Source organism: Aplidium turbinatum, chromosome 2 (assembly GCF_918807975.1).
Source record: "Aplidium turbinatum chromosome 2, kaAplTurb1.1, whole genome shotgun sequence".
Classification (NCBI taxonomy): Eukaryota; Metazoa; Chordata; class Ascidiacea; order Aplousobranchia; family Polyclinidae; genus Aplidium; species Aplidium turbinatum.
In genome coordinates, this window is record NC_137473.1 from 22,878,745 (window position 1) to 22,950,833 (window position 72,089).

Genomic DNA, 72,089 nt, shown 5'->3' on the forward strand with positions numbered 1-72,089 from the left:
CGTCGCAATAGTTAAGTTGTCCGAGTTTGTGCATAAAACAAAAAAACGTAAGATTAAGCAGCGCCAGGGTTTGCGCTTCAGTAAAGCATTAAACAACTGCTTCCATTCAGTGGTACCTAGTTAATGGAATAATTCACAGGCAACAACATTTCAAAAATCGGAAGCTGCACTGTCAAACTCGGTGACCAGGCCTGCTTCAATGGTTCAAAGCCGAAAAAAAAATCACAAATATGATTAACAATGCATTGGATTTATCTCTAAAAAATATGAAATTTTAATCAATTGTTTCAAGTGGTAAAAATAGATATAGGCCGACCAAATTTTTTCCAAATACAGTTTTATTTCTCCACTAGTCCTCATACTTTTTAAAATTTCCAAAAATTAAGAATGAAAATCCCCTTCTGACAATGCTGATCAAAATTAGGTTTCTATTCTACAGTAATACCTTGCCTACTTTGTAACATTGTGACGCAACAACTTTGTAGTCTTGCCATAAAGTGCGAGGTTGGCCGAGCGCTTGGAGTCAATGGACATCCTGCTCTAGATCTTGTGAAATGGGGAGACAGACGAGGAGAAGAAGTTGCAGCACAACAGTGTGTCCAGGGATGAGAGGAAGAAATGACTTCGAAAGTCGAAGATGTCTGTGGAAGTCTTGCTGCCCAAGTAACTAGCGCAGTTTTTATTTTCGTTGTTTATTATATATATCTAGGCTACTTGCACACCTTCTGATGATCCCCCTTTTTTCTTTTAGGGTGAAACAGGCTGTAGAGGTTTTAGATAGTAGTAACTATATGTTAGGTGTATCTGTAGGCTACTTGCACATGAATTTTAATTTCTATCCCAGGTAAATTTTTTTATGAAATTATTTTGGATTCGACATAATTTTTTTGGTGAAAAAATTTATTTCGAATTTGAAGTCATTTCATTGCGCAATTTGATTCCACCACTCCTGCACTTACGAATCCAGGAGGCAATCAATTGTCTGGAGAATGAGATGCGCTGCAACTGCACACGTCGGAGTGGTGGAGGTAATATCAATAATAATAAGTTTAGTTTTAGCACTAAACTTAAAAGCGTTTTCTGCATTTTGAGAACTGACTATTTTCAACCTCCATGATAGGCTATCAAGCGTTTCTACCCTAATAAGATATAACGGATCGATGCCGATTTTTCACATCTTTATACATACCCTTTCTCGGTCATATGCAGCCGAATATGTAGGATGTGATTAGCGCCTTTATTTTACTTTATAGCTTATCAACATTAAAAAAAGGTCAATCGAATGAATCTCCAATTTTTTAAAGTTTAAACACAAGCTTCAACTGTGTTATTTACACAATCTACTTGCAGAGATGTTGTAAGATCAGTATAATTTATTTTCAAAAACATAACAACCTTTACCATATAAGTAGGCTAAGTTAAAGAAAAGCCCCATCGCCATGTGGTTGAAAAGAAAACAAATTAAAAACAGCAGAATGCTGAAGCTTATTCCTATATGTTTTACTCTAAAACATTCAGACATAAACTTTTTTAATTTTTTTAATTATTTTCGATTCCAGTTGATGGCGGATGGACAACCTGGTCCCCCTCCACTGGGTGCTCGGTGTCATGTGGATCTGGTTTGGAATTTAGGATTCGCAGCTGTACAAATCCAACTCCAAAGTGTGGCGGTGAAAGATGTATGGGATTGGGTCGCCAGTTTAAAAGTTGTCATGTAGGAGGTTGTGCCGGTGAGTAGTGAGATACGGTTTTGATAACTTGTTTTGTGTAATTGTTACATGAAAAGGGGCTTTGGTTTCCTTTTGAATCTTCATCCTGGGACTGACAAAGCCTTGTACTTGTAGAGGCTTTTGAAGAATGGCCTTTCCTTTGTTACGATACATAAGCGTGTTGCAAAAGTTGAGATATGCTTTGAACTGAGGTTCTGAATAATCTACAAGCAGAGTGAACATAACTTGGCAAACGATGTCAAATTCGTCTTTACAGTAGACCAAATTGTTGCATAAAAAAATTGTTGTATATTCGATTACAACAAAATGTTCGTGGTGTACGTTTTCATTGCGGTACCAATAGTTTATGACTACCGGTTGCTAAGTAGTTTGTTTTCTATCTGATTTCTACATAGTTTTTGCTTGACTTGACATTTCTTTTTATCGTATTATTTTCTTGTGGATTCCACATACAGAGAAAGCTGCCTATACGTTTTTATCGTATCCAGGCATACTCCCAATGCCCGAAAATTAAAATGTAGATTTAAAAATGGACTGTTAGGCAAAGAAGCTAATTTTTGTACCCACCTTCAAATATGCCTGTGCCCTGCCAGCGACACAGCTGCATGCTCTTTCGAGCGTCGTACTCTCACCACTCGGCGACACAGACGAGAGCTGTATCCAGATTGAATAGTTTGGTTGCATCTTAAATTATGGATCCATGTACATTTTGTCATAGTTTGAGAGACGTAAACTTTTGGGTTATCAATTTTGCATTTGATGTTTTTTTTAAATTTGATATCTACTGTTTTTACGCTTTAAACTTTAGAGTGGAGCCTTTGGGCCACCCAAGGCCCATGTAGCGTCACATGTGGTAAAGGGACAATCGTAAGATTACGCCAATGTAACAGGCCCGACGGAGGTATTTGTCCTGGCCCTTGGCGGGATCATTTGCCATGCAATGAAGAGCCATGTCGCGGTAAGCTCCTTGACGAAACTTAGGATTTTACTTTTGTCGAAACCATCCATCATGCATTGCAACAATTGCAACTGAACATTGCAATAATTTTACCATTTGTCATACTGACGAATTTATGGAATGACGTCATCAAGTAGCCTACCGCATGCATTTCGTTGCTGACTTTTAGCCTACACGTTGTAACAATAGAGAAATAAATAAATAAATTTATTTCTCTATGGTTCAACAAAGCAAACTCTCTACCAAAGCTTTACGTTGTAACAAAATAAAAAAGGTGAGCCTGGCTTTTTACATTTGAGCTTGATTGATTTTGGTGCTCATAGTAGTTTAGCTTGTATTTGTATTTAGTTGGCTTGTTTATGTATTGATGGCGTGTAAATAGCATAACTATCTATACACACACCATGCCAGCTTCGCCCAATTACGATCGTGTCACTTTCATTCTGATTGGCCTAAAACTAAAGAAGATTTTAGGGAGTTCTCCCGTGTCCGAAGTTTCATTGTTCTTCCTACCAGTGATCTTTACCGTATAACAAGTTTTACTTGATCAAATTTTTCTTCAGTTTATTTAATAGTTTAGTTAGCTTGTTTTAAGTGATACCTGGTCTGCCCCCTACAGTAAGTTCTTTGTGTTATTTAAAATCATTCTTTTATTTATTCTTTTCTTTTTGCAATTGTCACGACTACTAGGCTATCCCAAGCTTATGTGCTACAATAATTTGCTTATTCTTTTGTTGTGAGAGTAACTGCTCGTCCCCACTGCATTTCAACCTTTAATTGTTAAAGCACTAAAATGCTGTTAAAATCGCAAAAAAAATAATCATTTTTGAAATATCGGCTGTGCTATTTTAAAGGAGATTAGATCATATTATGTTGAGAACCGAAAGCGCACACATATTATTTTTTGTGTCATGATAAATGTTGTGTTTGGTTTCGTTTGCTTATCATCTATCAAAACTATCACTCTATCAAAATTGTAGCCTATACAGTTTACAAACTCATCCATTCCACCTCACACCTCAGTTAAAATTTTTCTTGCTCGCACACCTTTGCTCAAAAGAAGTAAGCTATTGGAAGTCAACAACTGCAGATTAGAGTGCACGGATGGCTGGTTTTGCAGAGACAAAGAAACGATGTAGCTGGGGCGATTGGGAGATTTGTAGTTCAACGTGTAGCGATGCGTCAGCAGGAATAAGGGGAATACAAAAGCGTGTTCGTGTGTGCAAATGTGGAACATATGAAATGGTGAAAACCGCATCATCAGCTAATACAACTTCATCATGCAGTGGACTCTCAAATGAAGAGGAAAATTGTCCTTTTCAAGGTTTGCTGTTGAGGTGCTTTCTTTTTTGGTCATTTTTGGACCACCTTTGGCTATCATCCGAGATAATAAAGTAAAGTATTAAACAAGTATTAAACAAGTTTTTTAAAACAAGTGTGTGTGTGTGTGTATAAGCTACATGGATGATTATTATGCACGAAGCGTTAAAAACTTTATAAAATAATGATATGCAAACGTTGCTCTATAAGCGCTAGGCCTATGTGTTTTGGTTTGCCTAATTTGCTATGTAGCACTGATTCTAACACTAACCATGTGCAGATACATGCCCAATTGATGGAAACTGGGGAGAATGGAGTGTTTGGAGTCTCTGTACTGCGACGCAATGTCTTTTAAACAAAGGAATCCAGGTTCGTTCGAGGACTTGCAACAATCCAACACCTGCACAAGGAGGAACGGGCTGCAGAGGAGATAGCGTTGAAAACAGAAAGTGCTTGAATATGAACAGGTGTTTAGGTAATGTCACTTTTACTATATCCTCTATCACATAGCTATAGCCTACTTTTCGTGTTTTGTATCGTTTGTTTGTTATAGGCCGAATTAGGTTAAAATTCAAAGAAAATGAAGAAGTGTTCCAGCAAACATCTATAGGATTGGCCCATGATACAAAAAGGATCCACAGAGGATACAAACTGATCTGCATAAATCACCAAGTGAATAAAAAATTATCACTAACACTGATATTTTTTTTTACTTAGCCTACTTGTTAATTTAGGTTAACCTAAATATTGCAGGAAACCATTAGGTGTGAGGTAAATTACTCTTTTGTACTGACGTGAGATAATTAGCGTTTTATTTTTATTTGTTATGCAACCACTAATTAGTTGATGAAGATTCATATTAGCCCTTTTGTTATGGTATTGAATCCTACTTCTTTATACTAGAACTAGACCTACAGTAATCGATTTGTTATTCGACTCCACATTGTGATTTAGAAAAGCAAAAGTGCTAACCCTTGCATGGAGTAAAGTTCCACTAATATCATTGGCCGGTCCAGATGTGGCGGAGTCAATGGGGTCATTTGGGTGAAACAACCCCCTAAAAAAACACAAATCACCCCCTCCCCTCTCGCGCTACTTGTTGAATCCGTCCCTGGCTAAAATATGCTGTAGTTGGTTTACTAGTTATTGTGGATCATTTTACAGTAAGTTTACTGTAAGCCACACTTTTACCAGTAACTGTTTTGCCTGCTTGCAGCAAAATTACGATAAGTTACATAAGGATTTGAGAAACATAACATTGACAGCATAAAATATCATAAGACCTCAGGAAAACGTGTGCTATTTTCGAAAATTCTTATAAATTTTTGTTGCATTTTCAAGGGTTAGTTTAAAATTGTGCAGCTGTTTATGATATTTAGTGGTAGAAAGTTTAATTAGGCTACATGCAAAAAAACTGCAACTCCTTGAAACTTTTTGTGGCCCACTTGTTGTGAAGCAGTGGTTAACTGGACAAGCTTTTTGTATTTTCAGTTGAAGGCATTCATGAAACTGAATGGGGCGAGTGGAGCCAATGCAGCAAAACTTGTGGTTCTTGTGGCCTAAAAACAAGATCTCGAAAGTGCATTTCCCCGTTTTTTAACGTTTCTAATTGGAACGTAGATGTATGTTGCACACAACACGTTACAATAGATACCTGTAGCAGAAATGATTGTATAAAACTGACAAAATCACGTTTAACCTTATTTCTTCTGAAACTAAATACAAATATTAGCAAAATATAAATTGAATCTACCTGGCGTAATCTATTTCTTTTTGTCTGAATGAATGATGTTAAATCTAGTTGAGTTACTTAGTTTGGGATGTTTGTAGTGTAACAGAACCAACTACTTTTAAAGATAACAATATAACCTAACGCTGTGAATTAAATTAGAGCTTATGCGGTAGTGGATAACTCTGCAAATTTTACCGTTTCATTTCGATTTTCACGTAGTCTGCTGAAGGTACAGTATAGCACTCCACCTCTCACTAACTAATAATTTAAATGCTTTGCTCATCTTTGTATCCAGAAGCGGACATCACGGTCACCTTTACTAATCTTGACATAGCAAACCGTTGTTCCAGTTTCTTGGTTATTTTAATTGAGATTTTTAGCTTATCGTAACCTAATTTACTTTATGCAGATCGTAATTGGATCGCCTCAATTGATTTGTTCTGGCTATGCCTTCAGACAGATTGGCCAATGTGTTTCTATTCCTTGTGAAGATGGCAACAATGCATGCGATGATAAAAAAGCAGTTTTTGAACCACCAAAAAAAGAATCTGTGGAGTTTCCACATACACGTGATGAAGTTTCAACGAAACCACATGTGTACTCCACAAAAAACAACTCATTGCATTTTGAAACAATAAAAAACGAGGAGAAAAACGTGTTTCTTGGTTATAAAAGTTCCTCAACTGCAATGCCTGCAGCAACGAAACCAGAAACTGAAAGTTCATTATCTACCTCATATGAGCGGCTTTCATCTACTTTGCCTTCAAGGATAACACTAAAGTTTGACACAAAAGCAGTTGAAAAAAACCCTCATTCAAAGCTCATCTCATCAATTACGTCTCCAGAAAGTGTACATTTCAACCCTAAAACAACTTTAAACACATCTGTAGCAGCACCAGTCTTCAGTACGTCTACTGCTTCGGTTACATTGAAACATCAACCATCTTATGCAACAATAGTTCTGCCTCCATCTCACCAGCCTGCAACAGTCGATACCAGCAATCCAGAAACATTTACAGCAACACTTTCAAAAACAACAAATATGTTTTACGATTCAAAAGCAGATGTGAGACTTTTGGAAGCATCATCAATTGCAACAATTTCTATCAATACAGACAAAACAAACGCTGAAGAAATTCAAACAAATACTGCAATCAGTGATAAGACTGTGACGAAACAAGAAAGCAATACCGATCGAAATATTTTGTCTTTCACGCATATACCCGAGTCAAAAATTGGAGGATTAAATGATCATGAAACACCACACGTAGCCGACGTCACGATTGCATCCAACAACAAGTTATCAAACTTGACTTATGTAACTAAGAAGTCATCAAACAGCGTCGCTTCACTGGGGTCCATGAAACCTGACACATCAACAATGACGTTAAATATTGCAAACGCCACTTTTCAAATTGCAATTAAAAAGAAAGTCAACGTTGCCGCAAACCAAACGAGCAACCGCAAGTCTGTCTTCATTACTCGCCTGGTTGCAGAAACCTACGAAATGTTTTTTTCGCAATCGTTAGACAACATTAAACTTGATTCTTCAAACCTTCAACTTGGTTTGACCACATCTCAGAAATTACAAATCTTATCGAATTATAGTAATTTTCGAAACTACTCTAAGAAACTTGTGCGAGCTGACACCAGATACATTGTTCATTCAAATACAAACGGAAATTTTCTTAATTATAAAGGGATGAAATCTAACAAGTTTTTCAAAAATCTGTTTTCTTTAAAAGAAAAAATATGTTCAAGTCAGAGCAATAATTCCATTACGTCTTCCTCAAAACAAACCAAAAAAATTGACAACAACTTTTTTACCTCCAGCAACCCACAATTGTTATTAAATGGAACCTTATCCGCGAAAACTCACAATGAAATAGTTTCAAATAAATTTCAAATTGGTGATTCAAATGAAACTTTAGGCAACAAAACACGCAGCGAAAGTGCTGAGGAAACATTTTTCCCAACAAAGAAACATTTGTTGCCAACAAAGAATGTTATTTTTGGTGGCTCTGGAGAAAATAGGGTTGACGTCACGTCGACTTACCCAATCGATTCTGTCACATTAGAATTGCTCAACAAAATTGATGGTGAAAAGGAAACGGGTGCCAGAGAAGTATACCCAGAAACAATTCGATCAAGAAAGGTGCACAGTAACAAAGGAAAGCTTGGCGACGGCGTTAATAGCAAATTTGCCACTGCGCATACTTCAGAAGAATATTTATTGATGCAAATTGGACAATTGTACTCCGATGTTGATACGCCAGAATCATCGGGAAGACTCGAAAATGAAGAAAAATGGAATGAGTATTCTTACGAACCCGGAAATTACCCAGGGGAAGGTGGGAAACAGCTTTTAACAAAACTATACCTAAATTGGAATTTGTTGAGAATATGTTTTGATGCATTGTTTAATTATTTTGATTGTATCTTCCAAAATAGAAAACATAAAGTCAAGCTATGAGTCGATACATTTCAGAATATTACATCGAACATGAAAAAGAGGAAACGCTTTCTACTTCTTCTAATGAGAATGTATTGGGAAATTGCATGAAACTACCCGAATCGAAAATGACTACCAAGTTGAAAGAATGTTGCACAGTCTTGGTAAGACTATCACTCTCTTTGTTATTATTCATATTCATCCTCAGCCGGTTATGCCTCTACTGAGCAGATGGCTTCAGAATAAGTTTTCACGGCATTCTGTCTTTTGGTGTTCTTGTCCAGGTGATGACAATGTTTTCTTCGATGTCATGCCACTATCTTTTTTGATCTCCCTCTAGTCTAGTTCAAGGGTTTTCAACCTGGAGAGTCATTTTGTTTGCAAGTTTTTTCAGCAACAAGTGCACGCATTGACTAGCTTAATTGTTAAAAATATGCAGCACCAACCATCTCACTGAAACTGATTTAAATAAATCCATAAAAGATGGCAATAATTCAACCGGTAAAAGTGCGAAAATATAGCTTTTTCTCATTATTTTTTCTATTATCTAGCTAAGCTTGATAGAAAATGGAAATAACAATCGGAGGAAATAAAATAAAAGCCGTAATAACATTGCAAAAAGACGTTTTTGGTTTCAGAAGTTTACATTGGAACAGCAAAACCAAACATAACTGGATGTCGGCATGAATCAAATTTGGTTAAATTTGCCTTAAATATGCTTTGTTGAATATTTTTATAGGGGTCGCGAGGCTACGTTGATTGCTCTGAAGGGGTCGCAGTAAAAAAAGGTTGAAAACCCCTGCTCTAGTTGGTGTCCACCCTGTGGTTATTTTGACTCATATGTTGCCCACCATTCTCTCTGCATTATCAGTTCAGATTTTTACCGTGAAACGTGTGAAACATGAGGTTTTTTTCAAAATTGCAGAAAGTTTTGTAGTGCAGCGGGTACAGTCAGCTACCAAAGACAGTTTGTAAACGTTACATAAAGTATATTTAAAGAACGCTTGTTTGGAAAGACAGTTGAAAAGTTACCAGTAAGCTGTTTTTCTTAACAAAGCCTTTGCAGTAGGCTAGATGTAAAGCAAGTATACGCAGGCCCGGATTTAGGGGGGGGGGCAGAGGGTGCAGGTGCCCCGGGCCCCCCGAGTTTTGAAGGCCCCCCCCTACGTGGAAAAATGTGATTTTATGTTATTATTTTTTTTTTCTTTCAGCCTTTGAAGTTTCTGCAAAATGTTGTGCAGTGCAGTGCTGGATTAATGCTACTGTAGACGTAGAGGTGGTTTTTCTCGCCGTAGGCGCGAAAAATGTTTTGCGCTGGGGGCCCCCCGATCTAAAAGTGCCCCGGGGGCCCCCATCAGCTAAATCCGGCCCTGAGTATACGGGTAGTTAAATTAAGAAGTAACCACATAAGCATTAGGGTGGTCTCGAAAACCGAATTTTAGAAAATGCATTGTGACACATGGCACCTGGAGATGCGGCCTGATTTGTCACATTTTGAAGATTTTGATTACAGCTACTGCTAGTGCTTGACTGACATTTTTTCAGATGTTTTTACTTTTTGCGGTTTCCTAATGACATAAAACTTTTTTGTTGCCTTGGGGAAGCAGTAGCAAATGAGAAAAAGTAAGTTGAAAAACGCGAAATCAGACTGTTATTGAAAAATTAACAGTCTGACTAAAATCTTCGAAATCAAATTTTCTTTGTTTTTCAACATGTGAGAATGTTAAAACCTATCGTGTCATCTGGGGAAAACAGTAAAGAAAGCGTAAAAATCTAATTTTAAAAAAAAATTATTTTAAAAACGTTCGCCCAAAGTTAGAAAAACCTGGAAATTTCTGCAAAATGTGACAAATCAGGCCGTATCTTTAGGTGGCCATGTGTGACACTGCCCAAAACATTTCCAAATGACCAAAAATGGACCCTGTAAAAATTTCAGAGAGATTGAACTTTGCTTAGAGGTGCCAGACTTACCTTGAAAATTCAGATTTTTTCCCTATGCGAACATATGGGAGTTGGGAAGCTAGCCTACAGTCTGTAAAACCATACTTGACACACTGAAGTTGTAATTAACCAACTGTTGAGTGTTGATATAGTTGTAGACACTGTCCTCTTTTAAACTGGGTTTTAAATCTCTTTGTATCAGCATGATGTTGTTCCATTTCACTGACCACTATTACTTGGCTGCTTATGTCACACCACCTACCAAAGCTTTGTCTGTAGTTGAGCAAATATTCTAGATTCAGCTAAAGCTAGTTCCATTCAGCAATACTGGTCAGAAGTCTGGTGCTTGTGTCCAAATTTCACAAGAATTGAGCCATATTCTGGAACTAATATTACAAAAAACCTTCTTGACATGCCTTGGGCCATCATCTGGACGAGACATTCTCCTTTTTAAGCGATTTAAATCAAAATGGAGTTCATTCAATAAAGATGAGTATGTGACATTGGAAAAAGATGACAGCAGTGTTGCATTGCTATCAGCTTAAATTGGTAATTGATTTTTATATTTAAAAGTGGAAACACCGATTTTGTACAATGACTGATTTTGTTTTAAAACAGTGGTTCCCAACCTGGGGGTCGCGACCCCCAAAGGAGGTCGCAGAGCATTTTATAGGGGGTCGCGAAGCTGTTGCTCATGCAACAACAAAAGTGAATGTAAGTAGGACGAGGTACCGGTCCGCTAGCCATTTCATTCGAATTGCTTGTAGCACAACATTATTGCATCAATATGCGTCCACTGTGATGTAATAAGCGTGACTGTAGGTCCGACAGTCACGTTTATTACATCACTGTGGACGCATACTGTGTAGGACTATTCGCTGTAAAAGTGTAAATTGAAACTCTATTAACGAAGTAGCCTTGTATAATGTATATATTAGAGTTAGACAACAGAGATCATTCAATACTCGAAATTGCTATAAAATAATTAAAGGGAGCGTCGTTCCATGGAGAAAGAACGAAAATACGTTGAAGAGTACATTAACCTTGGCTTTACTTCTTTATTCACCAATGGTGTTGTCGTGTTGAGAGCCACAGTGTGTTCTCTCCAACGTTGTTCTTAGCATATTACTGCCCTTCGCTACGACGTATCAAAGTGAGAGTGGTTTTTCAGCTCTTCTGCATATGAAAACGAAGGAAAGACATAGAATGAATGTGGAAGACGACATGAGACTGGCTCTGTCTAGCACGCAACCTCGAATTTCACGGTTAGCTGCAGACCTACAAGGTCAGCCATCGCATTGATTTGTCAATAAATGCAAGAAAAACATTTTTATTGCTGCCTTTTGTTGTATTATTTGTTAATAGAATAGGCCTACTTGTATTTAGGAAAGAATATAAGTGAGGGTCGCGGAATCTACAAATTTTTTTAAAGGAGGTCACCAAGACAAAAAGGTTGGGAACCACTGTTTTAAAATGTGCTTGTTACTGCTTTAAGACTGAAGTCAACAAATAAGAAGCTTACTGTTACCTAATGTGTCAATATACTTTCTAAATCATATATATGCTTGTGCTGAGTATTCTTAAACAGTCTACAAACACAACATATAAACTGGCGACGAGGATTGGATTTTAAAAAGTTGTTTTCAGCAAGAAACCACTTCACAATGAGTAACAAAGAACTTGTTGAGCTACTGAAAACACAGTTACAACAGCAAAAGCTTCAAATTGAAGAACAGAATAAGCAAAGTAAAGAACAAATGGATATATTTCTTAAAACTATTCAGAAAATGGGAGAAAGTACCAGTGGAACTTCTACACACACTGAAAATGTAAGTTCTGTTTCCAATGTAATGTCTAACTTTAGTGCCTTTGATCTATCAATGGAGCTATGGACTGACTACTACTCTCGATTTCAAACATTTGTTAATGCCCATTCTGTTCCAGAAGTTAAAATTCCTCAAGTCTTTCTTACAAACACAACAAGCAGCTTTTCTGATGAAATCATACAGTTCTGTATCCACCATCTGCGTAACAATACTCAGCCAAGAGACCACTACCAAGAATTTCTAGAAGTATCGGTCATAATGCTCAATGGAACACCACCGCACGGAATTCGATTCTGTCATCCTGGTGCCCGTCATCGCGCCAGATGCATGGCAACTGCTGTATAGTGTATATGCAGTGCATGCACTCATAATCTGGTTATTTCGAATGCAGTTTGATTTGTCAAGTCAGGAGCAACGTGGTTTAAAGCGATTTGTTCTGTTTGTTTTGAAGGTGTATATGTAAAACCATGGTTCACAGCACCTTCAGCTAAATGTGCACCACGACATGACTTGGAGTTCTTCAAAAGGGTAATTGAGTATGAGCAACATGATACAGGTTTATCGCAAGAAGCCATGAAAACATTTTCGAGGCGCTTATGGTATATAAGTGAACTTGTGGGCCTGGCATTTTTTAATGGTGCTGTTTCTGTTACTCAAAAAAGCCGTGGTTTCCACGTTAACTCATCAAAGCAGTAGGCTACACCTTCAAAGCGTCTTTCTCGAGTAACAGATGATATTTCATCAAAAGATCTGTCGCGCTTTGTCACATCAAACACCATGAGATTTTTCCAGATTCTCAACTTACCATGTGACTTTCTGAGGGTGGAAATCACATTATGGAATGTTGATAACAATTATGAGAAAGCGCAAGCCATTGTTGGTGGGCTCCATGTAATCAATGACTTTGCCGAAAGAGGTGTTGCTTTGATGCAAAGTTTTATCAATGTATTAGCGAAAGATAAAGAGCAAATTCAATACATTTTACAAGTTGCTCTACATTCAACAGCACCGGCAATCGGCATGCTCTTCCGACTTGCAGCAAAAAAATCTTCAGAAAGTGTATCAATCCACAGACTGAATTGTATTATGTATTTATCTTTAGAATGCACAAGTTGATCTTGTTGCGAGTGAAACTTCTAGTTTTCCGGTAATAACTTATAGCCTACTTTGGAGTTATAATGATGCACGAAGCACAGTACTAGAAAATTATATCAGTGTTTCCTACTGCAAAGTTGGATGAGAGTACAGTATTCTTACATATCATTTTTCTCATGGTTAATGTTCGTTCTGCCATGATGTGTTATATCTTTTTAAAGTACAATTACAAATGTTACGTTATCTTGGGTGGGTTTCGTAAATCGTTAAATTTATTAAATTTTCACCTGTAATCTGGCACCTCTAAACCTTTATCAAATTCTTAAAAACTTTCAGGGAAATGTTTTTATATAAAAAGGAACTAAATAGAAGTGTGTGCACTACAATTTTTTAAGTTTGAAATTTTTGCATACATTTGAGGACCACCCTAATGAGCATGCAGTAAGTATCCAGTCCTGATGCTAATAGCGTACGGTAATGCAGATTATCATAACAAGATTTATTAAACTACTATCAGTGCCAATTGTCATTTTACGGCAAATAGAGATTATTTACGATAAACAGAAGCCCTTCTACTGTCAGACGTATTAAAAGCCTTCATATCCCTTGAATACAATAAATAAAATTGACAATTTTTGTTGCCTGTAGCTTTTTACTTTTTGCATGCCACATTGTTATTGATACAAATATATAAGACCGTTATGGTCATTTCTGGTCACTTCGTAGCTTCGTGATAATGATTCACTTATAACCTACAACGTAGTGTATTTTATTTGACTAATATTTCTTGTAAAGTTTGATTTCCATCACGTGCAATGATATTTTTACTGTTGGTTTGTTTGGATTGATTGAGAGAATCTTTATCTTCTCTGCAATATTAATCCTGGCAGTTTCCCATGCTTGTGGAGGCTTCAAACCGTTGACGCAGGCCGATTGTTGAGTTGACAAAGTGCAGTTTCCATTTGTTGAAAAAGAAAGTAAAAAAATAATGTGGTTTAAGGAAAGGAAAGAATAAAATGAAAGACTAACAATTTAGAAAAAAAGAAAGAATAAGCAGCAAAAAAGCACACTCTTTTTTGAACAGCTTAATTATGTTTTTCTTCTTTCATAAATCCATGGTCTGTTTGTTTGTTTTATTATCTTTGTCCTGCATTGCGGGAAAGCGGACTTGAGCGCTATGCATCGGTGCATCGGTACGCCTTCCGACGTACACCTGACCCACGCTGCAGCCGACTGCAATGTCTGTTTCTGGTTGTACTCTACTTATGACTTAAATTTGGTACTACCCATTACTCGAAATCGATCACTGGGTAGAGGCAATTATCGTAAAGTTTCTTGCCCAGAAAAACAACAGCAAGTGCGGGTGGCTGGAGTCGAACATGCAGGCTCTCGACTGCGAGCCCAACGCGCTAACCACTCGCCCACTGGTCATGTGCGAACATATACCAGATGAAAGCATCTGTTGGCTACAATAAAAATAAATAAATTCAATAATTTATTGACGCTTCTTTCATTAGTGAAATAAAACAAAGTAACTTCAGCGGGTTTAACATGATGTATTACATACACAAATATAACATAATTAAAAATAAACTCTCACGTTTTCGACACTTACGTTTTCGACATGTAATACATCATGTTAAACCCGCTGAAGTTACTTTGTTTTATTTCTCTATGGTTCAACAAAGCAAACTCTCTACCAAAGCTTTATCTTTCATTAGTGTTTCGTAAGTATTTGAAAAGCAAGATACCTCAATTGATGAAATATTACGTCAGAGTTTACAAGGCGATATATTTAAATAAGCTTACTTACTAAAACGTCAAAGTTTTGCTACTTGTTTTGTTAACACAGAATCAAAATTCATCTTCACCTGGCTTCAACAACAATACGCATCATGAATGTCTCGTCCTTCAGATTCAAGTTCTTTACAAAGTTGAGAAAGATTTTGATGTAGAATCATATGATTCAAGAGGCAGAACCAAGTGTTTCTGTCGAGGTAACAAGCAAGTATTAAACTCTGTTTGCTGTGGAAGAAGCTTCTGTCGTCAGTGGCCTCACGGTAATTAATAATATTTTGTAAAATAATTTTTACTTGCCGTTAATAATCAAATATTTATAAAAAGCTCAACATTCTATAACTCGCCTGAGCTTCATCAAGCAGAGCATAGAAACGTTCTCCCTTTCCAACCACAATGCTGTTGTTTGCTATTCCAAAAGCAGATCAATTTAGCCAAACATTTTCACAAGCACAAGAAAATAAACTCAAGGTGACTTCTTGTCAAGTGTCAACTCAGTTGTCAAGTTGTCAACCTCCTAGTGGTGAGCCCTGGTAATTGATTCTTGCAATCAAGCGAATGACAACAAATCGAGACAGCTCATAAGCAAGAAGAACTCAGTAATGTAGGCTACCAGCGTTTAGAAATTTACGTCACGCAAAAAATAACATTGGTGTTATACTTGAGGTATTTCACGTCTTTTGGGTAGGTGTAGCCAACAGGCTACAAAATTTTCAACATAACCTGCTTGTTGCCTAGATAAGCTACTGCGCATAAGCCTTCTGAACTGAAAGCTAAAGTCGGTTGGAGATTAGCATGTACTCGAGTCCCATATTTGCTATGGAGCATGATTGCAATTTTTTTTTGGGCACATTTATTATACTTGCTGGGCACACTAGCGTACGCAGAGGGGCAATTGGGCCATGCCTCCTCCCCCTAAAAATGTTTTAGTAGTTAACGACGTAGATTAAGGCATTTAATATGTTTTGGATTGCATTGTCAAAGCAATTAACAATGTTGTTTTATAGATGATGTTGTTGACAATGTTGTTTTATAGATCGTGTTACGCCGTAGCCTACCCTCCGTACCCCCCTCTCATAGGCCTTGGCTTGAGGGTGGTTTAGGGTAGGCCTTCTTTTTCGTTCTATAGTTCAGAGTGCGGTAATTTTTGATTAAAGTTAAAATTGCATTCGATATTTAAACTTTCACAGAGTAGTTCGATTTATGCTTCAATTAAGGTAATGACGTTGCCTATCATGATCGAACTATTGCGGTTTTTACTTCTCCGTTTAGGCATACTATCATGCTTTTCATATTCAGAATCGGTATCTGTACAGTGACATAGCCTACGCAAAGACCGTGAGAGTCTATATTTCACCAACAGATAAGTTATCTTAAACCTTGGTCAGACTATAGAGTAGCATAAGGCAACTCTTGATAAAAAAAAAAGTCAAATTACATCGAATGCCCCCCTCCCCACGGAACAAAATCCTGCATACGCCACTGAACGTACCCTCAATACGCGTAGTTCATTGGGTTTAGTAAGCCAACTACGTCATCTACGTAAGGCATTAAATGCGACGTTAAGAATGTCATGTCGTATCGTTTGTTTTCAATACAACATCTATCCAAATGAGTAAACTAGCCGTTGAAATTAAACATTATTGTCAATGCAAGCTGAGTACCTATGCCAGTAACCTATCGTCCAGTGGCGTAGCCAAGGGGGGGGAGGGTTGGGGGTTACAACCTCCCTTTGGCACGCGTGTGACGTCACGATATTAAGAATGATGCTTTCAGTCTCTATGTCTCTAAAACAAAGTTTGCCTAATTTAACACGAAACTGCATTAAAAGAGCCAGTTTTGCCAATACCAAACATTCAAATAAAACTCAGCCAGGAATTAGAAACAAAAAAGCATAGAGACATAGAAACAAAAAAACAAAAAAACAAAAAAACATAAAAACATAAAAACATAGAGAGATTACCGAAAAATGCCCAAGAAAACATGATCTTATCCTTTTGCTATGCCACCAGACAGCACCATTTTACAGGAATATTTATACCCACATTTTTGTTGAAAATGCTCTCAGAATGCACCAAATTCAAAGGAATTTTTTCAAAATTTTCTGGGGGAGACCCCCCAAAGCAGTAGCATTTTATCAAGTAATATGACATAAACACAATTTAATAGTTTAAATATTACATGGAATTATCTACAGGCCTAAGTAAATTCAATAGCTCTCATTCGCAGGCATTATTTTATCAACTATCAATATGCTCATATTGTATGAACGGTGAATGAAATCACTCAACATCAACACTAAAACAACTGAACATTAAAAACAATAGAAGATATATTTTAGGCAGATGTAGAACCCTAGTCGCCTGCACTTTTATATGCAACCGACTTCAGCCCAGTACTAAAGGCTTGTACAAAATATACGCATTGTCTAGGCCAGGGCTTCCCAAACTTTTTTGCTTGCGACCCCTTTTAATTTCCTAAGAATTTTCGCGGTCTCTCACGATTAAAATGATGAACAGTGCAAAGTATACGTTTGTAATATTTATTGAAAAGCTTAATTCGAACGAAAACTAAAAACAAGCTATCGATACTCAAAGCCTACTACTTTATACGTAGGCTACACTACTGGCACAAAACAAAAAAGCAAACACTTTTATTAAGTGTGATGGGTTATTGGTTACGACTGCTTTCTGCCACAAAGCAAGTCCAGCCGTAACTCAGTTCAGTTTGTTTTTATTTCTGATAGCTTTCACAGCATCTTGCACAGAAGTATTAATATGCAGTACTTTGTGTAGAATTGGTATACTCTCGCCGACCTCTGAAATTCGTTACGCAACCCCTTGTGAGGCCGTAACCCCAGTTTGGTAACCCCTGGTGTAGGCCATGTGTTTTCGTAGGCGCGCTCGAAATTTATCGCTTCCAGGCAGCCACTTTTTCTGGAAAAGATCTGGTCAGAAAAAGTAATTGTCTGAGTTTTTCTCTCATGCTTGTTTGTGTTAATTGTAGTAGGCTATACCCTATCCTATATGTTTTTGTACCACATTCCTTTGTTTTCTTTGCATTCCTGTATTTGTCCTGCACTTATAGGCTTATATGCAACTATAGGATAGCCTACTTAGCAAGGCTGTTCGAAACGAACATTTTCAAGTAGTAACCAAACCTTGAAGATTTTTGCTCCGAAACGAAACAAAATCAAGATAAAAATTGTAGGTCAAAAATAAACGAAATATTTTGTAATTTCGAAACGAAATATTTTACAGCTAGAAGGCCATTTCTCTGGAAGTCAATAAGACATTTTAAACATCCTTTTTGAATACAAAAGTGTAGCATTAGGAAAAGAGGTCTACAGCCAACGCCCTTTCTCCGCCAAGCAGAACAAAACATGGGATTGCAGAAACGTCAACAACAAATTTCGGTAAAAGACCAGGATGTTTGAAACGACTCTGTTAATGATGTCCGGGTAAGCCGGTGTCGGGTTTTGAATAGTTTTTAAAATTGAACAAAACTTTTACTCAATATAGAAACGATGCAGTAGCCTACAAACAAACAAAAAAATGGCCACAGTTAACGGAGAATATAAAATCGTTGGTATAGCCAACAAAATGTGTGCCAATTTAGCCACCATTGGAAATTGAGTTTGATTCACTTTCCACCATTGCAATGGACATTCCTTTGTTGGTATCCATTTGCGTTTCCAAAAATGTAATTCGCTTTCGAAATCGCCTGCTGGCAATTTTTCTGAACAAGTCTTATTTCTTTTTCGCTTCTAAAATTCCCCACCCTGTAGCAATTGTTTTATTCGTTTCCGTTTCCTGAACTCTTCTATATTCGTTCTATAGATGTCCTGCCACTTTGTAATGTAGTTTTAAAAGTGTGTTTTTGGATACGTTGGTGAACCACTTTTTTGAACAAAATCAGCTTAAATGATTGGGCCGACAGCAGTGGTAACTTGAGGCCATATTTCTGTGCTTATATTTCGATTGGCATATCGGTAAAACTGTAAGTTTGACTGCACTGTAGTTATTCAAGAGCATCTTCATGAAACGACCTACTTCTAAGAACTTCCTTAATCGCTTACTTTGCTTTCTGTATTGTTGGTGTACAACACTATAAGGATTTTTGAGCTTTTTAATTGATTTATTCAAATATTTATTGAATAAATCTTTCTAGATTTGGAAAATTCATTTTTTTTCTTTTTAATGACCTTAAAGTTTTTCCAACTTTGTTAAATTGAAGATAACATTTCTAAATTGGCAACACCATGGCCACCTAAAGATACGGCCTGATTTGTCACATTTTGCAGAAATTTCCAGGTTTTTCTAACTTTAGGCGAACGTTTAAATAAATTTTTCTAAAAATTAGATTTTTACGCTTTCTTTTCTCTTTTCTCCAGATGACACAATAGGTTTTAACATCCTCACATGTTGAAAAGCAAAGAAAATTTGATTTCGAAGATTTTAGTCAGACTGTTAATTTTTCAATAACAGTCTGATTCAGCGTTTTTCAACTTGCTTTTTCTCATTTGCTACTGCTTCCCCAAGGCAACAAAAAAGTTTTATGTCTTTGGGAAACCGCAAAAAGTAAAAACATTTCAAAAAATGTCAGTCAAACACTAGCAGTAGCTGTAATCAAAATCTGCAAAATGTGACAAATCAGGCCGCATCTCCAGGTGGCCATGGCAACACTAATACAAAACCATAAACAGACATAAGTCAGCAACAACACTACATTTATCATTATAAAAACAAAAAACAATAAGCGAACGTTTTCGGCTAGTCATACAGCTCTTTTCAAGGCTATATGAAAAATATTTAAAAAAAAATATTAAAGAATTATACAATAGCCTATCATAGTAAAAGCTAAAGCTAATTGAGCTTAGCTAATTTTAATAAAAACAGTGCAATTAAAGATTGTATTAGAAACTGCCAATCGTGTTCAAACAAAAAACTCTTATAGGAGTTCTTCGAAATTGTTCGTAACCGTTTGTCCGAGTTCCACACGAAGATTCACGAAGTATTGATCATCAAATCTTTCAACCCATGGCTCAACAAGCAATATTGTTTGTTGACGGAGCATCTTATCTTTATCTTATAACAGTTTTTGATTGAATTGTCACGTGTTGTGCTTGTCGTATTTTTGCTTTGTTTGTGCCACTATCTTGTGTTGTGCTTTTGTCCATCTTGCGTAATTTGCCTGAGTCCTTCTCTGAACAATTAATTTTACCTCTCAGTCTCAAATACTTGACCCGTTGTGCTGCGTAATTTTTCAGTTATCATTTTGTGTGAGCAAGTTGAGCACTGAGCAGTTTCTCAAATGTTTAGATTTGACAATATTTTTTGTTGTGACACTGTATGATTTTGTAGTATTTTTTTAATATTTTGCTTATTCTAATAGGCTTGAAAAGGGCTGTATGACTAGCCGAAAACGTTCGCTAATTGTTTGTTTTTATAATGTTAAATGTAGTGTTGTTGCTGAGTTATGTATGTTTATGGTTTAAAAAAGCACCCAAATTGTACTAATAGAAAATGGAACCCGGCTGAGGAGAATGTAATAAAGATAAAAAATGAGCATCTCGTGAGCTCAGATTTTCTCACTTTGTGAGGCGATTATTATCAAATATGATGCGAATTCACTTTGAAGTATGAGCTTTTGGCACTTTTTAAATTCACAGATTCTTGTATATTTCTTTTTATTTCAAAGGCAGAACAAAACGAAATGGCTTGGATTTCGAAATAAAACGAAACGAAATTCTTAATTCAGAAATTATTTCGAAATGAAACGAAATTAAGATAGCGAATTTCACTTCGAAACGAAATATTTTTTTAATTTTGAACGGCCTAACTACTTAACCTACGTTGTAACTGCTGTTAGTAATCAAGTCACTGTTTGCAACTTGCAAGTCACACATTCACACAGGTCACAATTTTTTTGTTGTAGTTCAAGTGAATAAATAAGTTTTTTTTTCAGTTTTTATTCAAAGAAGCTTGACTAAATAGTAAGTACCCCCTTGAATTCACTAGCCTACTGCAAGTATGCAAATGGGTACATGTCAGAAGTGTAGGCTACTAAATCGGCCAATACTTCCATATCATAAAAAGAAAAGCATACGGTATTTTAAAGTAAAAAAAATTACTGCTTGAAATTAAAAGTAAAACCACAGAAGTACACACAAATAAGAAGTGAGCCAAGTGCAGCGTAAATGTAGGTAGGTTACTATGATAGAAGGGTCAACTGGCAAAAAATCACTCCGGCCCTCAATCCAGTTGTAGTTGACAAGATTTCAGACTCCGGCTACAGACGAAATCCGAGACTCCGGCTTCTGTACACCTCTGGTATATGTTTTAATTTAACGTCGGCCTCCTAAAATGTATTTATGATCCTAAACGATCAGTGACTCGGTTTGTGCATCCCAAAGTTTCCTTTGACATCATCCGATCAGTGACTCGGTTTGTGCATCCAAAAATATCCGTGACATTCTTGATTTTTCTGTTGTGAATATTTTAGGCTTACTTTCTAAATGTTGACTTAAAGCTTTGTTACCGAGTATCTCTGCCCAGAATATTTCCTTAATCATGCCATTTGTTTATCATATATTTTTGTATTTGCAGTTTTATTCAGATCTTTATGCAAAGTATGCAAGCCCTACTGCAAGCCATGTTTTCGTTCGTTGCTCTCGGGATGATGCTGTTGTCTCCAGATAAATACTACCGATGATGCAATTAGGTTATTAAAAATTTTTTTATGACGAACAAAATAAAATCACAGAAAATGTTTTTCAATGTTGTAGCGACTGGTTTATCAGCTGTCGCTTTCCAAACAAGTTATCACTTCACGTGCATTTGGAGTTGTAGCTTACAGTGGATCTGTTAGAAAAGTAGCGACAAAGGCTCTCCAGTGTTGTTCAACAACAAGAAAAAAAATAACTTTGACATTATGCTTTTCATGGTTTCGTTGTGTTTTGTCTGAAACTTCTTTATTTGAACATTACATACCGTACTGTATGTATGTTGGTTATCGTTAGTGATTAACTGGAGTTGATTTAAAGCGGACACCATACAGCTTGTTGGCTTCAACATAACCAACTACACAAATTAAAGAAATTAGCCTACACCTTGCCACAAAAATGAAAAATATTTTATCTATCTTTTTTTAAATGTATGCAAACAAAGTCATTTTCGAAGGTTGGTTCCTATATTACAGCTAATTTTCTGTCATTTATTACTGGTGTAAACATACGATTACTGTAATAATTGTTATCCGCTAACTGTGTGTTTCTTATTATTATTACCATCTTTACTGTGATCTGTCTGTTAGCACTGGAGAGAAGGGTGACAGATAGCTACCCTTGCCTTAACAACCTTGCGGAAGCAACGTCTAGTCAGTTACTTTATCCTCTTTTTTTACAAAACGCTGCTTAGGCTTTCTCTGTGACGTTAGTCTCATGTAAAATGCGTTGTAGGCTAACTGCACAACGGATTAGGTGGCATCTTAGAGCAAGAGCAACAGCCTAGGCCCTAAACTAGCCTACTGTAGCAAGTTTGTCCCAGCGGAAAACCAGGAAACAAATTTCAGACATTTAGAGTCTCACACAAAATTTGAGGTACCGGTACTCACAACACAAATTGATAATCTGCTTGAATAGAACATTAAGGATATTATAAGTAGCCTAAGGTCAAAGGTAGGCTCATAAGTTCTAGATCAGTGGTTCCCAACCTTTTTGTTGTTACGGACCCCTTTAGACAAATTATTAATTCTGCGGACCCCTACCTAAATTTTGTCTGAAACTCAATTAATATACTATTGACTATTAAGTTGAGAATTAAAATAAAGTTCAACCAGCCTCATGTTTAAAAAGAATATATATTTCGCTACATAGTAATGAGCATCTTCAGTTCTGCAAACAAACAAACAAATTACTGCAATGAATGCTGCATAAAGGGAAAATATGCTGTAAGCCTCTATAATCAAAATTAAAATGATGAGCAAAATTACTTCAACATTTACATATTAAGAAAATTATTTACCGGTACGTCATGGGATATAAAAACCAAATGTTCAAAGTGAAGAATAAACCAAGAATGGATTCGGCAAATCTTCTCTAGTCGGTAAATGGTAGTTCTTCATAAGAGCTATCAACAGGTAAAGTAAATTGGTATCAAGAAATGCAAATCATTCAAAAACAGCAGTTCAGTTTGTAAAATGAAAAATCAATTGAAATTGTTGATGTGGTTGCCAAGGAACAAATTGGTTTGCGAAATTAAAAATTAATCTATTGACTATTGTAATAATTATGCTACTCAACTACTGCCTACTGTGTCATATTGCATTGCCGCTATGACTCCTGTGGCAAATATCAGGTTAAACAGTTGCTCAAATAAGAAAATGAATGAATTGTTCAAGAAATGTCAGCAGTAGGCTATTTGAATATTAAGGTAACCCCAAGTGCCATGCCGAAACTTTTTCAACGTAAGCAAATTTAATGAGAGAAATGAAAGTAAAAAGATCGCTTTGTTTTTTTTCTCCAAAATTCATCAAGGTAATCACGGACCCCCAAATGCTTTCTCACAGGCCCCCAAGGCAGGCCCGTAGCCAGGGGGGGCCTCGCCCCCCTGAAGAAAAGTTTACTCCCTCTGGCAAAATCCCAACATTCTCGAGCAACAGCTACAATTATAATGATTTTGCACATCTTTCCCGTTGCAGAGCTCCAACCTAGGCCCAATTAAATACAATTGTTTTGTTTAGTTAACAGGTAAGATGATTAAACAATTTCGCCCCCCCCACCCCCTCCTTTGGAAACCTCAACATGTTCAATTCAACCAAGGCCAACACGTGTTAGGTTGGTAGAAAAATTGTCAGAAACTGTGCAAAATGAAAATGTTTTGGGAAAGAATGATAACCTAACAATTAGAGGGAATGGTTTTCCAGTAGGCCTACAAACCTGTACAAATTAGGCTATTTGATATCAGCTGTTGCTATTCTCGGTACCAGGGGCGTTGACAGGGGGGTCTAGGTGACACTTTTAGACCCGGGCCCGGATTTAAAAAATTCCCCGCAACTTCAAACTTTATCAAAATCTTAATATAATCAGATCTAAAGGAATTGCCATCAGAGGTTAAAACAGCCCTTTCAGCCGTCAGATGGTAAAGTACCGGGCCCCCTTCTGGGTACTGGACCCACTTCAGCTTTCTGGTGGTAAAATAGCTACTTCTGCCACCCAACAGTAAAATAAGAATTTCGTCTAGTATAGTGATTTCCCTAACCACAAATATTACCCGAAACACGAACTTCAAAATAAACAGGCTAAATTTATTCAAACTCAAAAACTGAAATGACACAGGTAAGAAGATTACTATACAACTATCCCTATTTCTGCACTAAAAATTAGACCAAAATCCGATTGCAGCAATCAGCAAATGTTTGACCTAGGCCCAAACACCTTTCCGAAATCAAATTGAAAATATTCCTACTGTCTGCAGTGCTGTAAATTCTCTTCTGGTGAGCCTAGAATGACCACTGAAACATCAATGGAATCGGGAAGTAATACTCTAGCGCAGTGGTTCTTAACCTTTACTAACCTTCCGAACCCTTACGCTAACCTGCAAGCTTTCGTGGAACCCCAAATTTTCGCTGAATCACAAAAACAAAAATTTACCACATTTAATAGTAATACATTACTATCAATGAGACTTCTGTTGTTGCTTTTCTATGACCAACAGTGAGATTCGAGGCTTTGTTTCGGAAACAGCAATTCTCATGTCATTTTCGCACGCAAGCCGGTTTCGTTTTTTTTTTGCTTCAACATCCACCAGAATAGAAAACGCATGCTTGCATATATAAGTGGTTACGAATGGCATGAGAACTTCAAGGGCAACTTTTGTAGGCTAATAAGAAGATAACTTTCCATTTGTTGGCACCAAAAGTTTGAAAATTTGTTGTGTTGAAGTTTTTTTTGCATCTTGCTTTCTTGAAGCTCAAGTAGCCTATGTAATCCAAGTAGAAGTAGCCTATGGACTGTTTATATCGGCTGTTGTTGAAAAAAAAAAAAAATAGAACTAAATTTCTTTAAACTAAGGAAATTTTCTCAAAAGTGAGAGCTCTGCTGCCGTTCCATGCAAAAAGCAAACGTGAGGAAATTCGTCATTTGAGAAAATGGAGTTTATTTACCATCCTGTAAGGCGCAATCAAGTTACGGCTGGACAATATTTTCCAAAAATATTCTCTGATATACCATTCAGTAGGCTATGTGTTAATGTTTCAGAGGACGTTCGCGCCGAACCCTTGAAACAGCTTCGTCGAACCCCAGGGGTTCGATCGAACCCTGGTTAAGAACCACTGCTCTAGAGCCATGTGACAAATAAAAGTTCAAAAACCTTTACAACCTCTCAAAAAACCGAAACATCAAGGTATGCAAGTTTGATAAGGGTAAAGGCACAGCAATACTGAACACTGAAGACTACTCCCAAAAACTGGACAAAATTGTTAATGATAACACAAAATTTATTAAAATTGATGACAATAAAAAAGTGCACCCAATTATTTCTAAAGAGAGGTCAATTCAATATTACATTCGAAAGTACCTAAAAGAATTTGATCAAAGTGTTGTTAAATCTCTTATTCCAACCGGCAGCTGTCCTGGAAAATTATATGGATTAATAAAAGTGCACAAACCAGGCAATCCTGCGAGACCAGTCGTTTCCATGATTGGCACTCCGGAATACAAACTGGCTAAATTTTTAGACAAATTTATAAAACCGTACATACCTAATAACTACATGCTTAATTCAACTAAACAATTTATGGAAAAGTTAAAAAATTTTAAAGTGTCCACCCAATAGTCGCATGGTGAGTTTTGATGTTGTATCTCTGTTTACCAACGTGCCTCTAAAAGAAACTATTACTATAATTGCTGACCATATTTTTAATGAAAACCTACCTAATCGACTGCCCATTGAGAAAAAATATTTCATAAAATTATTACATTAAGCCACAGAAGGCATGTTCTTGTACAACAATAGTTTGTTTCAACAGATAGATGGCGTCACCATGGGTTCCCCATTGGGCCCAATACTGGCAAACTTCTTCTTGGCACACATCGAAACCAAAATATTTGAATTCTATCGTGATTTTTATCCCAAACTGTATTTACGTTATGTCGATGATATTTTTGCCATTTTTGATGATGATGAATCGTGCTCAAAATTTTTACACCTCTTAAACTCTCAGCATAAAAATATCGAATTTACACTTGAAAAATCTAATGATACCATCGCTTTTCTTGACGTTGAAATCGAAATTAAACCCAATTCTTTTGACACCTGGATTTGGCGAAAACCTACCAACACTGGCTTACTTTTAAATTATAACGCTCTATGCCCTTACAAATGAAAACCTGGTTATCTCGTGCTCGTTTGGTGTGTTCTGATAATCAGTTGTTTCAGAAAGAAATCAAGAAATTGAAAAACATGTTTTATTTAAATTGATATCCTTCCCACTTTTTCAATAAAGTTTTAAACACCTTCATGGCTGATGAACCAAAAGACACGCCTGAACAAGTAGATTTTAGTTATTTCATTAGTATACCCTTTTTAGGAAACGATTCAACACGATTTGCCAAAAACCTAGCTAAACTTATAAAAAAGAAATTTTCATGTGACATTCATCCTGTATATAAAACGTTTAAAGTGCACTAATATTTTCAACTGAAGTCGCCTACCCCCTTTGCTCTTTCTTCGAATGTTATGTATAAATTTAGTTGTTTGCGTGACGCAAACCAGACATACATTGGTATGTCAACCAGACATTTGTTGACAAGGGCCGGGGAACACTTAAACCCAAACTTAACAACCAAAAGTGCAATGAAAGAGCACATCGCCTCTTGTGAAACGTGCACTGACAACGTCTCGATCGACCAATTTAAAATCATCTCTCGAGGCAGATCTGAATTTCAGACTAAGATCATGGAAGCCTTATGAATCAAACGTAATAATCCGTCTCTCAACCGGCAGTTATTCGCCTGTGGCTCATCTTTCCTCTTGTGTGTGATCTAATTGTTTGTCAAATGCCGGTAGTTTACACCTCATGTGATCAGTTTCCACCATATAATTTACTTGTAATCATTCCTGTGTCACTCGTTCAGTTTGTGCTTTTCAGTCCAGAGTGTCGTTAGTATACAGTTACAGTTATAGTGCAAAGTCAAATTTACCTTACAATTTTCATTTTATTTATATTGCAGATATGTAATTCCTGATGAGGACACATGTACGTGTCGAAAACGTTTGAGTTTATTTTAATTATGTTATATTTGTGTATGTAATACATCATGTCAAACCCGCTGAAATGTAGAAAAATTACAGATTTGCTCTTTTAAGATAAAACTTGAATCAAACTTAAACAAAAATTAGGTTTTAAAAATTGCCCACCTAGTTTCAAACTAGGGGGCAAAGGAAGGGCTAGGGGGGCAAGCAAAGGGACTAGGTGGGCAATTGCCCACCTAGCTTGAAAAGATGCTATGGTTAGAGATTTAGTTATCAAAAGTGGCAGCTGGAATCTTGGCTCCTCATCTCGATCAACGTGGCATTTTTGACTCCGAGGCCAAGATTACGTTCTTCCGTAACAAAGATAAAATTCTAAGCAGCTACTTTACTGAAGAACATAACTTTGTATTCTGTAATTACATAAATGGCCTTCATACCTTGATGGGGTGTTGCTCACTAGGCTTACCATAATAAAAAGTTGCGTTTGTTCATCGATAGCTTTGTTTTGCTTAGTAAGTGGCCTGAAGGCTGATAGTGTAGTTCTGAAGTAGTTCTGAAGGCTGATAGTGGCCACCTTTTGAACAAGCGTTCGGAACTGGTCGGCAAATGTCGTCATAGAAACAAATTTAAACTCAAGTACTTCAAAATAAAATAAATTCCTTTTGATTTACACAGTTTTTTTTTTAAATCTCATTTAATTTTTACAGGTTTATAAACAGATTTTATTTCATTTGTTCAGGTCACTACAGGTTACATCATCACAATTCCTTGGGATTTTCACAGGTTATAATTTTGAAAAAATTAAATTTCATTTGATTTTTACAGGTTATAAATCTCATTTAATTTTTACAGGTTTTAAAAAACAATTTTTATTCATTTTGTTCAGGTTACTACAGGTTGCGCTGATCATCACACATGCATTTTGCTTCTTTGTGATGTCATAGATGTTGCCATCATGTTGCTTGGTTTCCATTGGGACAAATTGATTGAAACTTTGTCGTGGCGGATAGAGGTTGTCCTTAGTAATTCTGAAGTTTTTTTTCTGCAGATTGGATTACGGTTATAATATTTAATATCTTTTCAGGAATTCAGGTTTAGAGGTTTTTTTTGCAGATTAAATTACAGCTGTAATATTTAATATCTTCTCAGGAAGTACAGGTTTAGAGATTTTTTTTGGCAGATTAAATTACAGTTGTAATATTTAATATCTTTTCAGAATTATCGATTCTTTACTGTTTGCATGTTTTTTCAGACTTTCTGATGATCTGTTAGGTGAAACAATTTGTAAAGGCTTCAGATAGTAATAACTATATTTGATTTAATTCGCTCTGCTTTGCCTCTTTGCTTGGCATTGAGCACTTTTTGTAGTATTAATAGTTTTCATTGTTTTAATATTGCTCCTAGCACTGAGCCAATTGAGCACTTTCTTTTGATGCTACTATCCAGTTATTATGAATTTGGAAAAGATTAACTACGGTTATTCTTTAAAAAACATTGCTATTCCAAGTAAAGATCGTTATTTGAAGACGATGTTAGGTAAGATTGAAAATTTTATTAAACGTTTACGTTGGAAGGCCTATTTTTTCGATCTTAACCAGCAGGATGTTTCTCAGTCTGAGCATTTTAATAACTTTGGCTTTACGACTGAAAGAACACCTCCACAGCATGGTGCTTTGATACCATTTGAGAATGGTTTATACGAGATGGTTCGTAATATTAAGTTCAAACCCATTTACAATTCTTTTCAGAGAAAACTAACTAATGACATTAAGAACATTATTAACTCTCCAGATCTGTTGATATCAGCAGATAAAACTACTAACTTATACAAAGTTAAAACCCAGGATTATAAAAAATTGCTTAATGATAATGTATCGGCAAAATACAAAAAGGTGAATCCTGCTATCAGTGACACGATCAATACTGAGGCTAAAAAGATTGCCAAGGCGTTAAAGGTTGATGATCGGGTTGAAAAAGTATCAAGCAACCCAGCGTTTATTACGCTAAAAGATCATAAACCTAACTTTACATCGAACCCTAAATGCAAGTTGGTGAACCCTTCCAAGTCCCAGATTGGCCGTATAAATAAACAATACTTGGACTCTATTAACGTAACCATCCGTGATGCATCACAACTGAATCAATGGAAAAACACAGACTCTGTGTTATCCTGGTTTAAGGCTATTCCATCTAAACGTCAATGCACCTTTATGAAATTTGACATTGTTGATTTTTATCCATCCATTACGGAGGAACTTTTGTGTAAAGCAATTGAGTTTGCCAAACCATTTATGGATTTGGATGATTGTATCATACAAACAATTTTCCATGCTAGGAAATCGTTGCTTTTTGATGGTGGTGAAACTTGGGCTAAGAAAGATGGTTTGTTTGATGTTACAATGGGCTCATTTGATGGTGCTGAGATTTGTGAGTTGGTCGGCTTGTTTCTTTTGAACGAACTTTCTGCTATTGTTGACAGAGACATGCTTGGCTTATATCGTGATGATGGTCTGGCTATTTTGCGTAATTTATCCAGCCCTAAGATTGATCGTTTGAGAAAGAATGTCATTCAATTATTTAAACAACATGGCTTAAATATTACTGTGGATACTGGACTTATTGAAACTGATTTTCTTGACGTCACTTTGAATTTGCTATCTGGTAAATTCTGGCCTTATAGAAAACCCAATAATGATCCAATTTACATCCATGCGCAGTCCAATCACCCACCCAACATTAAGAGACAAATCCCGACTATGATTTCAAAGCGATTGTCCGCCACATCATTTGGCCAAAATGAATTTGATAAGACCGCATCTGTTTATAATGATGCCCTTTTGAAAAGTGGTTTTGCGGAGAGAGTTTGCTACAACCCTGCTAATAACTTACGAACATCTAGGAAAAGGAGCCGGAAAATTTTATGGTTTAACCCTCCTTTCAGCTTGCAGGTTGATAGCAATATTGGTAAGGAATTTTTCAAACTTGTTTCTATACACTTTCCACCTCATCATAGATTGCAAAAAATATTCAACCGTAATACTATTAAGCTGAGCTACAGTTGTACTCCGAATGTTGCAAGTGTCATATCCTCCCACAATAAAGCAATATTGCAGGCTGATAATGTACCATCGCAGCCTGGTTGCAATTGTAGGGTGAGGCCAGATTGTCCTTTGAATGGGCAATGCTTGCAGAAGGCCGTTGTTTACAAAGCCACCATTGATAACAGCCCGAAGGTTCTTAATTACATTGGTTGTTGTGAAACTACTTTTAAAAAACGTTTTTCCAACCATAAATGTACCTTCATGGATAGGTTTAAACGAAACAGCACCGAACTATCTAAGGCAGTTTGGGACCTTAAGGACAAGAGTGTTGATCCTAAAATAACTTGGTCCATCCACAGCTGTGCTCGGCCTTATAGTGGAGGTGGTCGTAACAATTGTGGCCTATGTTTGGCTGAAAAGCTGGCCATTCTGAAGGCTGATAGTGGCCACCTTTTGAACAAGCGTTCGGAACTGGTCGGCAAATGTCGTCATAGAAACAAATTTAGACTCAAGTACTTCAAAATAAAATAAATTCCTTTTGATTTACACAGTTTTTTTTTTAAATTTTATTTGATTTTTACAGGCTATAAATCTCATTTAATTTTTACAGGTTTATAAACAGATTTTATTTCATTTGTTCAGGTCACTACAGGTTACATCATCACAATTCCTTGGGATTTTCACAGGTTATAATTTTGAAAAAATTAAATTTCATTTGATTTTTACAGGTTATAAATCTCATTTAATTTTTACAGGTTTTAAAAAACAATTTTTATTCATTTTGTTCAGGTTACTACAGGTTGCGCTGATCATCACACATGCATTTTGCTTCTTTGTGATGTCATAGATGTTGCCATCATGTTGCTTGGTTTCCATTGGGACAAATTGATTGAAACTTTGTCGTGGCGGATGGAGGTTGTCCTTAGTAATTCTGAAGTTTTTTTTCTGCAGATTGGATTACGGTTATAATATTTAATATCTTTTCAGGAATTCAGGTTTAGAGGTTTTTTTTGCAGATTAAATTACAGCTGTAATATTTAATATCTTCTCAGGAAGTACAGGTTTAGAGATTTTTTTTGGCAGATTAAATTACAGTTGTAATATTTAATATCTTTTCAGAATTATCGATTCTTTACTGTTTGCATGTTTTTTCAGACTTTCTGATGATCTGTTAGGTGAAACAATTTGTAAAGGCTTCAGATAGTAATAACTATATTTGATTTATTCTACATCTTGTATACTCAGGCTTTCTTCACGTCCAGGGGCGGATTTACCTATGGCGCCCCCTAAAATTCCAATTTATTTTTTATGTCTGCATGCAAATTTCCTTTTTATGATATAGACTTTTACTTGTAAATTTCCATTTTACTAACGTGAAACGTTGTGTGATGTTTAGTCTTGGCAAGTAGACCTACTGACCCCTAATAACCTTTTATTGTGTGCGTAATAATGACCTTTCATCACCTGATTTAAAATAATAGATTTGTCAATTCAAAAATTATATGAAAGAACATTTGTAGCCTACTTTGAAAAATTGAGATTTACAAAGTTCTGCCAGACACTTCGCTAATTATAATCCTAGCTTTGGCTAGACTCCCAATTGTACATTGATTGATGTGTATGTATGTAACGTCACAATCGAATACTTTGTAATCGGCTAGATTTTGGTAGTTAGGCCTACCCCTTTTCATTCTCTTGGAGCAATCACTGTTGTATAGCCTAAGTCTGATATTGAATGAGTATGACTTAGCACAAACATGAAAGAACATTTGTAGCCTACTTTGAAAAATTGAGATTTACAAAGTTCTGCCAGACACTTCGCTAATTATAATCCTAGCTTTGGCTAGACTCCCAACTGTACATTGATTGATGTGTATGTATGTAACGTCCAGTGGCGTATATTCAGGGTGTTCAAAGTGTGCACTGAACATCCCAAGAAATCCAGAAAAAAAGAAAAATTCCATCGGTTGTCGATGTTCTTTACTTTCATGATATTCTAACATCTTGCTGCATGCTGATTGCTTTCTTTTCAATTGCAAAACTCGTCCCTTTCTAATTTTAATACTTCAACGTTTGAGGTCATTGCCTTTAATTTTTTTCGGTCATTACCTTTAAGCTGGGTGTGCACTGACAGCTTGGCGAGTGCTATATAAAATAAACAATTAAGAAAAATGACGTCACAAGGCAGAGAAAACAGCAATGGTTTTAGGTCAGCCAGTGAGCCAGGCTGTGCACTCGCTGATCTGCACACCTTGGCGCGTCATTGGGGAAATCCCAGGCAATAGCAAGTTTTAGCTTGTTGGATTAGAGTTTGAGGTAATCAGAGTTGGAAACAAGATAAGATAAAATGTTTTTTATGCACCAAGTGCCAGTAAATTGTGTATTCGCTGCCAGAATTTTCGCAACAAACTGTTCAAAACATGTAGGCCTATGAGTATGTTCATCAAAACTCTTTAAGTTCTGGCTTCAACGAATTGTTTAACTTAACGCAGCTCGTACTTAGTATTCCCAGCACTACAGCATCGGCAGAACGAAGCTTCTCAGCACTAAAGAGAATACATACCTGCTTGCGTTCCACACATGGACAAGAAAGACTGAGCTCGCTCAGCTTGCTTTCAATAGAGAAGCTGCAAATCTGCAAATCTCACTACTCTTTTATTCAACATTTAACTCAAGTTCTACAATCAACTAAAAATGATTGTTATATTTTGGGTGATCTTAACTATAACCTTCTTGATCTAAACAACAAACACACCAACGGATTTGTTGAAACCATGTTTGATTACAGCTACTATCCTATCATTAATAAACCAACTAGAATATGCAATTCAGCAGCCACAATAATTGACCACATTTGGACAAATGTCTACAATGCTCAAATAAAAACAGCAGTGCTCACTGACTGTATTGCAGACCATCTTCCAGTATTACAGTGCTCACAATTAGGATTAGTCAAACAGTGTAAATTTCAAAAAGAACATAGAAATCTATGTGATAAAAACATTGCTATGTTTACAGAAAAGTTACAACAATTAGATATCTCTGACATATATTATGAAACTGAGGCAAACCAAGCATATGATATATTTATTGACAAGTATAATACTCTTTTCAAAACTTGTTTTCCAGTATGTAATGACAAAAACAAGAAACATAACATATGGTATGATAATGAATTGAAAGAAATGCATCGAACTAAACAATTGGCATATAAAAAATTTCTTAGAAAACCAACTCCAACAAATAAAGCAGCATATAATAAACAAAGAAATACTTATGAAAGATTTTTAAAATTTAAGAAACAAAATTATTTTAAAACCCTTCTGCATAAGCACAAAAATAATCTTAAAAAGACCTGGAGTGTCATAAATAGTTTGCTTGGAAGGAAAAAACCTAAAAGTGACTACCCCATTAGCATTAATGGTCAGGTAGTAAATGATACTTCACAAAAATGCAATCACTTTAATGAATATTTTACTTCTGTGGCAGAAAAATTACTTGAAAAAATTCCCCATTCTGCTGATCATTTTTCCAAGTATCTTCCAAATTCATCACCCAAATCAATATTTTTAAAACCTGCAAGTTTTGAAGAAATTTACGGATTTATTAAATCTTTGAAACCAAAGTTAAGTTGTGGTACTGATGGCATTCCAGGCAAAATTTTAAGGCATACCCCCGATAACATAATAAAAGTACTAACACATATTTTTAATTTATCTTTGGTACATGGTGACTTCATAAAAGCATTTAAAATCGGTAAAGTAGTGCCAATCTATAAAAAAGGAGACCTAAGCAATTGCAGTAACTATAGACCAGTTAGTCTTTTGTCTTGCTTCTCAAAAATCTTAGAAAAAGTCATGTACTCAAGATTATACTATTTCCTTGATCAGCGTAATTTCTTTTACACCCAGCAGTTTGGTTTTAGACATAACCACTCCACGAACCAGGCTACTTCACTGCTAACCAACAAGGTCTATAAAGCAATGGAAAATAAAGAAGCAACCCTTGGCATCTTCCTAGATTTATCAAAGGCTTTTGACACAGTAAATCATGAAATACTTCTGACAAAACTTTATCACTATGGTATCAGAGGAACCAGGGCCTCCGAGAGAAATCAGGACTGGTCGGGAAACAATACCAAAAATGGGCCCCAAAAATAATTTTTAACAAAAATAAAAGCAACAAGTTCTATCTAGCGTTACATGTTTGTCGGAAGCTAAACTTAACATACTTTTCTCAGTGTAAGATTGAATTTGTTCAAACTTCCGAATTTAACAAAGTATCGATATGAAAAAAACCTTCTTTGCACATGAAAGTCTTCAAAAATTACTCGATTACACTTGCAGCAAACCTGAGATGTTGCCAACTATTTGCCGACATAAAATTGGAACCACACATAATAAAAGCAAGGAAAATAGCTCAACAAAGCGTTCAATTCAATCCTTTCCGGACCTTTTGCGAAGCAAAGTTACGGATTACGGCATCAAAAGATAAAGATTTTGCAATGTCTGAATTAATGCACAACATACATAAGCTGTTCAAGCGGTTTTCAGTCATAGTGGAGCGTAAACAGTTTTTCACAAATTTCAGTGTACTAAATCCACGTTCTCCAGTAGCAACTGTTGGAGGTATGCATAAAAAAATTCTCAAAGCAACAAATATATTTGGAAAAACGTTTCGCAATTTGCAATCAATGATTTCCTTGAGCAGAATTCGTGGGGTGGTGAGTACTGGTTCGCAGCTGAAGTTTGCAGCGTAGCTTCCTTTCAAAAGTACCAACTCATCTAAAATATCAAGAGAAATGTCATTGTTATACAACTTTTTTAATTTCGTTCCACATGCCCGCAACTGCACATCAGACATATGATAGAATTTCCATAGAACTTCAAACGTATCAACAACATGTTCGAGTTTGTTGATACACTTGTCAATTCCAACAACTAGCGAATCCATTACAACATAGAATATATTTTGTTTGAATGATTCAGCTGGTGAAGCGGAGTTATTGGAGCGTTCTGTCCTCAGAGAGGGAAACTCTTTTTCTTTTAAATTCATAGATGCTGCAACAACTTTAGCTTGCGAGTAATACTCTTCCCAGCTTTCTCTAACTTTGAAAAAATCTTCCTTCAATTTTATCAAATTCATCAGCTGATTGTCCATTGAACAATCTTTTCGCTGTATGAATAGATTAGTGGAGTGAATCTCATTTAGGACTGTACTCCAGATAATACAGAGGAGCACAGATTTGAAACTGTTCAAGTACTTCAGCACTGACTCAGCTTCCGATCTAGCTCTCGGTTCTAAGTTGCTGTATTTAAGTAAGGTCTTTAGAGCTTCAATTACAAAAGGGTAATGCAAAGCAATGGGTTTGACTGCATCGTGCCTTGACGACCATCTCGTAGTAGAATTCCTTTGCAAAGATAATGGGACACATTTCTTTAGAATTTCCCATCTGGCTGGACTACAACTGAAAATAACATACAATCGATCAATTACTCCAAAAAATGATATGACATCTGGACAACACTGTACACTATGAACTCCAACTAGATTTAAGCTATGACATCCACAAGCAGAAAATAGGCAGGAAGGGTTTAATTCCTTTAATCTTGCTTGGACACCTTTAACCTTCCCAGACATGTTAGATCCATTATCATACGCCTGGCCAACGCAGTTTTTAAAGTCAAGGTTTAGTTGGTCAAGCAAAAATAATACACGATTGGCCAAAGCCGCACCAGTTTTCAAATTGAAGCTATCAAACAACAGAAATCGTTCAGCGATGCAGAAATCAGCAACAGCTTCAGATTTTACATCTTGAAGCATTTTAACATATCTTAACACGAGAATGATTTGTTCTTGATGTGAAACATCTGGAGTAGCATCTACAACGATGGAAAAATACTTAGAGCTACGCACTTCATTCAAGATTTTGTTTCGTACTTCTGCGCCACAGAGGTTGATAAATTCATTTTGAGAATCAGGAGAAAGGTAGTGAAATTGCAATCTTTTATTCTGGCTTCGAGCTTCTCTGATTTTATTTGTATGTCTAGCCAGGACAGGATCGTACTTGCTTAGCAACTCAATTAACTTTAAAAACATGCCTGAGTTTTCATCTCCTAATACATGCGACTTGCCAGTAAAAGATGCACCGCTTTCTCCCAAAAATAAAATGCAATCCAATCTTCTTTTTAGTACTTCTTCACAATTTCTTATCTCGTCTTGTACTTTTTTTAAAACCAATGTTTCTATTGGCCCCGTATTCTGCAAAATCTTCGATTTCCATTCAAGATAAAACTTTCGATGTGCCAACGTTTGCTCGTGATCTGGAATTCTATCTTTTAGTTTCGTCCAGCCATTGGTAGTTCCGGACCACCCAGAGCTCTTTGCAAGATAAGGGATATTGTGATGATCACCAGGCATTGTCAGAAAACAAGGCAAACAATAAAATGCATTTTTCACTTTGCTGTAACACAGCCAGTCTCTCACTATTAACTCTCCGTTAGGAAGCTTTCTTCGCAATAAAGCTCCAGAAAACTTTTTTCCGCTGTGATCAGTTGAAACGCTTTCTGCGCAAACTGGAATGTGACTTTTACTTTTTAAAAATGAGATGTGTTCTATATTTCTTCTATCAAATAAACCAATGTCTACACTATCATCTTTTAGCAAGGAAGTAAATGTTGAACTTTCTTCATGCTGTGGATTGTGGTGCAAAGTGTTCTGCGTTGGTGAAATATCTGTAAGAAGTATTAATGCACTTAGTAACTTTGCATCTGAATACAATCAATATTCTGCTATGGTATAATATCTAAAAGCAAATTGTAAATGTTTACAACGGAGCCTTTTTCTCCACTAGGGCTACATTGCCTGCTAGCCAAATGATTCACAAACAGTAGGCTAAATTCCAATTAGGTTAATAACTTGATACAAACTAAATCTTCCTGATAACAAATTAAACCTTTAGCAATACTGTCTAACAATCAAAATCATAAAAGACACCTTTATTCTGTTCACTATCAGTTGTTTGAATAGCAATCCCCCTTTGAATAGCAATCCCACTTACCTTTGAATAAGGTAAGTCTCACGAGCCTTATTCAAAGTGCGAACGATTAATTGCGAACTGGTGGCTTTGGAAACATTGCTGCCAAAAAGCGTTTAACAAGCAAGCCTTGCTTTCCTCGCTAGAGCGAGCGAGCGAAAGCGACACCGGCCTAACTTTTACCAGCCTTTTTAGATTTTTTTTTAAAGTCAGTTAGATAAATAAATAACTAGAAAGTTTAGAAAATAGCCTAAGTCAGCTAGATCAGTGGCCCCCTGCTGGGAACCACTGATCTAGGCGAGTAGTTAGCTTTTTTTCCCTCCCTAGATTTTTTTTTTTTGGAATCAGCCTTTTCCCCTTAAGGGAATTAGTTGATTGCCACGTAGAAAGATCAGGTGAGAATAGCCAGTTAGCTACAGCGAGTCTAGACAGTACGTGACCAGCTTTTAGGGTGTGGTCAAGTCAGAATTTAGCTGAACTTTCCTTCAGAAGGAAGGTTTGAAACTGTTAAAGCTTGAATTTCGGTAAGTCCTTTTGAATTTATTTCATACTTACCTAAATAAACATCCTTAAACAATACTTACTTCATGATGGGCGATTCTAAGGCCAATGAATTCAAGTATCAAAGAACCTTGGTTGTGCAAGCATCCAGCCAGACCTGGCTTGATGTAAGCACTTTCATCAGTTTCTTTATGCAAGATGGCTTCCTTGCAAAGTATGGAAAGGAGCTAAAAGCTGTGCGTGCCGAGAGCCTGCGGCAGCACATTTTCACCGTCACGTTCTCAGCTTCTGAGAACGAAACAAAATCCTTGTTGATGGAACAGCTGGCGCTAGACCATCAGTCACCCGTGACCTATACACACAAGGAAGTAGGTTACGTGATCAAAGTATGGCGACCGATGCCACCATGCGACGTGATCACATTATATCCAGTGCCGGGCGAGTGGCATCTGGATTTAATTAATGAGTTTGCTTGCCAAGCAAACTGGGGAAATGTTTACCAGATGGTTAAAGGTAAACACAAGCAGCACCCCACCATCTGCAACGAGTTTCTGCATGTGTACCTGCAGAACACTAAACTCGCTAACATCCCAGAGAAAGTGCAGATGTTTGGTGAGTGGATATCCATCACCAAGCCTGGAGAGGGACATTTGCCACTCTGCCAAATATGCAAAGTCCGGGGCCACCTAACTTCCAAATGCCCCACGAAGCCGAAGAAGACCCAGGCCAACCCACCTCGAGACCGGGAGTCCAAGGCCGACCCACCCCGAGACCGGGCGCCTAGACAACCCAGGAAACAAGGACGCTCGAGAGAATCCATAAACAGAAGCAACGAACTCTTCTGCCAAAGATCAGAGGCCGCTTTCCTTGCGAGACAGGCCGAGAAGTCCAGACCGCGTTTTGCTGCATCCAGACCAAAAAAAACGTATGTGTCAGATTCGTCGCCAACCAGGCAGCAGCTCGCCTGTCATGTGTGCCAATCAACAGGCCGACACAAACCTGGTTGCAATGCAAGAGAAAAGTTCAGGGAAAAGAGTAGGAAGAGAAAGAACCCCCCCACGAGCGACGATGGCTTTATCACCGTGGGCAAAGGAGGGAAACACAACCCCAAAACCTCCATGCGCAGCATCTTCTCATCAGATGCTGAGATAGTGGATAAGCCCATGTCCAACACAGAGTCCAAGACATCGACTCCAAAAGAACCCTTGCTAAAGCGGAGATCGATTGCCCAACCAGCATCTCCCAGGACGACGAATCTCAGAGACCACGACGCATCCCACGCCAGCTCCAAGGATGCGTCGGTCTCAGTTGACAATGACAACTCGTCAACTGACTCGGAGTCCGTTTCTTCGAGAGAGTCTACGCGGGCTGAACTGACCGGGACCTCTCCTCTCCATCCAAATGTCTTCAGTTCGGTGGGTGAGCTCACGGACTCAGACGGCGTCCCAGCCAACTACACGGTCTAGTCCAAAACTCTTAAACTTTAATCTGCTTTTTCTCTATCTATAATCATGTTCACAGATACGGAGAGTGACGATTCGGACGCCGGACTGGGCAACCTCAAGGTTGGCTCAATGAACATCAACGGAATATCCAAGAAATTGCGAGATGTCAAACAGTTCTTTACATCTCACAGACTCTCTGTACTGGCAATTCAGGAAACACACAGAATCCCCACCGATCAACTCGAGACGTGGGCTCAACACAACAATTACATAACATACGCGAACATTGAACCTGACAGAACCCACTTCCGTGCGGGGACAATTTTCGTCATGAAGAAAGACATACATGACAGATCCGAAATTACACACCACACCATAGTACAAAATCGAATACATCACCTCAACATCAAATGTGGTAAAAATAATATAAACATATTCAATGCATACCTTCCGCAGAGCAACGGAGAGAGAAAGTCATGTTTTGAACTGCTCTCCGAGGCTATGCTGGAATATGAACATCAACATGTGGTCTTACTTGGTGATTTTAACGTGATCCTTGATCCGTTGGACACTGCTAAGCCGCAATTTTTCTTCACTACACCGGATAAAACAGCACTTAGAACATTAATACATCACAACCAATTGACAGACATATTCAGACAAGAATATCCTTACAAAAGACTGTTCACGCGCCAAAACCACAACAGTAAGACCAGGATAGATAGAATATACATAAATGAACATGCACTTGAAAATTATCATAACATCAAACATGAATACTTCACATCATCAGACCACTGCACATTACCAATAATTCATCTCCAATATCAACAACACACCAAATGGGGTGAATATTCATACAAAATCAATAACAGCATATTAGAATATGCTCACGTCATAACAGAGCTCGAAACGGCTTGGGAAAATTGGACTATAAACGTACCACAAATAGAACCACCAGACATGCTTATAAGGTGGGATCATGGCAAGAAAATGTTGAAAAATCGACTGATTGAACTCTCGCAAGATGTCGCACTCAAGCGTAGAGAAGATTACAATCAAGCGAAAAATATGCTCCACACTCTGGACGCTCATCCGGACCACGTCCTGGAAGATCGTCGCCCGGAATTCTTGGAGAAAATCAACAACTTCTACGATTATAAAGCAGTCGGATCGCAAATCAGATCCAGAACTATCCCAACTAGCGATGAAGAGCCATCTAAAAGCTTCTTCAAAGCAGAGGAACAAAATTGTAAAAGTACCTCTATCACTGAGATACACGACGCAAACAACACAACTCTCACCAAGAAAGAAGACATTCTCAAAGAAGTACACAGCTTCTACCACTCCCTATGGGGTGTAAAAGACAACATAAACTCTCAAGAACAAAACAACTACTTAAACATTCTTGGAGAGGCCAAAATTGAGGAAGACGCAGCTGAACAAGCGGAACAGCTGATCAGTCTCAAAGAAGTAAAAACCGCCATCGATTCTCTTAACAAGGATTCTGCACCTGGATCAGATGGTCTCGGATCATTATTCTACCAAAAATGCTGGCATTTCATGAAACACGACATTCTAGAGATGCTTACAAATTGCTACTTGAGAAAAACAATGACTCCCTCAATGAGAGAAGCAAAAGTGAAGTTAATCTTTAAAAAAGGTGAAAAAGAAAAGCTCAAAAATTGGAGACCGATCTCTCTACTCAACACTGATTACAAGATCTTGAGTAAAATCCTTTCCAACAGACTCACACCCATGATCACAAACCTGATTTGTCCGAATCAGAAATGTGGACTACCGAACCGCAGAATAGAGCATGTCACAATGAACATACAAGCCGCCCTGGAAGCATCTCAAACACAACACAGGGACTTGTACGTCATGATAACTGACTTTGAAAAAGCATTCGACAGAGTTAGTCACTCCTTCCTCTATGGAATCTTGAAGAAACTCGGAGTAAAACCAATAATGATGAACTACCTGTCTTTGGTATACAACAAAACAAAAAGCAAGATAGAAATCAACGGAGCCTTAACAAAACGAATCAACGTCAAAAGGGGCATAAGACAAGGTTGTCCCCTCAGCATGCTCTATTTCATAATCTGTGCCGACGTGTTGACCCGTCGCATAGAAAAAAACCATCTGATCAACGGTTTTCGCTTTTCCAAGCTGACAATCAAAATCCAGCAATATGCGGACGACACTACATTCATCACAAGAGACATTCCATCTCTCAAAGAAATCAACAGAGAACTAGCCATCTACCAGACGATGTCCGGCCAGAAAGTGAACCAGGGAAAGACCCAGATCCTGGCGTCCAAACCGGACCTGGCCCAAAGAGCTCAGCAGCTCTTTTCAGAAGCTGCGATCTTGAACAACGTCAAGATCCTGGGCATCTGGCTAGGCACAAACAAAACACAACTTGACAAGATGAACTGGCAGACCGCCATCAAGAAAACTCAAACGATCGCCAACATCCACAAACCACGAAGACTCTCCCTCTATGGAAAGATCTCGATCATCAACACTCTATTGGTACCCGTCACTTTGCATCTCAGTAGAGTGCTGATGCCAACGAAACAACACATCAAAGAACTAAACAAAATCCTATTCGACTTCCTCTGGTATCCTTCACCATTCGAACAGCTCCAGAGAAGCAAGACGTTTCCTCCTGTCAAAGATGGAGGCATCAACATGGTGGACATCCAATCAAAATTTCAAACAAGCCGCATCGACAGAATTCGCCACCTCTTCTCACTAGAAGACGCCACCGAAATCTGGCACGAATGGGCCATGTTCAATTTGAGTTACAGAATGAGACACATTAATCCTCATCTGTTCTCCAACAGCATTCCGCATGCCCCAATTCCAAACGAAATGTATGCGGACATCTTCAAGTCCTTTTGCAAACTCAAAGGCTTGAAACACGACTGGGAAAACACTTCCTACAAAAATATCTACATCAATCTGAAAACGCAAAATGAAAAGAAAATTGACAAGATTGATGAAAACGGAAAGAAGATCCCTTGGAATGAGATCCTCTTGAAAAACAAGGGAATCAAACTCTTCCTTCCACCTCACCTATCCTCCATGTCCTTTCGGATTGCACATGGAGGATACAAATGGGGAGATTTTAATAGATCAATACACTCCGACAGAAAAACAAACTGCAAATTCTGCAGAAAACCAGAAGACAATGTGACCCACGTCCTCACCAAGTGCTCCTTTGCACAAGGAATATGGGAGCGCCTGAAACAACAATATCTTGGCCTAACCAAGGAAGACATAGAAATAACAAAGGACATGATCCTTTACAATCAACTCCCTGGAGGACAAAAGAACAACCCGATTCTTTTGACCATGATGAATGTCGCCAAGCACACCATCATCCAAAAGAAGAAATCTCTGGACATAGGCGACACATATATACAGGACACAAAACGGTCCACCATTCAAGCCCTGTGGGTCATCATGACAAAAACGAAAGACATAACACAAAAGCATAACATTCCTTTGTCATCTGACATTTCTACTCCTTCCAAACCTCCTCCTACGGTCAGAAGAAAGAAGAACCAGTCTAGATCCACTCTTCAACCGCCCTCTCAGTCGTCCTCGGTGGTAGGGATGACTGATTGCAGCGGTGGATCTCACTAGCACAGTACGGTCGTAGATCATCTTTGAAGAAGTTTAGACAGCCAAGGGCGTAACAACCCACCTTTAACCCGTCCCTCTCACTCATCTACAACGGCCTGATGCCGAAAGAGTGATTGCAGCGGGAGATCTTTAACCGTCCCTCTCCGTTGTCCCACTCGCTCTGGGATGACAGGATTGCAGCGGCCCATTCCAAGACGACTCTGGGGTCAGCGAAAGCTACCCTCTCTCTGGCCGCTCCTCTCTGGCATCTCCGCCAAATGAGGTGTCAGACTGCAGTGGCCCGTTTCCTCCAAACAGGTGCCCTTCTTGAAGCGGGCAACAAGAAGATACACACACACAAACAATCTCAAATAAAATTAAAATTAACTCTCTACCAAAATGCGCTAGTTCTTGAGCTTGACCCGCCATCTCCTAGACTGCTCCGAGATCAGCAAGAGGAAAGTTGAGACAGGCAGATCAGCTTGAGGCAGCCACTAACCAAACATTTACATCCACAGATTACCATCTACCGCGGTGGGTCCCTTCGGTCGTAGTGAGTCCCTCGCCTCCCTGGTAGGTATCTTCCATGTAAGTATGGTGTGCCTGCTGAGTGTTTGGGTGTGTGGACGGCTCCCGGAGCGGACGCACTAATGATGAGACAGGAAACAAATCCATTCCATATGGACAATTTGTAAACCTGCAAGATGTAGTGGTATCCATCTTGAACTCTGAGCGTTGCGCGAAGAAAGTAAAAAAAAAAAAAAAAATTTCAACATCCTCAGCAAGACTAACAGCAGAATCAGTCTTTTCATTGGTGACAGCCACATCAACTCTTTCAACAATAGAATCTTTTGAAGTTTGACTGGTTGATGAGATTTCCACTTCATCTATAAAAATAGGTTATCTTTAATAGTTTAGTAAGCACACAGTGGCTGTTTGCATGTGTGGGGAAAACTTAAATGTCAGTAATAGGCATAGCCTAGGCTATGAATTGTAGGCTACAGTAATAAACCAAAAAATATCTGTAGAGCTTATCTTTACAGCTAAAGTCACCAGTTACAAATCATTCATATTTATATCTCTGGCAAGTTTATTTGTAAAGAACAATAAACATATATCAATCATAAGCTAACATGCTCTACTGTATACTGCAGAATTATCCAAAGGTAAGTTAAAAAAATAATTCAGAAGAAACAGGACATTGTTAGATAACTGGTAGCCAGTCAATGTAATTGAAAAGTTGATTATATTAAACTCATAAAGCTAAACAACTATATAATCCTACTGTAGTCTACTTACTGAAAGCTGAACTTCTACTAGAAGCATCAACAAGAAACTTCTTAATTTGACTTTTTTTCAGTATGTCTTCCAAAGCTCTTCTCTTTTTTCGCTTAGTCGATCCACATTCCCACTTTTTCATGACTTTATTGAGACAGACTACACTAAATTCTTTATGGCTAAACAATAACATATAGGCTTACTCATGTAGGTAACCGTTTAACAAACTGATACCTACGTACTAAAATATTCTGCTACTTCACACAATCACACTAAAGCTTCCTCTGCAGTGAACTTTTCTTTTGAGTTTTAAGTAAACACAAGCAAGCTGGTTAGCCTATTATAAATTTTCCATACGACTTGCAAAGATTTGGGATATGGCTTTAATGTGGATTGGACATTTTAAAACAGAATAAACTTTGTTTAGGCCATTAATACAAACAAACACAGCAGGTGCAATTATAACAATTTTAACACGTGCGATGCAAATTTTCAGTTACCTAGCAACACTGCCATAATTGTTGAAGACATGTGTTTCTCAACCAAACCTTGAGGAAAGGACGGATAAGCGGAGTAGAATGCAAACAACGGAGAAGAAATTCGTTTTCTCCAAAGATATTAGAAACGACAATTTCATATTTATGTACAGTACGTCAGTACTGTATACTCGGGACTTGGTTCATTTGAACTACGTTTAGTATTAAGTTGGTAAAGTTTTATTTTAGAAGTAAAAATAGGCCCCCCTCAAAACTGAAAAAACGAAAAACTACTCGTTTTTCCTTTACAATGTTATGCTAGAGGGGAAAGTAGCCCGACTTCCCCCCCTCTGGGAGCCACTGAGAGGAACACCCCTCCAGTGGTTTCGAAGCTACTTAAATAATCATTTTCAGACAGTAGAAATTTCTGGTAGTGTTTCAACTCCATTAGAGACAAAGTGTGGTGTGCCCCAAGGTTCTATTTTAGGCCCCCTATTATTCATAATTTACATTAACGACTTCCCAAATTGTTTAAATTGTACTGATTCTATAATTTTTGCGGATGACACAAATCTTCTGTTGTCAGGTAAGAGTGTGGATAAATTGCATGAAGCGGCCAATACAGAAATGCAAGAAGTTGTCAAATGGCTTGTAGCAAATAAATTATCACTCAATGTAAACAAAACAAAGTACATGGTATTTGATACTAACAGTTTACGTGCGAATAAGTGTAAGCAAATCTTAAGTTTAAATGATCAACCAATTGAGAGAGTACAAAATATCAGTTTCCTTGGCCTGACTCTGAATGAAAATCTTTCATGGAAACCACACATGCAACATTTGCTGCAAAAGCTTCGAAGGAATTTTGGCATAATTACCAAGATTAGACCCTGTCTTAATTTGTCAAATTTGATCTGCTTATACCATTCTTTAATTGAAAGTAATCTGAGGTATTGCATTACGACTTGGAAATATGGCAACGAAGGACTTATACAAAAACTTCAAAAAATCTGTGACAAATTTCATCGTATTTTCCGTCCCAACAATGATAGTTGTAGCAAGATCCCGATATCAGTTGAGCAATTGTTCAAACTGGAAATTGGTGTTTTTGTGTTTAAATTTCACAATAATTTACTACCAGATTGCTTCACCAACCTTTTTAAATATGTCAAAGAGGTTCACAGCCTGTCTACAAGAAACCATGATAATGATTCTCTAAACATTCCATACTTCTCAAAAACGCTTACTCAACATTCAATAGAATTCACAGGTGCAAAAACATGGAACGAATTTCCTTCTTCAATTAGAAAGACTGATACAAAGTCACTTTTTATTCACAAACTAAAACAACATTTAAGCAAAACGGACACGCAATAGAAAGACATCGTAGAAAGGCTTTCTTGCATTCTTGTGAAGATTTTAGTAGAAATCCGAAATTATTTACAAAAGATTAGGCTTATCTAACAATAATATCGATTGCTTGTGCTGTACTTTTATGTTTGTAGATATTAACAGCAAACGTAGTTCAGTTCAGTTCAGTTGTTTTTATTTCTGACCATCATATCAAAACAATACACGTCAACATAGCAAAGGTCGAGAAAAGGGTAGAAGCGACAAAACGCGAACGTTAAAACGTGCTTGTCACCGAAGTAAGTTATTGAGTTGAAAAAAAAATTTGGCACGGTCGCAACACCTTCAGAAAAATTTAAGATATAAAGGGAAAATAAAAAAAGAAAATGTTACAAAACTAAAACAATTAAAATTTAGGCTATAGCTTTATTAGCCCACATAGCTTTAGCTGATATATTTTAAGATTTGTATGGACAGTTGCTATGAAGATCGGCCATGGTGTGTTATCAAGAGTGCTGATGGTCGTAAGGGGAACACGTCTTGATGCGTTTAGCTCATAGCAAAAAAGAGCAAGGCAGGCAAAGAAAACCCCTCAAAGAAATCCTACCACGGGCAAAGCCATTTCAAGCGCAATGCACCATAGGCCTTGCACGACTCACAAAATAGATAGGCTATAACTTGACGACATTGAAAACAATGACAAAAACAAATAAAACAAACTAGCAAGAACAACATCATCATCTTTCGGAAATTCAATTTTACCCAGGGAAGTTATGTCTTGAAGATATCAAGCGTGCTTTGATAAAAGTTGCGTTGATAAAGCGATAATTTTAGACCCCAGTCAGCTAAACTCGTCACCTCCACACTGATTCAACGTTGGCAAACGTTGAATTAATGCAAAAACGACAGGCATCGCCATCTGGGATGTAATAGTGGCATGTCACAGTAATATGATAAATTTGGGTTACCGTATGTTTTACACGTTAAACCATAACAAAATAGAAAAAAAAAATCCAATTCGGCATGTTAGAAAAATAGATAAACAATCAGACAATAGCATGACGATCCAGTCCAAGATATTGATATACAAACAACTGGTTGGAGCACATGGCCATCGCTTCACCGAAAGATGGCGATTGGTCGGAGTGGATGGAAAACTTCTGAAGACTCTGTAGAACTTCTGTGGACAAAAAACACAAGAACCAGAAGGCCAGTAGGTGTACTAACATTCTAACAACCTTACTATTTTGCTAATGAATCTACACACATTGGCCTATCATTTCTGGGCAAAAAAAAAAATATATATATATTAGTATGTTTGGTGCATGTAATACTTAGATAGGATCAATTTAAGGAAGATTTAGCTTGTTCATTTTTGATTTAAAGCCTTTTACAGTTTTGCATTCATTTCTTATAGTAGGGGGAAGCTTGTTCCAAACTGTTGGCCCCATGTACCGTATTGAAAAACAACTGAACTGAACTGAACTGATTGTTTGCAAGTATTAATTCTGCAATATATCGGAATATAAGGATAATTACTTCTTGTTGTTAAACTACTTGCTCGTTTACACATAATTATATCATTGAATGTTGTGGGAAGTAGCTTTTTTGAATATTTAAACATGAAAGTTGCAATCTCTGTAGTTTTCATGTGGTTAATTGATTTTAAATTGTTGAGTTCCATTACACCTTTTATGCTTTCTCTGCGGTCAATGTTAAATACAGTACGAAGAAAGTTATTGCATGTACGTTTTGTAGCTTTTGCAATGTAGTTTTGTTTTCATGACACCATGTTGAGATACAATATAATATCTGACTCTCAACTAGAGAATGGTAAATGGAGAGAAGTGCTTGTTTGTTTAGGAAAGGCTTAATTTTTTTTGTCACGCAGAGTGTTGATCTTATTTTTTGAAGCAAGATTTCCATATGAGATTTCCATGACAAATGCTCGTTTACAATTATTCCCAGAAACTTTATTGAGGCAACTTGTTCTATGTTGTTTTTTCGAATATTTAAGGGTGGGTTGCATGATAGTGTCTTGCTTCCTTGACTTGAAAATAATATATGTTTGGTTTTGGTGACATTTAGAGACAATCGATTTGTTGATAGCCATTGATCTATGCATACAAGCTCTTGATTTGCCAAGTCATATACAGCAGAAACGGTTTTATTTTTATATATAATGGTGGTGTCATCTGCAAACATAATTGCAGTTCCGTGTTGAAGGCAGTTAGGAAAGTCATTTACATAAATCAGGAATAGAAGAGGGCCTAAGATAGACCCTTGTGGGACACCCAAAGATATGTTGTTAACGTTAGAAAATAGTGTGCCATTGAAAACAACTCTTTGTTTTCTATTACTCAGGTAACTCATGAACCAATCATAGGTCACGCCTCTTATTCCGAAATGATATAATTTAGCTAGCAATATTTTATGGTCGATGGTATCAAATGCTTTAGATAAATCAAGAAAGATTCCTAATGCAAGATGGTTGTCATTGAGTATACTGGTGATACTTTCTATTAGCATTGAAGCAGCATGGCTTGTGGAATGATTTTTTCTGAAACCAAATTGATTGTTATAGAAAAATGTATGTCTAATTAAAAACGAGTATAATCTGTTGTACATGATTCTTTCTAATATCTTTGAAAAAACAGGTAGTAGGCTGACTGGTCTGTAGTTGTTTGAATCTTTGCAGCTACCCTTTTTAAAGATAGGTATCACCTTCCCCAACTTAAATGAATTTAAGAATTTTCCACTTGTTAAAGATAAGTTAAATATATGAGTTAAAGCATGCAGTATATTGTTTGGGGTTGACTTTACAACTATGGATGGTATTTCATCGATGCCACTGCTAGTTTTTGCTGGCATAGCATGAATAATATTGTTAATTTCATTCAAAGTAGTTTGATAAATATAAATTGTCTCAGAGCATGGAGAATCAAGATATGTTGAAAATATTGTATTTGATTTGGGAATTTTTTTTGAAAGGGAATGGGCAGCACAGGAAAAGTGATCATTGAAGTGATTTGCAATAGTTAATCTGTCAATGACTGTACTATCATTTATTTTGATGCCATGGTTAGTCTTAGACTGGGATTTACCTAATAAATTGTTGAACGTACGTAATACTCCATAACGTAATACTCCATAATCAACACGACACGTCGCAAAAGGGGATGAGAGCTTCATCAACACCATCAGGACATCATCATCTACCAGCTCATCCATTCCATCACCCACCAGGACAAGAAACAATAACTTAAACTGGATATCAAACCTCAATCGTTTTAGGCTACTGTGTGATGTGCAGTCTAACCATAGAAAGAGCTCAACACCTGCTCTCCTGGGCCACATTGAAACGGGCTTTTGCCTGAGGATGGGTTTCTTTTATGTCCGGTTTTCTTTCTCCATCCTATTATTATTATTATTATTATGACTGCTCATCCACATCAACATTGGAACTGGCAAATTCAATCCACAACACTTTTCATCAGGCTGTCATTCATTAGGCCTACTACATGTGTGCTTCTCTCTGTTTTTGTTTTATTTTTTGCTATTTGTTTTTTTTTGGGTTTTGTGGCCGTGCTAACTACTGATATATAGCCTACTACATAATTTTTCATTCAGGCACGTTTTAAACCTTTCAAGGTTTTGCCACCTTTTCCCGTTCGTTAACGTGCTGGTAGGTTTATATCGATTTTTGTAGTTAGTATCTTTTTCGTCCCGGACGCGTTAATGACGAAAAATAAAATGATTGATTGATGATTGATTGAAGGAACTTTTGCTAGAACAAGCAAAAGAACAAGCAGAAGCAAGCAGAAGTAGAACAAGCAGAAGCAAAAGCAAGCTTTCTACGACGATGTAATTCAAAAATTTATTGCACAAACAAGAAGAATCGAATTATGCTATAGATGAATTTTCCTTCTGTAGTCAAGGTGTTAAACATTTTCGTTTTTACTAAGTAGGCCTAGTACGGCGGATAAAAGTACAGCCGACCAACATAGTAATCGACTTTCTTTTCTTGTTTATTATCGAGTTGCTTTGCTATTGTTTAATTCGCTTGTACATTTCTCAAGGTGTTGCGACCGTGCCTAATCCTTGCATGAAGTAAATCATTTCCATCTCGAGCACGCTTTAACTTTCGCGTTTTTTTCAGACTCCTGCTGTGTTATGGAAAGTAATATTGTTCGTTTTGATGGTCGGAAATAAAAACTGAACTGAAGTATGTGACTTTAGAAATGCAACTTAATGTTTGATATTATTAAGTCTTTCATTCAATAGGCGCTGTCAAATAAATATCTATTTTGTATTCTTCTCCATTCCGACAACATTATTTTTGTCAGTTCTGTTCATGTTCAGAATTTGTGCTAAAAATGCTCTCAGAACGCACCAAATTCAATGTTAATTTTAAAAAATTTCTGGGGGAGGCCCCCCAGCCCCCCCGCCGTTGCTTTGCCGTCACTGAACACCCTGTCAAAGTGGTCACGGTACGCCACTGGTAACGTCACAATCGAATATTTTGTAATCGGCTAGATTTTGGTAGTTAGGCCTACCCCTTTTCATTCTCTTGGAGCAATCACTGTTGTATAGCCTACTGTTTTAGTGGAAAATACCTAAATTATCATTTCACGTTCGTTATTGCTTTTAATTGCCACGAGCGGCATTATGGTAGGGCTACCATACGTCCTCTTTTAAGAGGATTTGTCCTCTTTTTCCAAGAAAAATAAATTGTCCTCCGAGGACACTAAAAAATGCTCAAATGTCCTCTTTTTTGACAGTTTGGGTTTTCATGCTTACATTTTCAACGGGATTATATTGCTTGATGACGTTTCAGCGACGGCTTGTAGGCTGTTTGTTTTCTAAACATTTCGTATAGGCTACCTATACCAATGTAACATGCTGATTTATATATTCTACAAGAAATTGGTTCATATGTGAAACTGTTGTTGAACATTCATTGCCTGGTTATTTGTAAGATATTAAACGACATTAGGCCATGCACACACTTCCACAAAAAAAATTATTCTTTTACTTACATACGTTTTATATTAATACAACGCTTGTAGACAGGGGCGCCGGAAGCGGGGGGGCAGGGGGGGCGGACGCCCCCTGCCCTCAATTTTTTGCAGATGGAGGGGCAGAGGGGGCAATGCTGCCCTTTTAAAGTCATGTAAGCTACTGCACATTTTGCAATATAACAATTTCTGCTATTCGCTTTTAGACTAATTATAATCTTTCATTTTTGCCTCAAAATAATATACGGTATATAGGCCTACGGCACAAAATTTTGCAACACATGTACAGGCCTTAAAAGTTGTTCCCGACAATTATTCACCAAATCAAACGTCATATAAAACCGTTATGGTCTACTTAACCTAGCTGGCATCTTACGTCATGGAAATTGCTAGAAAATGTCTAAATATTGCACCATCGGTTGTAAGACCTGATGAAATATTGCATCACTACCTTTGAACACCGGTTTGAATTGCGTGACAATGTCTTTCGTTATGACGTCACAGTACTGCGTACGTGAGTTTGAGATATTGAAAATTATTTTCGTCATTCGTAAAATTGTTGCTTGAAAGTGAGTCGCAAATTTAACTGTTTTGCTTATTGCTTGCTAGCTGGACAAATTTTCCGTCTTTTATCCAAGTAATCTGTTCTGTAGTGACAAGTTTTAGTGGTGTACGGCGTTGCATTCCATTTTCGACAGCCAGGTGGCTAATTTTACAGAAATACAATTTTGAATAGACGTTTCAAAGGAGTGTTTCTTTTTCGGTCATTACATACAGACGAACGGATTCGGGAATCTTATGTTACAATTTTCCCACGAAGAGATTATGGTTTACCGCTGTGACCATAAAAAATAAAAGACGTGACTTGTTAGCTAGTAGGCCAAGAAGCACTAGAAGCACATAAAAAAATAAAAGACAAAGTTGTTGGTTGGTAGGCTACAGAAGCAAAGAAATAATAAAAGAAGATCTTGTTGGTTGGTAGTCTACAGAAGCAAAAGAAAATTAAAGACTTTTCTTCTCAGTTGGTACTGAAGAACTTCAAGTTAATAATTAAAGGCGTTTCTTTGTTGGTTCTGAAGAAAAAACAACATTGACATTCATTTGAAGAAAAAAGATTAAAGACAATCGATCTGTGCTTGAAGATTCAAGTGGACGAATCCAAGCAAGTTTTGTGGAACTTTTGGACTTCCTTCATATACCCTTACATCTACGGTATTGTGCATTTAAATTCTTTTTTGTATTTTTTACGGTCTTTGCAGTTAAGTTTTTCTATAACTTAATTTTGTGTGTTTGTGTAACTCAATTTTTTAATTGTTAAATTTAGCCCCAACATTTAATATGTCTACACTCGGTGGCGACAGGGACTCGGCCGCCGTCGACTCGACTGAGTTTAAGCCTAATGATGTTCTTTGCGGTCGGGCAGGCCATTCTGGGGAGGGACCCAGTAACGATGAGGCTAAGTCAGTTCTAGAGGCTCGGCATCTTAGAAGGGATATTTTGACTCAAATTGGGGAACTTTCTGTAGCCCTAGGTTCTTTGAGTGATAAGCAGGAACTGTTAATTTTTCGATCTAAGTTCTCTACTTTAGAAGAGGAATTAAGGCATTTTCATGCTCTTTTGACTAAAATTTTTAACTCTGCAATCTTGGCAGAACTTCGTGATAGGGTAGATCCCGAATTTAACTCGTTGAAAAATAACTTCGAACAAAAAGAAAGTGAGTTCTCAGATATGTTAGATGCTGACATACATCCTGAGGATAGCGCCTCAAATGTAAGCACTAGGATGTCAAGGAGCTCGTCACGAATAATTGCACAAATTAACCTACAGCTAAGACGAGAGGAGCTCCAGATACAAGCCTCGGCCTTGCGAGGCTTGTAGAGCTGCTGAGGCCGAAGCGAGAGCTGCTGAGGCCGCCGCAAGAGCTGAGTCCATACGAGCTGAGGCTGCCGCGAGAGCTGAGGCCGAAGCTAGAGCTGCTGAGTTCGCACTCAAAGACGCTCAGTTGAGGGCTGAACAACGTAAAGAGGTAGTTTTAGCTGAATATCGTTCAGAGTTGGGCTCCCGGCGTAGCTCTAAGAAGGGATCTTCTAGGCATTCCAGAAGTGAACATCAATCACAGTTTAATTTACATAACCTTTTCCAGACGCCTGTTCAATCTGTAAGTGGACCAGTGCAATCCACACGTTTTCAAGCTGTTTCAGGAGGTCTCGGGGCCGCAGCCAGAGATGGGCAAGATCACCAGTATTGGTGATCTTGAAGATCAAGATCAAGATCACCAAGAATAGGTGATCTTGAAGATCAAGATCAAGATCACCAAACTAAGTGATCTTGAAGATCAAGATCAAGATCGTGATCTTGAAGATCAAGATCACTTTCAAGATCACTTTTTGTGTACTTGAAAAAAAATGAAGTTTTTGGTCAATGATGTTGCAAAAAATAGTTGCTATACTGTATATAAGCAACCCGGGTAAAGGTATATAGTTGGTATTGCTAACTTTTACTTTTAACTACTCGATCGCTGGCCTAAGAATTGTAATGAGTTAGTGACTGTTGCTATTAGGCCTATCAATTGTTGACGTAGTTTGCGTAGAATCGCAACGTCACCCCAAGGCCGAGGTTAATTACAATAGTAGCCTACTGAAAAAGCAATTAGTTTTATGCTTTTTATTTATAATAAATAAATAATAATAAAGTTTAACTGCATCATTTTTTACCAAATTTTTGTCTGGTTTATGTTGGAGTTTTTATTCGTGTTACTAAGTTGTTTTAACTTTTACTGTGTTATGCAGTGTTGTACGCGTCATTGAAATAATTTGACGGCGTCAGCGTCAGCGCGAATTGCCTAAAAACTTTACGGCGTAAAGGACTGCGTAAGCTCTTAAAGAAATTGACGGCGTCAGCGTCAGCGCTAATTTCTAGCGCTATTTTTTGCCAGCGTCTCATAAAACGGAAATATTTCAACCAAGTTCAGGCTAACAATAGCTATAAATAAAGAGCAGGTATTATGTTTTGAGACTGTATTGTAATTAGCTGCTCAGCCTATTAGTTATTTCCTTGCAGAAAAACAAGCATTTCAAAAGGTTTGTCTGACAATCTGCTGCGTTTGGGATGCATATTCAGGGGCGCCGGAGCAATTTTTGACTGGATGGGCAGGAGTATGAAAAAAGGGCACTTTTGTTGCTGAAAGGCCAATTTTTTTTGTAAGTTTTAAGATAAGATATAGCGCTAATGCTCATCTATCAGCTCATTATCGAGTAATGATACAAGTGTCCGCTATACAAAGAACAATGGCACGGAAGGGCATCATGCTATTTTATAATGATGTAATATAACTTACTGTGATGGAGAATTTTGTGTCGTGAATATTATTTTGAGGCAAAAATAGAACATTATAATTAGGCTAAAAGCGAATAGCATAAATTGTTATATTGTAAAGTGTGCAGTAGCTTACATGACCTTAAAAGGGCACCATTGCCCCCTCTTCCCTCCCCATCCATAAAAAATTGAGAGCAGGGGAGCATCCGCTCCCCCAGCCCCCCCCCCGCTTCCGGCGCTCCTGCGCATATTGTCCTTTTCAAGTGACAACATGCGTTCCACAGCAGCGCTGGTTGGTATTGGTGTGTGGTATTTCAAAAACAAGTTGAAAACGTTTAGTTGGAAAGGTATCACTGTTCCAAGCGTGCTGTGATAGTTTAGCATGTATAAATCTTTTAACGAGGTCCACTACACCAACATCGCTCTTTTCAGGGGCATAGAGCTCTTGAAATAAAGTATATTCAACGTCCGCGATGCCATTCATGGATTTTTCGCTTTCTGTCTCTGATCCCTCGTTCTCAATACATGGGTGATCCCAATTTGGTGAACTTCTTCCGCATGTATTCCAAGGAGCCATTCCAATCAACGCAAAAGCCGGTAATTCGGATGAGTCGCGCTGGCCAGAATACATTGTGACACTCTTATTGTGAAACGAGATTTTCCATGAAAACAAAAAATGACGCTAAGCGCTTGACGCTTAAAATCGGCAAAATAGTTGACGGCGCTATCACTTCCGTCAACTGAAAAATAAATTGACGGCGCTAGCCTCAGCGTCAACAAAAAGTTGACGCCGTCAAATGACGCCGTCAAATTGACGGCGTCAAGGTACAACACTGGTGTTATGTCAATGTTTATTGCACCATTTACCCATCTGGCAACCTTGATAATTCAGAAGCGTATTCGCTCTGAGGATGCGCATTGTCATGGTGCGCGAAACGTCAGTAAAATTAACAACAAACAAGATGGTTTATTGCTTCACTGACGTTTCGCGCACCATGACAATGCGCATCCTCAGAGCGAATACGCTTCTGAATATTCGCTCTGAGGATGCGCATTGTCATGGTGCGCGAAACGTCAGTGAAGCAATAAACCATCTTGTTTGTTGTTAATTTTACTTTTAATTTCATCAGATGAACGTAGCAACTAGTGCTAGAAACGATAATTGTCCTGATGAACACCCAAACTTTTCAGTATTCAACCTTGATACTGTTGTCTGCTATCAAAAAAGTTCCAGAGGTTTGTGGTCAAACAAACCGCTCCATACTCAGACCGTAAACAAGTCTTGGTCTGGTTGATTTGCTGCAATAAACCACTTTACATGACCAAAGTCGGCTAGAGTCCAGATTTTTTAACACCGCCATTCTACACTTTTGAAACATCTAAAATTGGGTCAAAGAAAGCAAACATTTCTTTAAAATTCACACATGGAAATTGTGAACAAAGTTAAATCATTTTTTATTATACGTCAACATAAAGTACACGGAAGTTGACTTATTTATTATGACCAACACCGAAAACTTTTTCAATTTTGAAATGGCAACACTGACCAGATTAGATGGAGATTTTAAATCGTTTTTTGTTCGACACATACCAGATTAGCAGTGGCTTAATGTTAGTAGTCGCCACTAACTACTTTGTACAGTACAAGTTTTAAAAAAATGCCTCTATCTAGGAAGTAAACTTTAATTTTAAAGTGATCTTGATCTTATTGTTCTTCAAGATCAAGATCACACAAAAAAAAGTGATCTTAGATCAAGATCAAGATCACCAAGAAAAAAGTGATCTTGAAGATCAAGATCAAGATCACGATCTTGATCTTCAAGATCACTTGTGATCTTCAAGATCAAGATCACGCCCATCTCTGGCCGCAGCTAAGGGTGTTCCGAAGGCTGTAGAGCCAAGGCCTGTGAATTATAACCGAACTCCTCCCCCAGAGCGTGCAGGTCACGGGGCCGCCATTAGCAGTAACGCTTTGCCCCCTTCACAGTTTTCTGCGCCGCTAGTTTTTGATCGCCCAGCTACACGTAATCTGGGTGGTTGTGAGAGGCATGTCGCGTCTAATGATTTTAACGTGTGTGAGGATCGTGATCAGGCTGTGCATGTGACTGAGCCCACTCAGCCCCTTAAGGGATATAGTTTGTCTTCTCCCGCTAAATCGAGTTCTCAACAGCAGGATTGCTTTTTTGAATACCAAAATAGTAGGACGTTTTTCGATAAGGCGGCCTTGATTGGTTACGATGGTAATAATATGCCACTTATTTTCTTTAAAAATCGTATTACGGCCTTAATGGCAGCTTCGCCCTTTAAAGGAACTCGTTTGACTTTGTTACAAGCAGCTTGTGTTAGAACAGCTGCGCAAACGATTGCTAATTTAGTTTCCGACACTCCTGGCTTGTCAGAAGAAGACAGGATAGAATGTCGTTAGCTCGCTTGTCCCAGCGTTTTGGGGTTCGTGGAGGTCTTTTCGCCGAACCGGAAATTAGAAAGTATCGCTATGGTAGCAAATTGACTTCGATCTTTTCCAGTGATTTGAAAGAGTTTAAAGATGAATTGTCGCAGTGTCTGCTCTACGCGCAAGCTTATGGTCAGCGCGACAAATTGGAAGGACGTTTTGTTTTGGATTTGGCTAAGCGACTCCCGTTGGACGCTAAGCAGCGTTACCTTGACTTTTTAGGTGATCAGTATGGTGGTACTGATGAGCCTACTTTTCAGAGTTTGTTTGAATTTGTAGTACGGGAGGAAACGCGCAAGTCGACTGATTTTAGCATTATGCTAATGGGCGATTCTGGTGAGTCGCAGCATTTTAAAAAGTCTGGCAAAGGAAAATTGCCTTCATGTCCGGTTAGGCAGACGTCGGTAAAACCCCATAATAATGTGATTTCAGGGAGTTCGCAGTACTCGACTGCTGTTGGAGCACCGCGCGGTGGTGTGGCCAGACGTAGTGACATACCAGCATGTTTTTATTGTTCGTCACGTGGTCAAGTTGAATATCATTTTTTGTCTAATTGTAAAGAATTTTTGCGCTTGACACCTAAAGATCGGAGAGATGTTATTGTGAAAGCTGGCAAATGCTTGAATTGTTTGCGCCAGCATATGGTTAGGGATTGCGTTCATGCAAATAACTGTCGTAAGTGTGGGCCTAACAACGATAGGAAACACTATTTTCTTCTGCATGATTTTTATGTGACGTCACGTGATTCTCTGGATTCGATCGGCAAAGATGATGCTGGTGCCAGAGTTCCTGTGCGTTATGTTAAGATTGGAAATGTTAAAGCAGCCTTTAATCGCGTTACTGCTGCTCGTGTTTTGAATCCAATAACTGGCAAATCGAAGTTGGTGTATTGTCAGCATGATCCTGGTTCGCAGTTGACGTTTGTTTCGAGTGATTTGGTCTGCGAACTTGGCGTTAAACCATATGACAAAGCGTCGTTTAAAATGGATACTCTGGCTGGTCAGAAACCTACTTGTGCTAACCTTGTTAAACTCAACATCCAGTCGTTAGAGACGGATGAACTGTTTTGTGATATAACTTTGGTGGTTAACCCAGCTTGGGCTGACGATGTTAAAACTTTACCCCATAAGCAGGATTTAAGAGGTTTCCGTCATTTTCATGACGTGAATATGTTTCATTTGAATGATTGTAGTACTGTAGATGTGCTGATTGGCAACGACAACGCTTATTTGATGTGTGCTAAAGAAGAGCGTGTTGGTGAAAATCGTAGTGAACCACATGCTTTGCTCACTCCTCTCGGTTGGTTGGCTTGTGGTGGTAAGTCACCTTTGGATGAAAGCGTTGCAAATGTGTGCAGAGTGCAGACGTCTTCAGAGTCGGATGTCATCTCTGGCTTTCAGCGTAAAATTGAGTCTCGTGATATGGAAATAGCAGACCTGAATAAAGTCATTCAGGATTTGACGTTGCAAAATGAAACCTGTGAATTGTCTCGCAATGACATTTCGGCTAGAAAACTTGTTGAACCGAATATTAAGTTGAAAGATGGTCGATTTGAGATACCTGTACCGTTAAAGGAAGATATTGATTTACCTAACAATTTTGTGTTGGCGTCAGATAGAGCTGCTGCTTTAAGGAAGAAGGCTTTAAAACAACCTGAACTTTGTGATTTCCTTACTGACACCATGAAGGATCTTAAATCTAATGGCTATATTGAGCGTGCTGGTGAAGCAGAAAATGTAAAGGGATTTGAATGGTATTTACCTTACTTTGTTACGTCACAATTAAAAAAGCGCATAGTTTACGATGGCAAGTCTGAATTTCGAGGAACTTGTGTTAATGATGTAATGTTTTCTGGTCCTGATTTCTTAAACCCTCTGGCAGATCTCTTGGCTAGATTTCGGCTGAGTAGACTTGGTTTCGTGGCCGATATGACTAAGTACTTTTTTCACATTTTGGACGCTTCAATACGTAAGCCCAATTTTATCGAACTGCTTACGTATACAGGCAGTGCTGTTCGGATGGTGAACGAACGCCCTTTGGTACCTTTGAGTGACGACCCTAGGGATTTTACTGTCATCACCCCTGCCTCACTTTTGACCCCATACTTAGACCCATACTGTGCTGTCGGAAAACCACATGATCGTGACCAATTAAGAAGGGATTATCGGTTCAATTTGTCACTTTCTCAGCAGTTTTGGAGTAAATGGATCGATTTTTACTTGCCAGGGCTTCAGGGCCGGAAAAAATGGTTAAAAATGGCCGACAATTTGGAGCCTGGTCAACTTGTAGTGGTAGGTTCTCTTCAAGACATTGGTAAACGTGGGAAGTATCAACTTGGGAGGGTGCATGAGGTGGTCCCACAAATTAGGAAAGGGAAGCCTGTGGTTCGTAGAGCTAAAGTTGCCGTCTGCAACTATGATGAGAGTACGGGGAAAGTGAAAGTAGACTACGTGTTGAGGGATATTTCATGCCTCGCCCCCGTAAAGAACACCTAAGTGTTACGGTTTGAGCCTGGTTTTGTCTGCGGTGGCCGACACTTGTCTGAGCCCAGAACAGTCGGTTATTGTCGCAACCATTGTATATAGCGTCATTTTAGCGTGTACCTATGGTACCAATTTCATGTATCGTAGTGTATTATTTGTATTGTTGTTCATTCTTTGCATGCCCTTTGTATTTACGTGTTAACTTAAACGTGAGTGATTCAAACAATTTGTGTATCGTGTGTTTTTATTCATTGGTTCACAATTGTCGTCAATTCTTTTTTAGTTATGCCATGTCAGACTGTCATAACTAGGGGCCGCTATGTTCCCGACAATTATTCACCAAATCAAACGTCATATAAAACCGTTATGGTCTACTTAACCTAGCTGGTATCTTACGTTATGGAAATTGCTAGAAAATGTCCAAATATTGCACCATCGGTCGTAAGACCTGATGAAATATTGCATCACTACCTTTGAACACCGGTTTGAATTGCGTGACAATGTCTTTCGTTATGACGTCACAGTACTGCGTACGTGAGTTTGAGATATTGAAAATTATTTTCGTCATTCGTAAAATTGTTGCTTGAAAGTGAGTCGCAAATTTAACTGTTTTGCTTATTGCTTGCTAGCTGGACAAATTTTCCGTCTTTTATCCAAGTAATATGTTCTGTAGTGACAAGTTTTAGTGGTGTACGGCGTTGCATCCCATTTTCGACAGCCAGGTGGCTAATTTTACAGAAATACAATTTTGAATAGACGTTTCAAAGGAGTGTTTCTTTTTCGGTCATTACATACAGACGAACGGATTCGGGAATCTTATGTTACAATTTTCCCACGAAGAGATTATGGTTTACCGCTGTGACCAAAAGTTAAAACTCGTTTTTTTTTCGGCAGCCATCGTGGCCTACCAGGAGCTCCTTCTCGGCGGCCAAAATCTGCGTGCTTGGAGGCCAAAATACAAAATAAAAATAACGATAGCACAAGAAAATAGAATTAAGCTTGCAACAATGCTAAAATGATCACTTAGCGTTGTTGAAGTCTAGGCCTGGGCGATGTCCTACAATAGAGTCGTTGCACTACGCAATAACTGCTTTATCGGGATGGTAATCCAGTAGGGGAAGCTCGGGTTAGTTGAGCCACTGGGTTAGTTGATCCACCCATTTTAATTCTTAAATGTGATGAGGTAACCACATTTTATTATCACGTGATCTTAAAGTTTCTCATCTCGTGGTCTCCCGTCTTGGTTTGAGTTGACGATTGATATTATATGTGGTGCTGAAGTTAAAAAGTTGTGTTTTGACCTTGGAAGGTAGATTTTGAAAATAGAGGTATGTTCAATAATATTTTTTTATACTTGGTTACTGAGACAGTTTCATTTAATTTGTTTGGTAGCTTACCAAACAAGCTACGTTCTGAATAAAAAGCGGCATGGTGTGCCATGAAGTTTTGCTGTAGTTTTAACATTTTCATGGCAGTATAGTTAAGGTGTTAGTTGAGCCACTGCCTTCGGTGTTAGTTGAGCCAGTGTATAAAGGGCGTTATAATGCTTACGATACCTCCACACACCTTACATAGATTGCAGCCGTTGGATAAGTCTGTTTACGGTCCAATAAATATCTTTGAACTACATAAAACTCAACAAAAGCTCATGAACGTGGTCAAGCTATAATGAAATGGTGTTATTTGGATGCCGTATCAATACCTTTGTACCGACTGCTGTCTCGTATTCGTCATCAGCCATATCTGCAGTGCAGTTATCATAATTCTACTGTTTAGTCTACTTTCAAGTTTTAATATTATTAGCATAATTCAACTGTTTCAAGTTTTATTAATTCATTTCCAATGCGCCTGGCAGCACTCGATTCTTGCATAAAACACGCTAGCATGGCAATATTCGTTCCTTTTTGAATTGACACAACTTGGTGTAGCTCGTCGTTGTCTCGGCTATCTGATGACATCCTCTTGCACGCTGGGTAATCAATAAAGAAACCTTTTTGAGAAGCAACAGTAGTGCTTTGTCCACGTATACAGAATGTTAGTTTAGCCACTTCTGTTACAATGGTGACCCCGAGTACATCTTGAGAACTCACGACCTGCAACAAAGGCATCCACGCCACCTGGTAATGTACCACGTTTTTTCAAATATTTTTTTAACTTTCTGAAATTATCTCTAACTGTAGTCTACATGCATAGTTTCTAACTTCTATTTCTACGGTACCTTAACCTTGTGGTTGCCATACAAACCACCGCATAAAATTTTTTTAACTTTCTGAAATTATCTCTAACTGTAGGCTACATGCATAGTTTCTAACTTCTATTTCTACGGTACCTTATCCTTGTGGTTGCCATACAAACCACCGCATAAAATTTTTTTAACTTTCTGAAATTATCTCTAACTGTAGGCTACATGCATAGTTTCTAACTTCTATTTCTACGGTACCTTATCCTTGTGGTTGCCATACAAACCACCGCATAAAATTTTTTTAACTTTCTGAAATTATCTCTAACTGTAGGCTACATGCATAGTTTCTAACTTCTATTTCTACGGTACCTTATCCTTGTGGTTGCCATACAAACCACCGCATAAAATTTTTTTAACTTTCTGAAATTATCTCCTGTAGTCTACATGCATAGTTTCTAACTTCTATTTCTACGGTACCTTATCCTTGTGGTTGCCATACAAACCACCGCATAAAATTTTTTTAACTTTCTGAAATTATCTCTAACTGTAGGCTACATGCATAGTTTCTAACTTCTATTTCTACGGTACCTTATCCTTGTGGTTGCCATACAAACCACCGCATAAAATTTTTTTAACTTTCTGAAATTATCTCCTGTAGTCTACATGCATAGTTTCTAACTTCTATTTCTACGGTACCTTAATCTTGTGGTTGCCATAAAAACCACTGCATGCAAAAATTTTTTTAATTTTCTGAAATTATCTCCTGTAGTCTACATGCATAGCTTCTAACTTCTATTTCTACGGTACCTTAACCTTGTGGTTGCCATACAAACCACTGCATGCTAAAATTTTTAACTTTATGTAATTATCTCCTGTAGTCTCTATGCATCGTTTATAACTTCCATTTTTTTTCTACGGTACGGTACCTTATCTTTACTGTTGCTATAGAAACCACTACATAAACAATTTTTTTTTCAACACTTTTTGTAATCAACCATTACCCACTGTACCCTACAGGCAGTTGCCCGCCATACTTTTTACTAATCTCCCCACTATGCCTCGATTCGTTTCAGTTCTTACTGACATTCCGGTAACTCAACATTCCACTCCCGCTTGCGCTGCGGCCACACATTCCACCAATCTTTTTTCAAACTCTCAAATACCAATGCATTCCAACAATTCCTTTTACACTTTAGATAGTACAGCCTCCACCACCCCCATTATGACGTCCCACGCAGACGCAACCTTCACCACACCCATGCGCTCCTCTGCAACTGCGCCACACGATATCACCACAATAGGCTCCACTTCTACGCCTACCTACTATTCCCCTGTCAATATTAAACTTCCTGAATTCTGGACGGAGAATGTGCCCCTCTGGTTCAGCATGTGCGAATCTCTATTTAGGTCGCACAACCTCAACAATGAACGGATCCAGTTCGATCTTGTTCTAAATAGTTTATCCTATGCTCAATTGCGTGATGTTGACCACGCCATCCTCACCGGTCAACACACCCATCAGCCTTATTCTACACTCAAACAGGCTCTCATCTCAGCCAATCAGCAGAGCTTTTCCGCACGTCTATCCACCCTTTTCCACAAATGCACTCTAGGGGATAAAAGACCTACTGTCCTCCTAAATGAGATGCGTAAGCTGCTGGGCCATGACAATGCTCACAATCCCACGGCTAATGCCATTCTAAAAAATTTATTTCTGGAGCGCATGCCGTCACAAGTACGACCCATTTTAGCTGCCTCCACGCATCTAGATCTTGACACCCTGGCCCTTCAGGCCAACAACATTTTAGACGCCTCCACTTCACAACATGACCCTCTCACATCCCACGATCATTCTTCTCAGTCTCTAATCAATCAGCTCTTAGAACAAAAAATCTCTTCACTTACGCATTCTCTCGAAACCTTCATGTCGCTACCCGATCAGCAATCTGCACCTCTTCCAACGCGAAGTCATGGTCCACAATCACCCTCGCGCCCACGTTCTTATCCTCAGGCCATGCCGCCCTTCAACCCTCATCGCACCGATAACAGCACACGCTTCACCCCCCCACCTATCTGTTATTACCATCACAGGTTTGGACACCAGGCACGCAACTGCTCCCCTCCTTGCGCATTCTCCGGTCCACCAAAAAACGGCGCCGCCCCGCTGCCTCGTCAATAGGACTTACAGCGGGGCTATCCACACAGTTATATCCTTCATCGCCTCAACCTTTTTACATTTACGATTCTGTTACTCAGCTTAAATGGCTTATCGACACAGGTAGTCCTTATTCCATTTTTCCCGTGCAACATGCACCTTCTCAACGTAGTACGTCCCATCTATATGCTATCAACAATACCAAAGTCCCCACCTTTGGCTACACTAAACTGCATCTCTCTCTAGGGTTCGACAAATCATTTTCATGGCGTTTCCTCATCGCGGATGTTCTTCATCCCATTCTAGGAATGGATTTTCTTGAACATTTCAAAATTTCACTTGACATCCCCAAGCGTAAATTAATTCTACCACCTGATAAGCATCCTACATGTTCAAACGACGCTCGCTCTTCCACCAATGTTAATATGTGTCCCAGTAAATTGCCTTCAGCAAAGCCCATTCATGCAAGTCGCGATACTAATCACAGTTCTACGGCGTCACTACATAAACCTGCCTCTCATAACATCTCTAGTACACTTCCTGCGCCATCTTCCATTGATTCTCTCCTCGACTCATTCGCTGACGTTTTTGATCAATCGTCCTTCACTAAATCTATTTCTCACCACGTACAACATCACATTATCACCTCAGGGCCACCAGTCCGCTCACCCAAACGGCGCATGTCCCCAGAAATGCTCGACACATTGTCCACGGAACTGAATACTCTTTTTGATCTGGGTGTAATTGAGTATTCTAATTCGCCTTACGCTTCACCCATACACATGGTTAAAAAAAAGGACGGAATGTCCCATCGCATCACGGTTGATTATCGCAAACTTAACCTCCAAACTCAACCGGACCGCTACTCACTTCCCTTCCTTCACGATTTTGCTAACCGCATTAATGGCTGCAACGTGTTTTCTAGTTTAGACTTACTCAAGAGCTTTCATCAAATTCCCGTAGCACCTGAAGACATTCCCAAAACTGCTGCCATCTCGCCGCTTGGCTCCATTCAATTCCGTTTCATGCCCATGGGCCTATCGAACTCTAGTCAAACCTTTCAGCGCCTCATGGATGAAGTTTTACGCGACTTACCCTTCATTTTTTGCTACATTGACGATATACTCATTTTTTCAAAATCCCAGAAAGAGCATTTATTTCACCTGCAAGAAGTCTTTTCACGACTTGCCAACTTTGGCCTAACCCTTAACAAGAACAAATGCACATTCGCAGTACCCCAAATCACCTTTTTAGGTCACTTTCTCTCATCGCAAGGTATTCAACCCAATCCTGAAAAGGTAGACGCAATTCAATCGTTTCCTCAACCAATTACGATGAAACAACTACGCAGTTTTGTAGGTATGATCGCTTTTTATTCCAAATTCATTCCCAACTGTGCTGACACCTTGCGACCGCTACATGCTTTGCTCACACATGACAAAGCCAGTCGTAAACGTCTCACGTGGACGCCTGAAGCGGAAGCAGCGTTTGTTCAAGCCAAATCGTCCTTATCCAAGGAGTGTCTTCTCGCATTTCCAGCGCACGAAGCTCCCACCTTTCTTGCGGTAGATGCATCCGCCACTCACATAGGTTGCGCACTGCAACAAACCGTACACGGCCAATCCCGGCCCATAGCGTTCTTCTCAAAATGTCTAACTACCGCACAACGCAATTACTCAACGTTCGACCGTGAACTTTTAGCCGTTTACCTCGGTATACAACATTTTCGTTATTTTTAGAAGGTCGTACCTTCACCGTCCTTACAGACCACAAGCCGCTAATTAGCGCTCTCCACCGTCCTACCGCATCACATTCGCCACGACAGATTCGCCACATGTCGTACATAGCTCAATTCACTAAGAATCTTCAGCATCTCGCCGGTGAAGACAACGTAACCGCTGATTGTCTCTCCCGACCTCCCATAGCCGCTATTTTTGAGGACGTTCCGTCCCTGGATTATAATCGTATGGCTATCCTGCAGAATCAAGACACTACGCTTCCGCCTCTCCATGACAACTCATCGCTAAAACTGACCACTCGACCCGCCCCAAATGGCCTCTCCTTGTTAGGCGAGACATCTACCGGCCGTTTTCGCCCTTATGTTCCTCCGCTCATGCGCAGACAGGTATTCGACATTATCCACTCTCTGGCTCATCCAGGCATCAAACAAACACAGCGTTTACTATCTGACCGTTTTTTTTGGCCTAAGCTTAAAATAGATGTTCGCGACTGGTGCCGCACCTGCTTACACTGTCAGCAAACTAAAATCTTTCGTCACAATATCTCACCCTTACAGCAGTTTCAACCGCCAGCTGGTCGTTTTGCTCACATTCACCTGGACCTCATTGGCCCACTGCCATCTTCCCAGGGCTTCTCCTACATTCTCACCATTGTGGATCGGTTCACTCGTTGGGTCGAGGCCATTCCTTTACGTGATATAACTGCAAAATCATGCGCAGACGCTTTTCTCATGCACTGGGTCAGCCGATTCGGCGTGCCTGCCCGAATTACCACTGACCGGGGCGCTCAATTCACTTCCACTCTATGGAAAGATATTGCCCAATTTCTTGGATCTAAGCTCTCACATTCCACTAGCTATCATCCTCAATGCCAGGGCGCTGTTGAAGAATATAACCGCGTGATCAAATGGGCTTTAAAAGCACAAACTACCTCTGCAGACTGGGTCTCCAACCTTCCATGGGTTTTATTAGGTTTGCGCTCTGCTTTGAAGGAACAAATCGACTGTTCTGCCGCAGAATTGACCCTTGGCACACAACTCCGTCTGCCGGGCCATTTTTTTACTCCTTCCGATGACACACCTTCATCTCACACTCCACTCGTCAATGACTTCATCAAGTTTATGGCCGCGTTGCGTTATGCTCCTACCCGCGTAACGCGCAACCGCCAAACTCACATTGACGATGCCTTATTCTCATGCTCCCATGTCTTCATTCGCGACGACGCAGTTAGATCTCCACTTCAGCGTCCGTATCAAGGGCCTTTTCGTGTTCAATCACGTTCTGACAAATTTTTCACTTTAGACCTCGGTTCGCGCATTTCCAAAGTTTCCATAGATAGACTTAAACCATTCTACCCGCTTGCACCACCTGACGTCACCCTTTCACCTACAAACACACCTCGTCCACCGTCCGTATCTAATATTAAAGACAACTGTTCTACCTTGTCTCAATTACCTTTCCCCCAATCAGTATCCATCGTGCGCGAACCTTCATTCATTCACTTTCAGCCCAAAGCGACTCGTAGTGGACGCATCATCGTACAACCTTCCAGGTTTACAGACTAACCTCCACTCAACCAATTTATTCTACAGCAATATACCGTCCTGAGCAAGACGTGAAAACTGCATCCATTCATTCATTTTATAATCACTCGCTTAACTACAGTCATGTGACGTTGTAACTACTTTTTATGCTCGTGTTTGTCGCTTTTTTTTAATGAGTGCTGAGCCTACTCCGTACTTATACTACGACTCTCATAGTTTCTTGTCTCGTTTCCTACCCATCCAGCCGGCATTGCCTTGCCATGCCTTACCAATTTAATAACTTGTATCCCTGCATGTATCGCTATTCCTTTTTCATTATGTGTCCCATCATCAGCCGGCGTCTGCCGCCTATGGCACTGCCATATTGCAACTACTTGTATCCCTGCATGTATCGCTATTCTTTTTCATTATGTGTCCCATCATCAGCCGGCGTCTGCCGCCTATGGCACTGCCATATTGCAACTACTTGTATCCCTGCATGTATCGCTATTCTTTTTCATTATGTGTCCCATCATCAGCCGGCGTCTGCCGCCTATGGCACTGCCATATTGTAACTACTTGTATCCCCGCATGTATCGCTTTTTTTAATGTGTCTGAACTGCTTATGTGTAACTTTCTAGCGGTCGCTACTTTGTATCAATTTCGTTTCAGACCTGCCTATCAACACGGTTGCTGCGAGAGGTTGATGCGAGACTTCAAGGAACTTCAATACAACACCACGATGATGACACGACAAGCTCACTGATGAGACCACTTCAACATGGCACCACAGCACCCCATGTTCTTCACGACTTGCACTGAGTTGAACAGTCCCTCATCATATACCTCAACACGAGATGCCTCCACGGAGATGACCCTCAATACGGCTATCCACAGCCACCGACGCAACCAACATGGTAAACCCCATGTATGCCGCTACTTGCGACACAACCTTCGACATGCAATTGCTGCATTGTCCATCCTTCAAGCCTTCTCTGCGTCAGAAGCACACCACGACGTCAACCAAACCAGTGCCGCTATTTTGCGCCACTTTCGACATGCAATGGCTGCATGTCACACAGCTTGCAACTATACAAGCTGGCCTCTTTCCTGTCATATTCGTCCTATATCAACGGACTCACTACTCAGCTGCTGTCGTGCTTGTCATCCATCATTGGACTACTAACTGAACTGCTCATCAACTGCTGTCGTGCTCGTCATATATCATCGAACCTACACATCAACTGCTGTCTCGTCCTCCCTCATCAAAAAACTCGAACTAATAGTATGACTCTCGGACATTCATGTCTCGCACAACCCTGCGCGCGCACCGCTTAGCCTATGTACTTTTCTGGTTTGCTTCCATGGATGTCAACTCCTATCTCTTCGGAGGCGGGGCATGGACAGCCATGGAAGCTTACCTGCTTATGTAGCCTACTTAATTTGTCCACCACACTTGTAAATTTTACTATCATTGCATTTTCATTTACAGTTGCGCCCCAGTATTCAATTTCAGTTTCTAACCCTCAATCATACCCTCAATCATAACTTAATTTGTTTTCGTCATTCACGACGTTTCATCTACGTTTCAACGTCGTTTTGACTGGGGCCAACGTATGTACCGACTGCTGTCTCGTATTCGTCATCAGCCATATCTGCAGTGCAGTTATCATAATTCTACTGTTTAGTCTACTTTCAAGTTTTAATATTATTAGCATAATTCAACTGTTTCAAGTTTTATTAATTCATTTCCAATGCGCCTGGCAGCACTCGATTCTTGCATAAAACACGCTAGCATGGCAATATTCGTTCCTTTTTGAATTGACACAACTTGGTGTAGCTCGTCGTTGTCTCGGCTATCTGATGACATCCTCTTGCACGCTGGGTAATCAATAAAGAAACCTTTTTGAGAAGCAACAGTAGTGCTTTGTCCACGTATACAGAATGTTAGTTTAGCCACTTCTGTTACACCTTCATTATTTTATATGCACATTGAGTTACGAGCGACTCTTGGAACAATTGTTAACCTGTTTTCATACATTGATATTATTACTTTAAATATAAACTAAGGCTTGGAAAAGAAACGTGGTTAAATTTGTGTTTTCAAAAATAATAAATGAGGCTCAACTAACCCCAGTCTGTGGTTCAACTAACCCTTACCGTTGTGTTAGTTGAGCCATTTGGCTACTAGTTTTTAAACACCTGTGGACCCTGTTGTCGTCGTTCGATAAGGCTTGTACTTCCTACAAGTGTTGTTTAATATACGCAGAACGTAGAGCACTGTGAATGAAGAAATAAAAGCCACTCATATAAAAAAAATTGCAAAAATGCAAAAAGTGGCTCAACTAACCCGACCTTCCCCTACCGTACTGCGGGACCATCTAACGAAACTTGCACAAGTAGGCTACGTGTCTTCAATCTGGCTGATTTTAAAGAAGTTCGCCACTCCCCTAGAATTCTGTTTAGCAACGAAAAACAACGTTCGACATGTGTTGACGATGACGGCAAGGTAATAAAATAAGTATTTCAATGATGTGAAGGACATTACTAAAAGAAGCATAATTTTTGCAAAATATGATCAAAAAATATTTTCCCCTCGGATGTCAACTAACCTAGTTCTCCTTTTTAACAACGATTCAATGTCCGACTACATCGAATCGACATAAAAACGACAATATTGCCAGCCGATGTATATTAGCACTTCGGATTAAGACTTTGTTAATATAAACGTCGGAAATTACAAACAAGACTTACAGCGCTAGTGACCGCAGATGGATATATTCCATTAATAACAAATATTCCCGCAAAATGCAACAGTGGCGATTATGACGTGCTGACCTAATTTTGCGTCACTCTTTAATAGGCTACTACATATTTTCGACAGTTAATCCACGATCATTCTATTGCGAAATTACATAATTGGCTAGAAGAGACCGGGGGCCAAATTTGGCCGATTGAGGAGGTAGCACCGGCGGTCATTCAAGCACTACTTAGCGGCCATGGCCGCAGGCTGCTTTAAGGCTTGACAGTAGGTTACATCATTATAACATAGCATGATGCCCTACTTTGTATACTGGACACTTGTAGGCTATCATTACATAGTGAGCTGATAGATTAGCATTGTCGCTATATCTTATCTTAAAACTTGAAACAAAAATTGGCCTTTTAGTGAACAAAAGTGCCCTTTTTTCGTAATCTTGCCCCCCCAGTAAAAAATCGTTCCGGCGCCCCTTCTTGTAGACGTTGTTGATTACCAACTGAGTTTAGCTCGTTTGTTACTTGAAGCAAATCGAAACGAATGTCTAAAAGTGCTCCACTCCAACGCTGTTCGTTCAGGAGAAACTCATGAGTGAACGAATTCACAGACCCCTCCATTTCTACAAGCAGAAGCTTAACTCTATCAACCTCAGTGACCGGGACTGTGTCAGTGGTTCAAGGCTTCCACACAGTGCAGCCTACTGTTTTAATCATATTTTCTGCAAATGATTTAACAACTTCGTTAAGGCTGACCATTCCTTGTTGAAAAAAGTTAAGGCTTGATCGCTTGACCTGGAGGTCGTGCCTGATTTGCCACATTTTGCAGATTTTTGCAATCACTGCTGTCTGACTGAAACTGTCTAAAAATTAGGTCTTTTTTTTACTTTTTGCTGACTTTTAAAAATATAAAATTATGTGCTGTCTTAAGAAAGAACTAGAAATGAGAAAAAACAAGTTAAACGTTCAGTCAATCTGTTTGTGTTTTTTTTTTGGTAACTTTTTCTGCGTAGGCCTATACTGTAATGATCTAAATTTCTAAAAGCATGTAAAAGATTCTTCAAGCGTAAATTACAACTGATTGTGACTTGTGGTGTTGATTTGTGATGTGGGAATGACTGGTAGCCTACCTGACTTAGATAGGCAATTTTATTATTAAAAACGCAAAAAAAATTTCCCAAGCCATTTTGCAGCAAGGTTGTTCCATACTTCTTTGGGGCCCCATAAAATTTTGCCCTAAATCCGCCACTGTTCACGTCGTATTTTGATTGTTACTGGGCTGGGCCAGTAAACGTTAAATAGCCGTTTGTTTGGGTTGTAATCAACGTGATTGGTTCCAAATAGCGTTTATACAACTGAGAAATGTGCCTGAGAATACTTTCAGCTTTGTTTATGTAATAAACGACACGACGTTAAGTCTGTAGAGGCTCAAATTTGCGATAAAAATGTTTTTGCTGTATCTCAAAAACTAGAGCCAATTTGAAAAAAAACAGTGCATTTTCGGAATCAGGAGCCTTGAAATACTCTAAAATGACTCTAACATGTCGTGCCTTTAAAAAACATTTTTTTTGTTGGCCTGTGTAATAACACAAAATCACATTTTCCACGTCGAGGGGCCCTTCAAAATTGGGGCCCGAGGAAAATTCACCCTCTTCCCCCCTAATTCCGGGCCTGGTCATAGTGAGTAGTCAGGTAGTGCTGACGCCAGCAAGATCGCTCCTTCTCAACAATAAAGATTTCTTCAATCAATCAAATTCCAATGACATCTGGCAACACTGTTAACATGGAAAGATTTGTTATTTTTTTAAAGTGAAACTAGGGGTTTTGCAGCACTGTTGTGCAAGCTTGTCAAGTAGATTTTCAGTATTTTGTTTCAAGTGGTTGGAGATTGAGATTCAGTGATCACGATGTGGAACAGTGGAAATTTAGATTCTCAAAACTAGCATTTCAACGAGTAAAAAGTTCCACTTAGCCTGAATTGAGATCAAAGTCACACCAGGCTCCAATCGTGATTTTGGTTTGCATACTGATATGTATAATAATATATAAGATGTTGTAAAGCAGAGTGCTTATTTATCTTTCAATCACGTATAGTAAACAACTAATAAAGATAATAACAATATTAAGATTAACAGAGGTACACAGAGATACACACGCAAAAGTAAACAGCTACGGTAGCCTATGTAGTATCAATGTGACTAGGTAAAAAGACACACAAAAACAATACCAAAATTTGGTGCTGGTTAAGCATCGGCCGCCTTGGTTAGTGACGTCATTAAAATGTGTGACGTCATGCAAAAAAACGCAACTACTTTTAAGAAGGGTGCAAAAACGCGGAATAGAAGTAAAAGCGGAAAGGCTATTGATTTTTAAATATTTGTAGTGAATAGTGCCTCCTAGCTTTCTCATTTCTGCTCGGATTTTAACAATTTTCCTATCGTTGGAAAGCATGATGCCTCATCTACCCGAATGGATTAAATGCCAGTCTAAAGTAGTTTTAAGGTTCAGTTTTAAGGTTCAGACCAAGGAAAAAAAGCTATTGATTTATTTATTTATTTTCAGTCTAAAGTAGGCATTACATTTATGTAGCGCTAACTTTA

The 72,089-nt window shown here is 38.5% G+C and overlaps 3 protein-coding genes across 4 annotated transcripts; 2 read left to right on the top strand and 1 right to left on the bottom strand.

The window, feature by feature from the left end:
• The first annotated feature begins 554 nt into the window (after positions 1-554).
• LOC145788432 (coadhesin-like) lies at positions 555-6,513 on the top strand. Its single transcript, XM_082600199.1, has 8 exons — positions 555-663; positions 1,560-1,730; positions 2,539-2,688; positions 3,809-4,012; positions 4,289-4,483; positions 5,500-5,630; positions 6,150-6,309; positions 6,509-6,513. Exons 1-8 carry the CDS (start codon positions 555-557, stop codon positions 6,511-6,513), a joined length of 1,125 nt encoding a protein of 374 aa, XP_082456325.1.
• A 255-nt stretch (positions 6,514-6,768) lies between these two features.
• LOC145765389 (uncharacterized) lies at positions 6,769-22,153 on the top strand. 2 transcript variants are annotated; one of them, XM_082577206.1, is made up of 4 exons: positions 6,769-8,091; positions 8,229-8,356; positions 14,907-15,114; positions 21,460-22,153. In XM_082577206.1, the coding sequence occupies exons 1-4, from the start codon at positions 6,783-6,785 to the stop codon at positions 21,531-21,533; spliced, it is 1,719 nt and encodes a 572-aa protein (XP_082433332.1). In that variant the 5' UTR covers positions 6,769-6,782; the 3' UTR covers positions 21,534-22,153. The 2 variants fall into 2 exon arrangements, with proteins under 2 accessions (XP_082433332.1, XP_082433333.1); XM_082577207.1 differs by having other exon boundaries at positions 14,907-15,051.
• A 12,424-nt stretch (positions 22,154-34,577) lies between these two features.
• Positions 34,578-36,566, bottom strand: LOC145788434 (zinc finger MYM-type protein 1-like). Its single transcript, XM_082600200.1, has one exon. It carries the CDS (start codon positions 36,564-36,566, stop codon positions 34,578-34,580), a length of 1,989 nt encoding a protein of 662 aa, XP_082456326.1.
• Positions 36,567-72,089: the final 35,523 nt, after the last annotated feature.

Excerpts from the sequence above, each read along its gene's own strand:
- LOC145788434 (XM_082600200.1), bottom strand. The coding sequence starts at position 36,566 with ATGCCTGGTGATCATCACAATATCCCTTATCTTGCAAAGAGCTCTGGG.
- LOC145765389 (XM_082577206.1), top strand. The coding sequence starts at position 6,783 with ATGTTTTACGATTCAAAAGCAGATGTGAGACTTTTGGAAGCATCATCA. Across the intron at positions 8,092-8,228 it reads CGGAAATTACCCAGGGGAAG|AATATTACATCGAACATGAA; the intron begins GTGGGAAACAGC and ends GATACATTTCAG. Across the intron at positions 15,115-21,459 it reads CTGTCGTCAGTGGCCTCACG|TTTTATTCAGATCTTTATGC; the intron begins GTAATTAATAAT and ends TTGTATTTGCAG.
- LOC145788432 (XM_082600199.1), top strand. The coding sequence starts at position 555 with ATGGGGAGACAGACGAGGAGAAGAAGTTGCAGCACAACAGTGTGTCCA. Across the intron at positions 664-1,559 it reads GTGGAAGTCTTGCTGCCCAA|TTGATGGCGGATGGACAACC; the intron begins GTAACTAGCGCA and ends TTTCGATTCCAG. Across the intron at positions 1,731-2,538 it reads TCATGTAGGAGGTTGTGCCG|AGTGGAGCCTTTGGGCCACC; the intron begins GTGAGTAGTGAG and ends TTTAAACTTTAG.